The 72,089-nt window shown below is 38.0% G+C and overlaps 1 protein-coding gene across 4 annotated transcripts; it reads right to left on the reverse strand.

Moving 5' to 3' along the window:
- Window positions 1-19,227: 19,227 nt before the first annotated feature.
- Window positions 19,228-45,051, reverse strand: LOC149793801 (uncharacterized). Of its 4 annotated transcripts, XM_089967795.1 has the most exons (10): window positions 44,965-45,051; window positions 44,203-44,623; window positions 43,478-43,597; window positions 41,169-41,347; window positions 34,496-35,422; window positions 31,272-32,750; window positions 30,632-30,783; window positions 27,739-27,851; window positions 23,063-23,204; window positions 19,228-22,438 (listed from the first exon to the last, which is right to left on the reverse strand). In XM_089967795.1, the coding sequence occupies exons 2-9, from the start codon at window positions 44,453-44,455 to the stop codon at window positions 23,071-23,073; spliced, it is 3,357 nt and encodes a 1,118-aa protein (XP_089823921.1). In that variant the 5' UTR covers window positions 44,456-44,623; window positions 44,965-45,051; the 3' UTR covers window positions 19,228-22,438; window positions 23,063-23,070. The 4 variants fall into 4 exon arrangements, with proteins under 4 accessions (XP_089823921.1, XP_089823922.1, XP_089823923.1 ...); XM_089967796.1 differs by having other exon boundaries at window positions 19,228-23,204; window positions 31,272-32,747; XM_089967797.1 differs by having other exon boundaries at window positions 19,228-23,204; window positions 27,751-27,851.
- Window positions 45,052-72,089: the final 27,038 nt, after the last annotated feature.

Raw genomic sequence — 72,089 nt, forward strand, 5'->3', positions numbered from 1 at the left:
ACAACTAACCGAATATTTGGTCAAGTCCGATACGATATCGTGTCCGAGGATCATGTAAATTTATCGTTACAAATCCATGTGGGGTGGACTGAGCATGACTAAAAAAGTTTCGAAAACCATTAAAGTCCATGTCACCGCCGCACCATGTCTGCCAAATATTTCGTAGCGTGTGTGTATCAACGCCGTTGAATACAGCAAGAATATTACAGTTGTCTCTGATTACTTTTGGAATCTGAGTGTATCGTTGAGTGACATATATCACGTCGGTGTTTTTGTGCCTGCCTCTGGAAAATATCCTAGCTGGGTTTTTTTGATTGTCTAACATAACATCATCGTACACGACTAGATTGTTAACGTCGCCATCAATATCATCAATGCCTGGTGCATCATTGATATCTGTAATAAACTCAATAACATTTTTTTCAGCGATCGCCGATGCATTCTCGTTAAAATCTTTCAACACCTCGTAGCATCGTTGATCATCTACGCTAGGGGCGATTAAATACAACTTATCCCACTTCATCCATCTCATTATTAAATTGAGTAACAATTGCGTCTTGCCGGATCCAGATGGTCCGATGATAATCATCCGGATCGAGTTTGGTAACGCTGCACCATGCTTAACTGGTTCTCTCGTTTTAGTCGCCGAAAAATCAATTATATCCATATCTCTATACATAAATTATGGATTTATATTGTGTGAAGTGTAGAGTGCGTACTGGCACACATGATATGACAACCGTTACAACGAGAAATAACAGATCGGCGCTTACTGGTAAGTGTGTCCAATGCGGTACAAAGAAATTTAGATTTATTTCTGCTAGACCCGGGGATGCTTTAAAAAAAAGCGAGGAGGTGATATTGCAGCCAAGTTATTAAAACTCCCCGGAACACCGTGGGCAAAGTATCCAGGAGAAAAGCACCTCCCAGGATACAGCTACTGTGGCCCCGGAACACGATTAGATATCAGACTCGATGATCAAAATCAGCCCAAACCCGGTGAGTATCCAATAAACGCTATCGATAAGGCGTGTCATGCTCATGATGTTGCTTACTACAAAAGTAGCGATTTGCAACAGCGTCATATCGCGGATGTAAAATTAATTCACGCGTTAAATGCTATTCCTGATAAATCCCTCAAGGAAAAATTGGCCTCATGGTTGGTAAAATCGGCTATGAAAGGTAAATTAATGATTGGAAGCGGAGCTTCTCGCGCTGGTAATTGAAAACGCTAGCGTTTATAATAACAACATGGAATCCATCTATTATTCTCCGAGAGGATACTGGAAGGGGAAGGCCGCAATTGGTAAACTCGCAAGCGCTGCAAAGGTAACAAAGGCCGTTGCTGCTAATTGGTTATCCAAACAGGCTATATGGCAAATCTATCTACCACCGCCTAAACAAATCAACTTTTCGCGCTTTGATGTCAGCGTACCTAATGAAGTTCATCAGGCTGATATACTATTTCTGCCGCATGACAACGGTTACAAATACGCGCTAACCGTAGTTGATGTTGCGAGTCGATACAAACAAGCGGAGCCCTTGAAAACAAAGTCAGCAACTGAAGTAGCCGATGCGTTTGAGCGGATTTATCGAAGAGGTCCTCTGCGCTGGCCAAATCTATTACAAGTTGATCCTGGCAATGAATTTCGCGGCGCTGTTTTATCAACGCTGAAACATCATAGCGTCGCGATACGACGAGGTCATACTGCGTTACATCGTGATCAGGCAATTGTTGAACGATTCAATCGGACTCTTGCTGAACGGTTATTTGGGTATCAATACGCGAAGGAATTCATCCAGGAAAAACGATCTAGTGAAGGGGTAAAAGGTTGCCAGGCGTAATTTCAGCGTTAAATAACGAGATTACCCGAGCAATCAACATGAAGCACAGCGACGCGATTAAATACGAGTACATACCCGGAAGATCAAAAATAGATAGCGTTTCCAAGCCGATTCTCGGCGATGTCACTGTTAGATATCTGTATGAACCAGGAGAGCTTGAAGGCGGTAAAAAAAGAGCTACTGATCCTATTGGGAGTGTTACCACACATAACATATCAACGATAACACGATCAACTGGTAGACCACCGATCTATAGACTGGATTCAACTGCCCCACAGCGGGGGTTTACTCACGAGCAACTGCAAGTGATACCTGATGATACTCAATTACCCCCACGTGGCCTTAACTAGCGCCGTTGCGTCTATTGCACTCAAGACATGTTAACCTCACATTGTTTTTGACATGACCGAGACTGTTATCGATCCTGTCCACGGTAAATTGGCGAGCGTCTTTATCCGAATAACGTCAGCGCATTACACAATTGCAACTCGCGCAGTGATTATTCTGTTGTTGTCGTAACGCAATTATTAATTCGGCATCAATATCAAAACGCCGCTGTTTTTTTTTATCCTGTTGGCGGTAACCCGAGAGTTTTCTATCAATGACGCTGTCATCGTTGTCGGTGACTCCGTCACCGGCTTCGTCAATAACAATTCTTCGAAGCTGATTCATTCTCCGTACTCGGGACACTGCGAGATAGACTAAATTCGACCATTCGATGCGATTATCAACCATCCAAACAATTGTATCCGTGATAGTCAATCCTTGCGAGGAATGTATTGTCGTTGCGTATCCTAGCGTCCACGGGGATTTATCAGCATGTAGCGCGTCCTCGACGACGCTGATATCAACGAGCACAATATCATTCAGCACAAGAATTTGTTTTTTTGTCCCTGACGCTGTCGGGCCCGGGATTTCAACTTCAATGTTCTGCCGCCGTGTGTCCGCGGGTCTATAACATAACGGCACTGGGCGCGTTGGAAACTTTTCCTTATGCAACGCAAACAACTTCCGCTGAAGTGTGTCTCTGACTATCTTTCTACTCGCTACAATCAAATCGTTTGGTCTCCATGTTTCCCAGAATTCATTTAACGGCGTTTCCGGAATCACCTCGCGGATTATTTCACATTGAACTCTATCCGGCTGTAATCTGATTAATTTTTTAACCTCGCGCAGTTGTTCATCAAGTGCTCGGTAATCAGTATCGGTTTCTTCATAATAGTCCACAAAACCCTTTAACCAATCATGTGGACCCTCGCCGACAAATGGTGGTGGTTGGCCATGGTCGCCACACATGATTACCGCTGTATTCGCGCGCAGCAACCACTCAAGAAACATTTGTAAAGTATCTAACGAAACAGTACATATCTCATCCCAGATGATAACCTCAGGAATAAATTTTTCACCCATTCGATCAGGAGTCCACTCACCGCCGCTGTATCGAAAAAAGCTGTGATAAGTAACGGCGTCAACATTTCGTTGTTTTATCTCTCGCGCTAGTCTATGGGTCGGTGTAAGCACGATTATACTTGCCCGCGTTCGAAATAATTCAATTGCCCGAGTCGTCTTTCCTGACCCGCCACAGCCGCTTAAATAAACTGTTTTGTGTCTACAAATTGGATCAGAACACGGTGGTGCATTAGACCATTCTGATAAATTATCACCGCGTAAGTAATTGTTTTCAACGGTGACATTTGCTGACGGGGAATAATCGCGTCGTATTTCATTTTTAATTCTCCATATACCCCAACTCTCGTCCGGACTAGTAAACTCGGCTAAGTTTCCCTTGTACTTTACGTCTATATAAAATGAATCAACGGCTACTCTAACCGCGGTGTCGGGAAATCTATTTATCATCGAGAATAAATTGATAGCGGCGTAACCCAGCATAGACGCCCTCAAATGTGGATACGCGGGGCTGTCTCCATCGGCGTAAGTAACAACTGTACCCAACTTTGTTCCATTGGACAAGAAAGCTGTTTTGCAGTTCACGTATCTATTTTTTGCCACTGCGTCCTTGATTACGAAATCATATTCTGCGTCATCTATAATCAGCCGTGAGCAATATCGTTTGTAGTCGCAGTTTTTTCCACCTTGTGTGAACTTACCGATTATTCTTCTACCGAGATCTTTTGCCTCGCAGTTTCGTTGGTTGAATATCCTTTTAGACCATTCGATGATATATTCCTCGTCGGCATCAATGTGTGCTCTGGACTCGTCAATTATGCTATCTAGACGCTCTGGTTCTGGTAACCAGACTTCAGTCTGCGCCCGGTATGATATAATCGCGTCACTGACAATCAACGATACAAGCATGCTACAATCAATCATATACCGTAGCAGCGCAATTGGCAGCCACTTCTTTTCAGCCATGTGTCTACCGATCCAAATATAACAACAGCGATGAAGTCCTGCCGCGAATTCAAATGATACTATGCGAGCGAATTCGGTTAAATCAAAATCAGGCAGTGGTCCATTAATAGCAACACGAGTCATTTCATGTCTGGGGTGTCCAAATCGTTTGAAATACTCAGCGGCGGATCCATACCCGAGAAAACTCGCTGGATAACAGGCAACCATATCAACGGAAATCATAGCGTCGGGGTTGTATTCAGTGTTCCATAGTCCACCGTGATAGTATTCCAAACAACTGGATTGTACATCCGGTAGAAATTCCTTGCGCGTTGGTCTCCACGCATTTTTCCTTGCTGCAACATGAGCCGCAACCGATGGAATCGTAAAACAATTTGTTAGCAGTTGTTCATCACGCTCTTCAAATTCCATGGCGGTTTTTTTCATCTTGTTGTGAAATGCTTCAGTGCGATATAATTCACCGTTTGGTCTTACAAACTGATCAAAGGTATCCGCATCGTTTTCAGCGCTGCGAAGTAACCACACTGACACAGGGTCGTTTTTACACAAGCAGGCAATAGCATCAAATAGTTTCCTCTCCGCGAGAAAACCATCCTCTCCCAGGAATTCCCCGGGGATATACTTTACTGTTCTATCCCGTGGAAATATTGTGACCGCGGGCGTCCACGCGTGTTCGTTATGATCAATAATTTTGATTGGGGCTCCATTTGATTTATACTTTGATTCATATAATACTTCACCGGTTATCGTTGTAACGGTTATTGGAAATCCCAGCGACGTTTCTAATCTCGCTATGTCGCTGATGGTTGCTCCTCGCTCGCGCACTGTCTCCCCCCATTGGTTTATTTTGCTACGTCGTAAATCAGTCAATTTGTTTCCTCGACACGCATTTGTAAAATGCTCTATTACTCGTTCTGCTACACAATTTATCCCCGTTGACTGTTTCATCGGCGCTAGTTTTCCGATATCAGGTTTCTTATTTAACGGGTATATTCCATAGACAACTGCTGTTTCAGGATACGCTCGTTCATAGTATGGTCTGTCAACTCCGGTTAACAACCCTGGCTTGGAGTCGCGGCTAACAATAACTGTTTTCTTGTCGCTGAGAACCGGTTCAAATTTATCACGTATGATCCAATTACCTGATTCCACCCGGACAATGAATTTTACTCTGAAGAAATACTTGCTGGAGCCAAGTTGTGATATTATCGTTGCTGCGCGGTTGTCGTTCATGGTAGCATCAACGACGCCATCAATTCGAAATGTTGACCAACTATGAGATGCACCATCACGCTTGAATTCATTGATACAATCGCGTATTTTATTCAACAGGGTTCTATCGTTTATTAACGCTTTTGGTGCGTCCTTGAGGACTCTATCGAGATTAAACCTAATATTTTTCCAGGGCTTAATTGCTGCTAATCTCTCGAACTCATCCATATAATTAAAACAAGTATTTAAATGAAAGAATATAGTATAATGAATCACTGCAAATGGTTGATGATTGGGTCGACAACCCCGTGCAATAAATCATGTAGAGGTGAATTCTGCGGGTATCATTTACAAAGCGTTCGTAATGGTTCTCTTGGCCCCCTCCCGTGCCTGGTTTGCCACGTTGGTGTAAGAGGAAAATCACAGTTGTGTATCAATTGTGGCGGAAAGCGATACAGAGAGTTAAAACGTTATTACGACAAGCGAATAAAAAACGCCGTCATTGACCCCACCGCTGACTCAGTCATTAAAACTCCTCAGGACTACATTGCAAGGTTTATAATTAAACCAAATAATGAATTAGACAAGTAGTATTATTATACAAATGAACCAAGAATTTCAGCCTCTTCCTGTGCTCGTTAATTACGAGGCATCTCGCGACGGCGTTGTTAGAAATTGTAGACTAAAAAAACCAGTTGGATGGAAAAATAATCAGGGGTATTTGATGTTTAGTGCCGGAAAGAAGAAGTATCTTGTTCACAGGGTGGTATATGAAGCGTTTAACGGACCAATCGAGGACGGTCTCGTTATTGATCACATTGATGGATGCCCTCAAAATAACAGACTGTGTAATTTAAGAGCTGTTACATCGAGTCAAAATTCCAAATTTGGAAAAACAGGGAAACACGCAAAAAAAAGCAAAAAGCGTCAAATCGTTTGATACAATAATATTTCAGTCGATGAATGAAGCCGGTAGGTACTTCGATATTTGTAGTAAATCAGTTCAAAAAGTAGCAGAACGAGTATATCAAACAGCGATCTCAAAAAAGGCGGGTCACAGAATTCGATTTTCATATGTAACAGAAAACAGCGAGTGACAAGGTCACCGTGACGAAGTCGCCATGACGAAATACTTCATACTAGATAACACACCTCGGGATTGATACGCGGGGTTCATTTTGTAAAATAATTTTTTATAAGATATTTTATAAGAATATGAATATCGAAGACATCAATAATATATTAACCGAGATTTTAAAATTAAAAAATCAAGGAATTGTATTATCTGATAAGCTTGATAACCAAAAAATATTGTCCGATTATGAAATTATTAACGAGCAATCAAAGAAAGGTCGATATACCTTGCCACGCGAGTATTCTTTTATAAAGCGATTACAATATACGATCAATGAAAACTTGTATGGCAATGACGTAAATGCATTTATTGGACTATTTACTGCCGTTGAGACAGTACGAAAAAAACTCGGACAGGCTTTTGAACGACGCCGGGAGATTTCTAGTAAGATCAAAAACATTAGAAGGATTATAGACGAAAACTCCGTGGAGCCTGGCATGTAGCGTACATCCCCCCCCCCCGCCACAGGGAAATTAGAAACTACGGAGCAATTGCAATAATGGTAGGCGAATCACTTACTACTCGGCTAGCCAGAGAGCGGCTAGTAGCGCTTAAAAAGTTCATACCGTTACGAGACAGGGTCCGAAAACAACTTCAAACGCGGCAGCAACTACAAACTGATTTTACTGTTGGAAGCGAACAGCTCTTTGCTCCGGTAACTAAAGCGACTAGGGATGTTACAGCGGCAACAGAACGGGCAATATATGGAGATATTCCTAAGGAAGGCGAACGGAAAGAGGCGCCTCTTCTTCCTGTACTTGAAAAGATAGCAGCAGAGACAGAACAAACACAGCAACGGATAAAACAACTTTCCAGTGATATAAAAACCCAACGAGAGTATGAACGATTAGCTGATATTGATGATTCTGAACCCGTTGTTGAACAGGGTGATGTTGGTGAACTTCAAAAAATTTCCACTCAAAGAGGGGTTTCCTTTATAGATAAACTCACTGAAAAGGCTATAGCACAAATAAAACAATTTCAATTACTGAAATCCGACGAGTATAGGATTTTTGGTAATTTTGCCTCTCAAAGCTATCATTCAAGAAAAGACTTTTTAAAAGACGAGTATAAAAACAGTAATATAAAACGAGATGACTGGGTTAATTGGTTGTATAAAACGAATAAAGAGATTGATCGCTTGGATACAAAAGAATTGGGATATAAAGAATTTAAAAAAGGAATTGATAATTATGATATACAACTGCAAGAACGTCAAAAAAAAGCTGGTTCTAAAAAAACAAGCGGAGAGGGGTATCCAAGTGGTAGTGGTCTAGTTGAAAACGCTTGTCCTGGTAGTGTTCTCAGTGATATATCACGGCTAGAAATACTAATCGGAGGAAAACGAGCCGGAAATAACTCTCCGGAAATAATCAATGAGGCCGCTGATATTTGCAGACGGTTATTTGCCGGTGGTATCATGGACATTAATGCATATCGAACGCTCATAGACGAACTCGTGGACCACGGTCATTACAGCGATTGACCAACCACTAATTGGAAAACACTGGTGTTTTTTATAATAAAGATGATTATACACTACAACCATGATAAACCAGTCAGCGTCTACGTGGTAAACTCACGATTGCCCGTATACCGCGCGTGGTACGGAGACGGTCTCGGTAGCACCATTGCGGGGTTATTTACAAGAATGGCTCCAGAAGTAGCGCCGTTAGCCAAACAATTAGGAATGAAGGCTATTGATGTTATTCGTGATAAGGGTATTAGTGCTATTGGAGATGTTGCCGGAAAGGCGTTTTCTGCAGCAAAGGACAAACTAATGTCGTTGGTAAAATCCAAAGGATTTTCACGAAAAAGAAAACAGAAACCACCGGTGATGCCATCAACGACAGTGATGCCTGCAAATGTCAGTAAAGTAATAAATAACGCCGTGGAAGAAAAACTAGCGTCGTTGGTAAACAATAATCAAGATGATATCGCAAACATAATAGCGGGAAGTGGTTTAAAACGACGACGATGATTTAGATGCATCAGCGTATTATTAAATAAAATGTTTAAACGAACAGCTGACCCGGCGTTTGATACGGACGCACCAGTGCACAAGGATGATTCTGTCCGTAATTATCAATTTTATTCCTATCATGCAGTACAACCCAACATACGATCGCGAATTGAACTTCAAGTCCATGATACCAGTAAATATTTTTTACCGTGTGAAGCGTTTATTGAAATCGAAGGAGAACTTGTAACAGAGGCCGATACTCCTGCTGTACCAGCACCGTATCCATATGGTACCAAAGTTGGCTTAGTCAATAACGGCGTAATGGCGCTATTTGAGAGCGCAAAATATCTCATTGACGGGCGAGAATCAATAGAACGTGATGTTGATGTGGCTACAACAATAATCGGGCTAGCAAGATATTCCGACGATTATACAAGATCAGCGGGTCCATCTATGATGTTTGCAAAGGATACTAGAAACACTGCTGGAAACTTGCAATTTGTGGTAAGACGACCAAGAAATAATGCTAATAACGCTGATGCTGATGTTGAGAATATGATTATAAACAGCGATCCTAATTTTAACATCGGAGCTGCAACACGCATATCAATGTTAACAGGGCCGCGTAGATCTTTCTCATGCGCGATTCCACTGCATCATATATTTGGATTTTGTAGGAACGTGCGAAAAGTTATCTACGGAGCAAAGCATACCGTGGTGCTTGTGCGAAAAGGTGATGATAGAAATGCAATTTGGAGAATTCCAGCGGATCTTGCGAATCCAAATAATGACCCTGGTAAAGTCGTTTTAACTAAAATATTATTGTGGATGCCAGTAATGACTCCATCCATTACCACAGAGGCACGATTGCTATCCTTTATGGAGCAGGGAGGAAAATCATTACTAAGTTGGCTAACAACAACAACAGATACTAAGCAATCAAATATCAATGGTGTATTCACATGGAACCTGGCATCACAACAAGGCATTTCGGCTCCGCGTCATATATTTGTTGCGTTGCAGGATATGACGAGAGTTGATAATCAACTATCCAGCCATATGATATTTGATCGATTAGGCGTTACTGACGTCTCGCTGAGAATAAACGGCCAGCAGGAACCATCTGAAGATATACAACTTAATTACGGTCAAAACCATATTGCACGCGTGTACCATCGGTTGCTGTCGTATATGAGTCGTGATCAAAACGTCGACACTGGTTTGCAAATATCACAACATGATTTCAAAGAACTATATCCGATCTATTACTTTTCGCTGGAACATCTTGATTTAACAAGACAATCCGTCGTTGATATACACTTCCGAGCTAATGTAACTCGCGGCGTTATTGCCGATTATAGAGCGGTTGCTGTCATTCTCAGCGATAAATCAATGCTGCTAGAAGGCGTTGGTGGACGAATGAGAATCGTTGATGCGCCAGTGGAAAACATGTAATTGAAAACATAAACGCGTTTACAATAAAAATGTCGTATAATGTTGTCGATGTAGAGTTGACCGATGGTCAAGTCAAGAAATTACGATCAAAGTAGGCTAAACAATGTGGAACCACAATAACGCTGAAGCCGTCACAGATGGCAGGTGGTAATCATAAGATATCGTTGACGGCGCGTCAAATAAAACATTTCAATGATGCGATGAAGAATAAAAAAGGTGTTCAAATAGATTTTTCAGCCGCAGCGATTAAAAACATGGAAAAGACCGGTGGGATATTTCCGCTGTTAGCTGCGATTCCAGCGTTGATTGCCGCGGCGGCCCCAGCAGTGGCGAAGGCGGCGGCGTTAGGAGCCGTTGGTACCGCGGAGGGAATGGCATTGAAGAAGGCAACCGGGAAAGGCTATAAAAAAAAAACGACCCGTAGCCGGAAAGGGTCTAAGACTACCGGGAACCCCGTATTCATGGTACTCGGGGAAGGGTCTAAGACTACCGGGAACCGTTTATTAACTCCTATGTCTAATTTTGATTTAATAGATGCCGCAAACGCGTTAGCGATAAAAAACTTCAGAGGTGTTTTTATGAGGGATCAATTACCGACAAAACCAAGGAATATTGAAACCGGTATAATTAACCTCGATAAATCCTCCGGAGCGGGAACTCATTGGGTTGCATACGCAATTGATCCGCGTGCGATCGTCTATTTTGATTCATACGGGTTAGCCCCGCCAAACGAGTTCATGCGGTATATCCGGGCGTGTTCAGCCCCGGTTTTTTATTCCACGCTGCCAACACAACAATTAAGTGACCCACCGATATGCGGCCGTGAGGTATTGAACGTGCTCGCGGCGATTTCATCATCGCGGAAACCACCTCATGTGGTTGTAAACGAATACACTAGTGGGGTCGTAGAGGCCCGGCGGGTTAATTAAAAACTGTTTTTTTTACAATAATAATGATTGATATTTGGGGACGACCGGTTTCGGCGCTGAAAAAATCCACGGAAACGCTCGCCACCGATGACATAAAAAAACTAATCGAGGATGAAATCGCTTATACGTTAAATTTAACCAGTGTTGACCCGGGCGAAATAGTTGTATTTCAAGACCGCCAGGGTAAACTGAAATCCAGTAATGTGTCGCTGAATGACGTTTTAATACGACAGCGTGATGCCGCCGAGAACACTATCGTGTTGTATACCGATGACGGACGACTTAAATCAGGTGAATCCATCTTGACGATAAATGGAAAAATAAGTACACTTGGCGACAATTATATAACCATGTCGGATTCGTTAAAAAATTTGTATGATAGACTTAACGCGCAAGCAAATCAGTTCGAGGGGATACAAAAGTCTGTCACCGATATACAACTCACTACTGCTAGTTTTTTTGGAACCCCGACTGTAACCGAACCGAATCTTGTGGGGATAAAAAGTACTATTTCGGAGTTTACAACGCTGTCGGGCCAATTTTACACGTTACGAAAAAATTTTAACAGGGCTGATAACACCATTGATAAATTCTTTGGTAAAAAAAATACCAGACCGGATGAAATTACAATAACTATAAATGATATCACTGCGTATGGACAGGAAATAGAAACAATCAAAACTGATGTTGAAACGATCAAAGCGGGGTTATACGTTCATATACAGGAAATAGGAACAATCAAAACTAATGTTGCAGCGAACAAAAATAATATAAACGCGCATACACAGGAAATAGAAACAATCAAAACTGATGTTGAAACGATCAAAAAGAGTGTAAACGCGCATGAAGTGCTCATAAAAGCATTCAGCGTTAATGTTGCAGCGAACAAAAGGAGTGTAGACGCGCATACACAGGAAATAGGAACAATCAAAACTGATGTTGCAGCGATTAAAGACGGACTACTGAAGGTGACAAAAATAAAAATCCCTCATGAAAACACCACCAACCCAGTCTACACGATTCAGCATGGAATATTTATCTGGACTCCTACACAGAATATAATAAATATCACCGCAACCGTCAAGGGTATTTATCGATTGACACTGGTTTCAAGGATGCATTTTAATATATCATTGCCAAATTCATTAGAGTTTAACAATACAATATCAACAATTATAGACAAGGACGCAACTGAATCGTTTACAATTAAAACCGATAATAAAAGTTTAGCCAGGATAAACATTACATGGTATGTGGAATTTGTAGCGGATCTAAGTAATTAAAAACACTAGCTCTTTTAAAATAAAAATGGCCACCAAGGTAATTGAATCAGAGGTATCACCGACGTCACATCAATATCGATTCAATACCGTAAAAGAATTCTCCGCGAATTTGAAAACGCTTTCCGAACAATACCGTGTAAAAATAAAAAAATACCGCCGAAAAATAACCACCATCGACGCGGTCGTGTACTCGGTGTCAGGTATAGTAGCCGGTACCGGTGTTATTTTATCCACTGTGACCATGATGGCCCCGATCGCTGTTCCAATCGCTATCTCCGCGGCGATAACAATTGCTGAAGTCGCCAACGCAATCACTAGAAAGATATCATCGTGTTCTCAGAAAAAACTCAACGAGTATACAGTAAAACATCAAATAGTATCCGACGCGTACTCGAAATTATCCGGGTTGATCTCGTTGGCGATAGATAATTCGTTTATATCCGATGTTGAATTCTCCACGATGGTCCAGTTGTATGACTCCGCGATGTCAAAAATTGAGGATTTTCAACTGGAAGCTGGAAACCACGTGGCTGAAACCACTTCTATTGGCTTAAAACATTCTCCTGAAACCACTTCAATGGGCTTAAAACATTCTCCTGAAACCACTTCAATGGGCTTAAAACATTCTCCTGAAACCACTTCAATGGGCTTAAAACATTCTCCTGAAAACAAGCAGGTTGTTAATATTCGGTGTTGAAATTAAACACTAGAAACAGCGAATAATAATAATGTCGCTGAACCCCGAAGGGTTGCAATTACTTCAACGGATCGCGGAGAACACCACTCCGGTACAAACAAATATGATATCGATAACATCAACGAAGCCAGAATTCAGTGTAAACTTCCCTTCTCCGATTCCAGTGAAGGAAATAGCGCTGGCAAAATTGCGAATATATCACAGTTGGCCTAATATCCGAGCGGAAGCATTTAACGGACAACAACCTAATAACTCGCTGGTTTTTGCATGGACAAATAAACCCGATGGGACCCCAGACTGGAATGAGGTTACAATACCAACTGGGTCATACCAAGTAGAACAAATCAATAAAGAATTTCAACGCAGGATAAAATCGATCACAGGAAAAGAATCAAAAATCGCTATTACGGTTCATGAACCGACGTTATCGTCGACGATTGAAATAAGCACACCCGGGTATATGGTTGATATTTATAACAGTTCAATAAGAACCATACTAGGTTGGCCCATGAATCCACCTAATGAAATCCCCGCGGACTTGCACACGAATGCGCAATCGTATCATGAAATTAATCCCAGTTATCAAGATAAATTGTCTATTATGAAAAACACGTTATTACCCAGTTGGTTTATATTTCAAAACAGGAATGCCATGCAGTGGTATTTTCGGTATGACAAAACTCCTGAATCGATCGTCATATTTACAGTTATTTTAAATGATATCGATAGTTTTTTATCGAGATTAATCGTAATTACCAATTGCAACTAGAACAACTACGGAAAACAAAAGCACGAAAACACGTTGAGGTGTTAAATCAACTTATATCAGACATGGAATATATCAATGAACGAATCGTTAAAATAATATCCGATAACAGCGATGATAATAAACAAAAATTCCTAACCGAGTATAATATCACAGAAGCCGATTTACCCGATTTCAAGTTTCCAGGATACAACGCGCCAGAACTAAGAAAGTCTCTTAATGATTTTCTCGGTCCATCAATTATCCTCAGACACGATAACGGAGATGGTGGTAGGCATATTGCTCCATACAACGTAAATATCGCATCGGTGATAGCAATCAATCTAGTGTGCGATGTTATCGAAGGGAGTTACCAGGTAGATACCAAGCAATCAAATCAAGCTCAACAGGGGTATATCCTTTATTCATTTTCACCAACAGCCCCTCCCGGATTCTTAATCGTTGAGAGCCCGATTAATCCGGTCTATATGCGATGCCATAATCGGTTTTTAACGAGAATTAATTTTAGACTTACCGATCAGTCAAATAACCTAATTGATCTACAAGAGGAGGAGTTAGTGATCACTCTGTTTGTAAGATCATTGTAAATAGCCCCTTAGCAGCAGGGGGGAAAATGACATCGACGCGGTCGTCGCTGTGTTTACCGGACGCTGACGACGCTGGGATCGGCGCGCAGAAAGTATTAATTAAAGCAAAATAACGATTGGACGACCCCCACGACGTCGTCGTCGTTTTTTTTTTACCAGGCGCTGACTACACCGGATCCGCTGAGTGCAGAAGTAATAATTAAGCAAAATAACGATTGGACAAAATGTCGGATTCGCCCCCCCTGCTGCTCATTGACTTGGAACTTATCACGCATGCCTAAAGTATGTGCTAGTCCCTTCAAACTGAGATAGTATACCCGCTTAAATCAGAAAGCAAAATTGAGGACTGACTGTGTGGTTGTCTCTCTCATAATTTATTGCGTGCTGTGGATTATTCACTGTTGAATGGTCAAACTGACTGTGTCTAGATTTGATAAAATAATACATAAAACTTTACAATGTGTCGCAATTGCATCATTTCAATGTATTACCCCTACAGTTCGTCAGTGGCGAAAAGCTACTTCTTCCATATTCGCCAGGGCGCATTTCCTTAAAAAGGCGTAGAAAGCGTAATATCTTAGGATTATATTTTACCATCCCACGTTGGACTGAAAACAATATATCCCTTATTGTACATAACGTATTTTTAAGGTATCAAAACGTTGATGACATGAACATTGATCATTAATAAGGAATGTTGTTTTATATTATAACAATGAATTGATCATATCATATATTTAAAAATGTATATACAAGAGAATTCGTAAGTAAAATTTTCTTTTTAGAAAAGGAAGATAAGGGTACATAATTCGAAACGGGAAATGTTATTTGCACAAACATGCATGTAATTCTACAGAATAAACACTTGCTGTGAGTTAAAGTTGTAAAGGAGGAACTATTAGCAGAGGCAGTGTTTTGTAAGCAGTAATAAATGCAATTTTTGTGGGCTATTTAGAACGTGTTGTATATCACTCTCAACTCCAAACTACTAGTATAGTAAAACCTATAAATATAAGAGCCACCACATATCTAATTCAACCGAACTGAAGCCTCTATGCATAGCTAATATCACTTACGGCTGATATAATATCCTTGACGTTCGATATTTGAAAGGTGAAGTACAGTGATCAAACCGATCATTGACAGGACATGCATGTATAGACAGTGACATGACACTTGGAAGGACTCTTTTCCAATTATATATATATATATATATATATATATATATAGAGAGAGAGAGAGAGAGAGAGAGAGAGAGAGAGAGAGGGGGGGGGGTAGCAGATCGGAATACGTTCCCAGTCATGTTTTTCCTTTGGCATGGTTTGATGTCAATTGTGAGAAAAAGACAAAATTTAATTTTACTCTACCTTCCAAACCTACTTTGCAGGTCTTTTAAATTACACATTCGGCAATTCAACGTACCATGAAAAGTTGTTTGGTATCTACTATTGCTGTTGTTAAGCAAAAGTGAAAACATTTTAAGCAGTGTTAGCATCACCATTCGTATTCCGTATATAACTTACTTAAAATGACTCTTTAATTAGTAATGTTTAATACAATTACCGTATATAGTCGCCATGATAAACGGTTCCTCCATTTTACAAGATTTGTATTTTTACAATGCAAACCGAATTTAATTTCATTGTATAGATTTAATGCTTTTTCAGTGGATTATGAAATAACTTTTATTCAACAAAATGTCAATAAAATATTGTAAAACATTATCGCACAAGAGTAATTTCCGTACATCTACACTGTACACGATCTATATACGATCTATATTGTAAGTTTACCGAGTAAAGAATATGAGCTAAATTTAGCGGATCCTGATGGTCGCCATTTTTGTACATCACATTATATATTGTTGTGGAAAATTTCATAGTGAGATGAATCTTTCCAGCAATAGTCGATATAAAGGAAACTGTAAGGAAACACGTTGAAACCATTTTAGTTACATTCCTACGTTCAATCAATATTGTATTACTTTAGAAGGTAAAATTGCATAAAGTCACAAATATGCATATCAACATTGGTCTAAGGCAATAGAGTTTTCCATAGCGCCGTTTTATATGTACCATAAAATAACAGACTTTCAAGATCCACTGAAATCAGTTTCATCTACTTCGTTCAAATCAAACTTAAAACATATGTCGTGTACATATCAGATTGTTATCTTTTGCAATTATGTAATAATTGTATATTCTGTACTCTTATCAAAATTGCTTGACTCGGGAACGATCGTAGGAAATTTATGGGCCCCGGTCTGGATACTTTTGGTGGGGGACCCTTGGATTTACGCGCCGAGCCCTTTGTGACAACGGCACACGAAGAAAAAAACAGCAACTTTAAAACAAGTTTTGTACGATATTGAATTTAAAATTTTCTTTAATCGCTTCAAAATTATGTTCTCTCTATAGATATATTTTGGTTTAATTATTGACACCCGGGACTCCTTTGAGAGCGAGGCACAATCAACCTATGGCCGGCCCGGTTGTGACTGTTCATTAAATAAGCAAAACAAGTATTCAATGAAGTGAGTTTGGTTTGTATTGCGATATATACAAATAGAAAATATGGAGGAACATTATGTCATCACTATCTTAATATAATGTATGACAAGAAATGACCTGGTGTTATCTATAATACAAATTGCTCGATTATTAAAGGCAAAAATTTGAATTTGAAATAAGTTAAGGTTCATACACCTAAAATCACTAATAAAGCTAGTTTGGGTGCAATATAAAACGTTTGATAATAATTGGTATAGATTCATTATGTCACGCTATTAAAATGAAACTTGCACTATTGTGTGTGTCTTAAGCTGGCCGTCCCAGTCATGTTAGGATTTGCCACCATTGTTTATATTTAAAAATGGATCGCTATTGCTATATTAGGTTTGTCCTGTAGAGGATTCTGTGTGTATTGACTATTACTAAAACGCAGTTTTATTTGAAAGACAAAGAAAGTCCACCACTGTGATAGCATAAGTATTGGTGTTTGGTTTCTTTATGATTTGTGTTTTGTTGAAATAAGCCTTCCTTCAGAATAAGACCTGTCATGTAATGCATGCTCTGTATATCAATGTCAGCTAAACATCAGTAAAAGCAGACATGTACTAGTACACGCACATCGAAGACATGCAGCATGTTGCGATTTGCTTGCACGTATTATTGCAGGTGTTGTAATTGCAATGATGAAATGATCCATAGAGCTGTAAGTATTCGAGCGTGTAGGGAATGATCATTCTGATGATAAGTATTCAACTTATATCTAATTATTGATGTTATAGGAAGGTAATTCCAAATTCCGGTTGTAGGAAATCGATGCTGTTATAACATGATTTGTACGAACAATAATTATGATACAACGGCGAATATAGTCCATAGAACAATAACAATGTTGCATAACATGGGTTCTAAGCAGTAGCTTCACATACGTGACACCTCACTGCAAACAGGCACAATGACATTACATTCAGATATGATAAATGCTCAATTTCTTACGATTCTCGAAGGAATTTTTTACGTTTTTTCAACGGCAATGTCCTGTACGTGTTTTGTGTGAAGTACGGTAGATGTATTGGTTTATATTAAATATGTGCATTATGGTTGTATCTTGCAGTTCACATTAATAACACCCGTGTGTGAAATATTATTACAAGACAGTACACTTTAATGCACAAACTTCACCTTGTAGTTTAGATAAGTTATTGGTATTCAATGTTTGGATCGAAAGTGAGATAATACTATTCGAAACCTGTAACTTAATAACACATATATTTTCCACATTTTCTGCTTGAAAATACAGTACATGTTTATTCCAGTGAATTGAAAGATAGACACACAAAAATCACAGAGCACATACCAAGTTCTGAACGGAGCCCTACCCAAAATCATGAGTTGTACATTGATCTGACCTACGATTGTTCGTGGAAGGAAACTTTGACGACCACTTTTTCATCCAAGGAAGTAGTCAGTTCATGATCTTTTCCCAGTACGTCGGTGTGTAATTGTATGCATATCCTGTATTCACACCAAATTCAAACACACCCATACATATACACAAAGGTTTGTGATAGACATATTTAGTTTGATTTTAGTTTAGTTTGCTAGTATCTCTTCACCAAGAGATCCAGACATGCTAAAATATGATAGTGTGTGTGTGTGTGTGTGTGTGTTCATCCCTTCATCTTGTCAGCATTTATTTGGAGAGTACCATTTATTAATACACGTTCTTTCGGATGCGTAAAATCTCCCCTATCGGACGGGTAAATTATCTATCAGTTCGCCCTGATACATACGTACTTACCCACTTACCTACCTCCAGCTAGCCTGCTCAGCTGCCTACCTACCCACTTGGAACCTGTATACATACATACATACCAGTGTCTGAAAGGCTGGACAATTTTAAAGACTGTAACATATGGAGAATATGAACCGGCTTTACTTGACCTAACCAGCAAATCTAGCAATCGTTAATATATCCTGTATTAATAGTCTTAATTTGTAATAGCTGGTAAGGGAACGCTTAAAAATTGATGATAGTAACACTAACTTTGACTGGGTAAAACTACAAAAACCAACCGATCGAAATAAAAGCAGATACATAATTTATTTTTCTCCTTTTCAAATTTAAAAGTTGTATCTGCCTCTCACATCTCTTACAGAGTGACTCTGCATTTGTACAGATAGACCAAACACACTGTTCTTAAGAAGCACAAAACAGATAAAAACCACAATATATAAGTTCAACAATATTTCTACTGTTTTCAAACTCAAACAGAATATTTTACTTTCTCTGTAGCGAAACGAGAAGGGAAGGAATGGTTTAACTTTCAACAAAGTTGCGACATTGCTGCTGATCAGTCTGTGAACCTTTCTGAGAATCGAAATAATGTTTTTCTTTTGTTTATTATATAATGGATATTATTTCTTGGGGTTGCAATAATATAGCATGGTCCTAAATCTAGGACTGAACACGAATGATCATATTGTAAGAAATTTACTGAAGATACAAATCTGCCTTAAAACAACATTGCATTACAATTTATTCCAATATGTGTATCAAGCAAACAAATAAAACAGCCATTTTAGTGAATGAAATTAACCTACGAGTGCGATCTTAGGTTTTAAGTACGTACAGAAAACTGTACCTTCTATGTCTGTAATGTTTTGGGTTTCGACACAAACAAACCATTCTGTCAGACGCTCAAGATGTGCCGTTTTCGAATTTAGCGTCAAAACAGCAATATTTCAACTCACCTTATGAAATGTAGAACTACACATGTAACATCATGGTAAACAGAGGAAATATTCATTATGTATATCAAGCAACAATGGAAAGCCGTTTAGTGAAGAAAAAAAACCTACAGGGTGATTTGAAGCAAAGGGAATGGTACAGGACTGGGAATTTTACTTTGTTTACAAGAGAAAATAATAAATAAGGTAGGGGACCAATAAATTAATTTCGTTTGTAAGAAATTCAAATTATATTGTAATACGTATTTTTTAAAATACAATTCTTGCCCTATGCTGATCAGTACATGTGACTGCTTGTCAATCAATACCGGGCGCGGGTTAATATTTAAAGTGTTATTTGAGTATTGGAAAGTATGATGGTGTAATGATTAGTAAGTACTGGGTATTGGCTATTATGTTTAGCGTAAACATTGCATTTAGTGTTAACACATTTAACTTTCTGTATTCCCTTGAACGCACTCCTCATTCTCAAACAGTCATATTAGGGGTACTTTAAACACTCTCTACACCAAAAAACCACTGTGGGATCGATTTTTCAACTTCTCTTTCGAATTCTTCCATTTATGTAGTCCTTTCCTCATCCGCTGTACAAAAGAGGCACTTTTATACTAAAATACTAATTTTGTATATACATCAAAGCGACATTATTCTATCGAAGTGAAGTTACATTCATGTTGGAGGCCAGAATGGCAACACCGTGTTCACTTCTTCTTCGAGCTTTGAGTATCATATATGCAAAACTAAATAGTATAGCCTCAATGGTTAATGCTATTAGAATCCAAGGGCTATTTCCGTTTTAGGGTTGTGTTAGACTTGAAACTGCTATCTCAATATTAAATTCGATATATGACCCATAGCAAAAATATGGGTGTAAAAGTTACGAATCTTTTCAACATTACATTTCCGATAAGAATCCAAATTTCATATGTGATAAACTAAGTATTAAAATGTCAATGATGAATTGCTATTATAATCCAAAGTCTATATCCGTGCTAAGTTTGTGTTAGAGTCGAAATTACTATCTCATAATTAAATTCAGTTTATTACCCATAGCAACCAATATGGGTTAAAACATCGACCATTTTCAACATTACATTTCTGATTAGAAGTCAAAACTGATCCAGAGTTTTAAACCTACTTTAATACAGAATTTCCTGTTAGAGGCCAAACAGACCCATCATGTAATGAAGTTACATCTCACGCCATACAGACAAATATTATTAAGCATATGGCACTGTTAACAAAGGATTTCACATCGCGTCGCTATAGTCCACAGACAGCTTAGACTATGACATGTACCAAAATGACATCCTATGCTAATGATTTCGTCCATCAACTTGGGTAATCATAACAATATTATCTATATAACTTGGCATCACCCAATCCTTTAAGATTTCAATTAAATGTTCATATTTTACCTAGATATATTCACAGCATTATTTTGTTTACATGTATAAAACATACCAACGACTTATAAAGATGGTACTAACAGCTACCTCGCTAGATGCTCGGCATTAAAAGGTTAGTGGTAGTACAGTCGGTCTGGTGTCAGGATAATGTTACTGGTTGGGACATCCTGCTAGATGTCTGCGGCATGATGCCCAGAGCTAGACCTCACAATAAACCGCTACACTGCAGACATAGGATAGATATGACTGAACAATGTTAAAGCCACGCTAAAACTCCAAATCACACACATTCACACGTGTAGAAACACAAATGACGATTTTATATAAGTAGATACCGTAATAGGAAGGTGGCTTAATCCCATAAAATCGGAGAGGTATTTTAGTTAATGAACTAAACGTAATAATGTTTGCTCAGGAGACAACATTTTAAAATCATGTATGCATGTTTTCAAATTTTATTTGTTAGAAACTATGCATTTCCATATCTTTGTCCATAACATAAAGTTATTTGGTTTCATTCACTGATATATTAACAGCATATTTTTCTTCAGATAAGTTGTCAAAAGAGACGGTCAGGGTGTGCATACATTAACTCAATCTAATATCAATCCCACGAAATTCGATCACGGTCTACATTTGGATAAAGGTTTACCTATGACCTTCTCCTTCGAGTAAAACAAAATTATGTAACACGGCAAAATCATGTAATACGTATGTACACTTTAATGTGGTTATGTTATATACAGTGTCTGCTTTTCTAAATAAGAAACCGTAGAGAACCTTGACGAGTGCTTGCCTTGCTAAAACTTCTAAATATAAAATATGCATGTGAAGATGTGTATCAGCGATAACAAAATTTTTTTGATATGATTTTACATATATAAGGTATGACTGGTCGGCCTGGTGTCAGGATAATGTGACTGGGTGAGGCATCTTGCTAAATGTCTGCGACATGATGTCCTAGTAATAGACATCACTATAAACTGCAACACTACTGACATCGTAGCGATATGACTGAAAGATTGTTAAAGCTACGTTAAAATTCCAAGTCACACACATACACACACACAGTTAGACCCGATTATAATAGCATCATAGCATAAGATGTTGAAATCGGATATGTATGTTAATGTTGATATCAGCATGCTACTGTGCGTGCATGCATGTATGGCACATATACAGAGAGACACACAGATAGACGGGAGATAACAAAACAGGAATGTAATAGCATGATTGAATTTACAAGTAAAATGAAACAAATACTGTCTGTAACGTATAGTTTTAACCACTACTCTGCTCTGACCAGACTTAAACCTAACGCTACTTGCGTACACCGCTCTTATTCAGCATCAAGCAGTAGTCTTTCCGTGACCTATACCCGACAGAGTCGCCCAGTTAAGAAAAACACGAATCATACAGTGTCGGACTGGACCAACAGTTGGATCTGCCTTTATATCAGACAGCCACTAGTATGGTCTCCCATGACTGACTCCCTTTATAAAGTTTCCGGACGGGCACGTCCGTCACTGAAATAGAAATTAAGAAACTTCAAATCCTTTCATTAGTTTTTCCTCATGGGTTTGACTTTAACACAATTTTTAATACAATTTTACAATCGCCCTCTCTCTCTCTCTCTCTCTCTGGTTTCGTTCCATTGATCGTGTCGTCAGCTTTTTACTTTTACTTGATTTTAAATCATTTGTAGGTAGTGGGAAGGTCGTCTTTAGGTTAATTTTAATGTATAATGAGCGAGAAAACCTTCATATAAATAAAATGATAAAAGCAAATGGGGCCAATTTTCTTTCTAAATTATTTATACCCTTTGCTAATGTTTGGTAACGTCCATTACTCAAGAGACTATATACTTCCGTAGAAAGTAACTGTGAAAGGAAAGTCAAAATACAGAGAACGATTATCCGCAACATTTCATATGTGTTGGTTAAAATGCCAAACGTTTGAGAAACTGTGACAGGATATCTCGCCACTAAATGTAGAGAACGGAAATATACGCAGGTTTATGAATTGAAAGAATTCATAGAATCCATTTAAAGGCGCCTGTTCACAACATACAATTTGTATGATATCATCAACATTGTCCCCCTGTATCCTGCAGTAATAAGAATCAAAAGCTGTTGTATGGAGGACTATACTTGTTTGGTTATATCTTGGCTTGTGATGGAGCAACTGAACAAGATCCTGGAGGAGTGAAGCGATCATCAGATGGAAACTCGCTTCCTGAAGGGTTATCAGTACGTTGAGAAGCCTCATAGGTCGCTGTTAAATATGTGCTATCTGCAAAATCAAATTAGTTGATAATTGGAATGTTCTTAAATTTTGAGGTATACGAAAAATATACAAAAAGGTCACACTTGCTCATGTCCGATATTTTGAAATTGAGATGGAATATTACATCTATTGAAACTATCTCACATAAGAGATTTTTGTAATTATGAGATTTTATTGTGTAAGATATCGGACCGATTAACGTTTGATTATTAGATCCAGCTGAACTGTTAAAACACCCAAGTTGTCGACGTTTAGAATGTTGACCTTCTCCAAATATTTCTCACTGCATATAATTATGTGCATATAAAGGCATTTGTGTACGTTTTATTATTTACTTTTATTATATTATTATATATTACTATTATTATCATTTTATTTTTACTATTATCATAATAATGTAGACATGCTTTACGTACAGCCTGCTGTCATTTCTGAGTGCAATCTCGGATTATTAGAATACTTGGCGTGTCAAATGTTACTATTTAATTTCGCTTCTTTGCAGAAAATGATAGAAAATTATCAAATATAAAAACGTTTCAGATTTGTAATGGCATTCTCGCAAGGAAGGACATTGACGGTTATTTAATCTCAATATTTAGATATCATACTTATCTTTTTTATACTATTTATGCATTATATTATCTATAATTAAGTTGATTTGTATAATATTCTCAGAATGTCATAATCATTTACCGAGCATGTTAATAACAGACCAGAACAGTTATATATATATATATATATATATATATATATATATATATATATATATATATATATATATATATATATAGAATTAAAGATCGTGGTTGCGGTTACGTATTTATCTATCTGTACATTTTACTTAATCTTTCACAAAGTCAATAAAGTCCGAAGGAGTTTCTGTTATCTTTGTGAGTGATTAGGTAAAATTTACACATTGAAAATACAAAATCATGATCATTTAATCCTTATAATTCCAATTTGCTTCCTTTCCGTCATCAGATGAGCAGATTTCATCAGTAAAATATTAATATTTATGTAGATCGAAAGTTTCTTTAATTAGCCTATTAACTTCCAATTGATACATATCCCGATCTTTGCTAGCCAAGAGTAATCGATTCATTATACAATAATATAGGGTACAATGTCATAGCGGGTCATGCCAGTAATATAATATTTATAATCTTTACTTTTTAAAATGAAAAAAAATGGTTAATGCATTTCAGACACGGTTATTCTCTTGTTTTTTGTATATAAAATTACTCTTGCATATGACACGTGTATATATAAATATAGAATAAATTAATTAAGCTTTTGTTTAGTATAATGCAGGCAATTTAGGTAAAATCATCACTAGCTACATTTGTACGCATTTGTATTTATTTCTGATGAAACAGTACTGTGTTTTCCGCTTTGCTAAATACAGCCACTGTCTCTGAGAGTGTGCCTTTCTCTTATGATTGGAAGTCACATTTCAGCGAGCCATACTGGAACATTACTAACATCAAACGTTAGATGCGTTTCACGGTTAGAGGCAATATAAGCTCGTCTTGAAGAGGGTGGTAGAAGAAGAAAAAAACGAGCTAATTACATATTGCGAATAAAACTGGGACGTTTTGATTTGAAGATTTGAACTTGACCTGGACGCAACTCTCGATGCCAACTGTCCTATAGAAAATCGACTAGTCCCATGGATATTGCATTACAAGCTGAATTGTCCCGATTTCATTGTCAACACATGTTTGCTTTATTGTTTTGTCATCTGAAAAAAAGTAGTCTGACACTGGGAAATTATACGTTCTGAGGAACAATGGTTTCCTGTGATGGTTTAAAAATAGCAGTCTTTTCCTCTACGTTTTCTGGTTTTTCAAAACATAGAGAAGGGTATCAAGGAACGTGAATCTAATTCACGCTAAACAACTAATACATTTATACAATTTGTGCAAACATTGGATAAATAAATATAGTCTATACATCTTATGTTATCTTTATGTTTAACCCTTTTTCGCGACTCCTGTGTCGAGAGCATGTAACCAGTCAATGCACACATGTATGTCCATCACTCATACCAGACAGTGTTTGCATATAAGAGAGAGTGGGATTCAGAAACGTACCAAACAGTGTTTGCATATAAGAGATAGTGGGATTCAGAAATCTCCACTATTTCCTAAAAGATCACCTATGCAATCTAAATGATAAACCTATATTTGTAAAGATAACAAATATATGTTTCAAAACCTAAGTAATAAATAAAATTAAAGAAATATTAAAATATACAAAAAGTGCTTGATAAAGTGAATACTATCATTTGGAAAAACTATAAATGGACTGGGGTTAAGCATGATAAGTACGTACAAGCAAGTACGTTTCAAGAATTAATTGAAACAAATTTACCTTATTTCAATCACACGTCATATTTTCAACCAGTTCAGCAGGTGTATACAGTACCAATAATACGAGAAAAGCAATATGATTCGAGAAAATGCGCTTTCTTAAAAACTTCTATAATTATGATGACCGTATTTGTCAAAGAATTATCCCTAACACGAACTTAGATATTAAGAAGAGTTCTCGTTCGAAACAGTCGAAATTATCATTAACTCAAGCATTTCTTCAAAACATGGGCAAGGACAACAAAGTAAACACTAACCCATGATGGATCTCTTGGAAAATGTGTATTTTAGAATTTATGAATGTTCACCCTTTGGTGACCAAAGATACTGACACGTTCGGTGTATGCAAATGACAATTACGCAAGCTTGGGGTACACAATATTGATTACATTGAGATTAAGCTAGATTGGGCATTTCAAACTTTCATTTTCGTGTACCAACTATGTTATTTGCCAAAAAAGCAAACGTTTTGTGAACTTGAGCAATATATGTAAACTACAATACATCACATGCTTAGGACATATTTGCATGAAGATTTTTACTTATCACCATTGCTTCTTTACTAAGTCAAGCCAGTTTTACCACTTTGGCAGCAACGCAATAAACCTTTGTGATGCATCGCTCAGAAAAACTTGTTTTTATTGTCAGATAGGGAAGAGAGGTTTACGCAATGTTAAAACTGTAATTTATTGCATTCGTTTAGTTCATCAATCATCAATAGCTTTCTCAGATCGCTGTTGTTTATATAAAAAACCAATACATGCAATTATGATTGAGGAGAATTTAACGTAATGGTGGTGGTGGTAATTTGGTGCGAAGAAGAGTTACTTAACTCTTCAAAGCTTCAGTTTAGTAGCAAGTTTGATATATGATGAAAGGAACATTTGATTCTGCTTCCTCATTAACGGATATGTTTCATCTTTTGATATAATAAACGATATAGTTTAATTTCAACATTCGCCATCATTATAATTGTTACGTATTGTGTTTGTATTTTGAGGGTTTATCCTTTCTTTTTACTTTACCAAACGAAACTGTCCTTAATAGATTTCCACATTGTTAGATACATCATGTAATATCAAATGAAATTACCTTTAAGCATCAATATACCAAATATACATTAGGCATATACAACAACATTCATTACAAAAGTGTAGTTGTCGTGTCGACTGAATGAAAGATTCATGTTACGAGCATACAGGAAAATATCCATCATACACAGATACATTTAAGTGTTAGAGCAGTAAACAAAGACATAGACTGAAGCAACAACGTCTTTTCATAGGCAGAGCTTGTGCCGAATTTTCCTTTGTTTTCATGAAAACCATGAAGCAAGCAATCACTGGGAGAATCCTTAGTTCAATTCCATTCATGGATATAACTTTGGCAGGTCGACAAAACTATATTTTTGCCAAAATATATTGTATTAGTTACCTAAAGTTATACTTCGCAGTAATCAAGAAATCAACTATAATTATAATCCCAATAATTAGAACTTACCACAGTATTAGTCACGTGCAGATCAACAGGAACAATATAGCCATATCTATTACACAGTAATGTGGCAATCCTACCACGCACAGGTGTTAAATTACGCGGTTCGTGTATAGCTCTTCACTTTTCACAGTTTTATATTAATAGTTTTAACAGGTCTTTTTAGTTAGTTATCCTCAGCTTACATACACTTGCAAAATTGTGTCTGAAATGTTTTTAAAAAAAGTATCTTTGTCCATTAGATTTACGTTCTCTGAACATTACTACTATTTCTAAACAATCTACAACCCTCTATGTTGTTTTTTTTTCCATTTTTGAACAAGTATTGTTTTTTGTTTTTCATTAAGAAGCCGAACTCGCATTAAATACAAATCTGGCAAACGGGTCCATATGTGTAATTTAAGGCAATATCCCATTTGATTTGTGTTTTAGCCCATGGTTCCGATAACTAAATTTACAGCATTCAATATAGCCACGACTGTGCTAATTAATATTCTGTTAGGCATATGTATACAGTCATACATGCATCCATACATACATACGCATGCATACATACATACATACATACATATAAACATAGGTACGTACGTACGTGCGTGCGTGCGTAAGTGCGTGCATACATACATGCATACATACATACATACATACATACATATGAATGATGTTAACATAACTGTTTGCATGACCTCTTCTTCTGCAGAAAATTATTCCCAGGATCAAACCGATCATAGCTGCTCCAAAAAGCCCTACCAAAGCGCCAAGTACAGGTATAGTGGCATCAGATTGCCTGCGATAAATAAATAGATACAGTTTAGTGTCACACCTGAAGACACACACACTATAACAAAATTTTGTTTATGTACACATTACACAGCTCGCGCTTATTTCATTTTGAAACATTAGCACTGCACACATTGCTACATGTTATCAAGGATTAAGGCATGTACTCATCATGTGCCTATTACGTGGTTGTATGTTTTGTGGACTGTAGCCGGTTCCTTCCTCTCTGGCCATAAAGTGAACTACATAACACAGTCGCGGAAAGAACTGAGCAAAGATCCCAAAAATGACGTTGTTTCGTTTTACTAATCTTGAGTTAAGAAATCAAGTTTAAATATCGAATATTCCTAGAACATGCGATTAATTAATTTAGAGACAGCAGAAATGTGGATAAACGCCGTCTTTGAAGTGTCGAAAGGAAAACTTCACAGACGTGATGTTAGGGATTTATCTTGGTGTTTGAAAAGCAAAAAAATGAAGACATTGGCCGACATTATTAGAATTTGTATTGCCCATTTCCTTCAAAAGGCTCAATTTAAAGAGCTTTCGTCCACGAACACTATCATAAACATGTTGTTTGAAACATAAATTTGTAAAATAAAAAGAAAAGATCGTGTAGCTTGTGTAGATGCAAGATTCAAAGCAACGTATACACTCGTTCGAATAAGATTATACTAAGTATCGAAGTTAACATTGGTAACAAAATCAGAACATTTTCATATGAATGGAAGTCATCAAATATTGGATCCTACATTCTTTTTCACCTATTCCCAATCTTCGTTTAGGTGCACATTTTGGGGATGTGTAGTATGTGTTGACATATGGGCAATTTCTAGCTTAGTTGGTAACAGGTAAAAATGATGAAGGTATTGCATGACCAACGTACCTGTCCTGCATTTGCACATATATTGTCTACAATTCGGTATACACTTCAATATGCGATGCAAACGACGAAGTTCACTATTTATAAATCATATTTTGAATCGGTACAAATATATCCTAAGGATGTGCAAGTAAACTTCTGATGTAAAACATGAAAATGAACAATAAATGCTTGCACAAATCTGCAGTAATAGGAAATGTAGCCGTCAGCCATGTTGGAGGTAGATATAACTATTTTAAAAAATATATATTTCATTCACACGCACAAGGTTTCTAATAGAAGAAGCCGAGATCATGTCTCGCTATATACAAGAGACAACAATACCTAAAAGCATGTACCCTCAGACGGACTGACTAGAACCATATTGTTTTGTTTATATTGCAGCGCGCTGGTTTGGCCGAATAGATGGACAATATTCTTATAATTAGCTTGAAAAGCATTGAGACAATATTATTTTATTTAACACTATATGTTAATAATTGTCCAATTATAGTCCCATAACCACACCTAAAGGAAATTGCCGAGTGGTCTAATGCGCTCTCCGTTACGGATCACTGCCATCTCACCTCTGTCTGCGTAGGTTCGAGTCTCGGATTCGGCCAATGTGGATATGTGAGAAAGCTTGTCAGTAGCTTCTCGAGGGTCGGTGGATCTTTCCGGGATTTTCCCGGGTTCTTCCTCCACCATTAATACTGGCCGCCATGTATAGCCTAACGTGTGCTGAAAAATGGCGTTAAACCCAACAACAACAACAACAACAACAACCCTAAAGGAAATTCATTTTGCAATACACGAAATAACTATTAGTCATGATTGATATTTTGACAGTGTTTCTTCTTTTTCTATTTTCATTATATATATGTTTATTGCAAACCAAAGAATTGTAGCCTATAACATCTTGGGGTTACAAACTCTTAAAACATGTATACATACCCTACGTTAAGTTTATTCATTTTAGTGCGTTTAAAGCTAAAAACGAACATGTCTCACCAACTGAATCAAGCTGAACATGCACACTTAATCAATAATGTGTAAGCAACAAATATGAAGAATTGTGACATATGTTGTTCTTGCTCAACACTTTGTGATTTGCAAGAGAATTATTCCTTTTGAAACAATTTTTACAACACCCTTAAATATTAACCACAACAAAGACTAATTTATATAGGAATAATGTAACCAGTCAGCGCGGCTATTACATACAGCTAAAGATGATCCAGTGAAGGTTCTACCACTCACAGTAAATTGATCAATGAATGTTTTTTATTTTAATGGCATGAAACGTTAAATACATGTCTGTATATAGTATGCATGACCCCTATCATCCACTGTTACGTTTTAGATTTCTACTGTTTCACACGCTTGGTTACGCCAATGTATTTTAGTGATGATGTATTCATTCAACGATATATAATGCAACGTAAGAATGTCACTAAAGTGCTAATTAGCTATGCCCCTCGCCCAAACATGTCTTTTTCAGTGTTAAAGTATGTTGAGAGATAAGGTATAGGTTTCCCAGGACCAAATAAACTACAAATCACATATGTCCGTATTTATTGTATATCTCTGGCGGTAAAATATTCATTCAAAGCATGTAAGACCAACACAACCAACATTTTTGGTAACATGACATACAAAACCTCTTAATTGTTCGGAATCAAATCCGGAGGGAAACCGCAGTGTACAAATTACAACGATCGAACTTAACTAGGAACAACATGCGATGGAGGTTTGTCCAATCTTCTGCTTCGTTCATTATTGTCATTTTCAGAGCACCTGATTCAGCGGGCACCCTGTGGTCTATTATTTCATTTAAATATTGACTATATACGCCATATGATGCAAAGTGTAGAGAATGAGAAATGATTATATAAGCAAGGTTGCATAGGCGTAAGATTAGATACTTAAGGGCCGCTGTTGGACCAGGGGAACCATCGGAAAAGCATGCTTCACACGCCTGCGTGTTTGGACATGGTGACTCCACCGGAACACCATTTGGATATTGAAGTTTCTTTTTGTCGAACGTCACACCAGCATCCAACAGATACTGGCCTACCTGCATATATTAAGAGAACGTTTTATTTAAATAAAATGCATGTGTGATGAATTTTAATAACAGATATCAACATTCATTTAGATATACAATACATTTTCAGTAACTCAGATGATGTTCACTCGAAATAGAATCAATTACTTGAATGCCCTCTTGGATTACTATGTTAAGCATTACTCCATATACTACGAACACGTTAGACTGAGAAAAGCTTGAATGTCAAATATATCACATTAGCGCTAAGTCGTTTAAGCAGCGTAACTGCATTTGAACAGTTTGAATCAGTTTACAGCATTTGTATAGTGTACATCAGTTTGACTGCATTTGGATAGTACCAATTAGATTTACTGTATTTTAATTGTATTGCTCATTCAAAACACAAACGATGAACAAATCGCTACAGTAGTTTACCATGGCAATAAGTGATTTTATCAAGTAAATACACTGTATACAAGTTTCTTTTGTAGAACATACTAAATTAAAAGACTCACTTTCTCATAATTGATGTTCTCATCATTCTGTTGAATGTTATAAATTGTGTACCCAATATTTCCGTCTCCATTTGAATCGAAGACTTTAACTTTTATTTCTGTTCCTTGCATATCGAGTACAACTTTTTTGATTTCCTGAACTAATCCAATTGGATTAGAAATATAGTCGTTGCACAATTCTCCAGTCCATGTGAAGCATTTCGATTTGAAAAAATTAGCGGCCCCAGTGAGTAGGGATATTGCTGCATTTGCAGCAAACATTACCCAGCCATCTGGCCCCAACGTTTTTACTTTATCTTGTGTGCACAGGGTCGTCTGGGCTCTGTTATAGCTCCAGTTAAAATGACAAGAAAGTTTACTTTCAAGGTAATCTTGCATCCACGGAGTGCTTCCATTTCTCTCTGGAAACAAGCCTTTTATGTTATTCACGAGCACTTCTTTACTGGACATTTCCATTGTAACCGTGAATGAGCCAATTAAATTAGCTGGGTTACCTTGTTTGAGGATATCGCCGTTTTTACCCCAAGCTTCTGACCCAATGAAAATGAATTCCCCTTTCTTCATCTGTGTCGAAAGAGTGCTCATTAATAAAACTGACAAATGAGATCTCAAGAAAACAATTACAATTTTTGCCTGAGGATTTTGCCGAAGTCTTTCGTAAAATCCAGAAAAGTTTTCATCGGTAGAATCTTTTAAACTTATAGGGGGTTGAACAATGCAAACTTTCTTTCCTTTTGTCGCTGCAAGTAACGAATCTCTGCCACCCAGGCCGTATGTTTCGTCGCTGTAGATGAGCTGTACATACTCTGAGTTCAGTTGTTTTATCAGCTCCACCATGACATCGGCTTGTTTGTTATCGGGTGTTACCACTCGCATGAAATACGGAAACTCATTTCTATTACTCAGTTGTGAGCTCGTAGACGCATAACTTACTTGCACGTATCCGAGTTGAGTTAAGACTTGAGCGGACGCTATACTAACCGAACTTCCAAGGGCCCCTACGTAGCCAATAACACGTTTGTTTATATCAATTGTACTTTGTCCTTTAGTAACACCCTTTGAATGGATTTCAAGAATTTTTCGTTTGACAACAAGACCACTGTTGCAGGAATTCAAGATAAGTAATCCAATACGTATGTTGCGGCCAAAACTAGATGAGTATGCACCATCAGTATTAATTTTTTCCACAGCATATTTAAATGCCTCTACCAGCTGATAACCATTGGTCACTCTTATTCCGTCGCAACCTAAAGCACCATTTTTATCATGTACTGGCAGCAATGCAACGACGTAAAGATCTCCTGGTAGGTGTATCATACGGTCTGGTATATCCCGTCTTATACATTCTTTGCAAGTATAGCCATTTAGACATTCAGCTCTACGTATGTTAGGCCATAACAGTTCTTGCTGATTCTTGTCGTAATCTCGAATTGTGTCTGTCTTCAGCTCTAGATCTTCGTTCTTAAAGGTACCAATCTGCTAACATGAGGGGAAATACTTTAATATACAACGAAAAAAGAAACAATCTTGAAGGAAACATAGTTATTGTGAGCGTTTTGATATTAATTATGGATTAAAAAGATAATGTTTCATGTCCAAGAGCCCGCCCCCCCCCCCCCCATACACACACACGTTTGCAAGGCATGTGTCTTGTATTTTATTACATTTTGTTTATTCAAAATAACTGGACTGTTTCACTTTCCGATATATTAGATAATAAGCTCCACATTTTGTCTACTTCCGATTTATACGTACGGGACACTCACGAGATAGCAACGGACGCTACATGAATGTACAGCATTATATGTTGCTAGGCGACCAGGGTCAAACGAGTAATTTACTGAAATACCAAATCGTTAAAGTATTACACTGGGCCTGTTTAGACCTCATAGTACAGCTACGTGTGTGTACACGTACACGTACGATAAATCTAACCACAATCGCATACGAAACATCAGAAATTATTTAGCTTTTAAGTTGCTGAATCAACACAACTTGGGCGAGGAAATTAGGAAAGCCATCAAAATATTGAAACTAAACATTTCCTACTACCTGATAATTGACCTTAAAAAAACTGAATTTCCACATCGACATCAAATAGTAGTCGATTAATGCCATTATTGATACATAAAGAGTGTTAACTGTTTCTGCAGTTTGAATAGTTCTGCAGTCTGAAAGAGCCTATAAACAGATATTGCTAAACGCGATAGGTTCGCGTTTATAGAGCCATATCATACAGTGTTATCAATGTAATGCAAAATTATGTCTTTGTACAACTCGTATTTCGACTCGTCCTGCTTTGACCTCGACATATAAGTTTGAAATTCTTGGGTATGCCAATGACTGTAATGATTTAGCTAGAGAATGTAAGGTAGATATATTTACATGTCTTTTCATGTCCTTTAAAAAGATATATAAATCAAGACTGAAACATTCATCGCTAAGTCCCTGCTGGGAAATGATTTGTCAAATAATCAAGGATATTTAAATGTCGATATCTGTCTTTTCTGGCTCATTACCTGTATATCCAATTATATAGTCGGATTTCAAGTGTACGACATAAGAGCCAATTCTGTAGGGGTAGGGGTGGATCACAGGATAAAGTAAGATGCACATTTAACTTTGTATCTTCTTTAAGGTTATATTTGATTAAAAGTGGGGATTTGAAATAGCTATATGTTATGATCCAGATTGCAAGGTTCTAGAGGTCGCAATAGGCTCAAACACTTTATCCATCGGTTACATTCTAACACATGTTCATACATGTGCCATACATCGCATATGCCAATTCTCAGACATGTGAAACGTATATCTCGAGCATCATTTAAAATTTATGAAAATTCACAAATATCCCCTTGAAATATCCTTAATATGTAGGCTTGACAACAATCCAAATTTATCTCACAATTTAAGACCTTATGATAATCATCTAAGCAAAAATTGACTTTATTTGTTGTGAAATATTTCGAGAACATTACATATATACGTACATTCTGACGGACCGTATACACTATCCTCATACCCCTTTAGAAGTTCTTGTAGGACACATCATATGGTTAATCTTGAAGTTGTTATTACTTTTTTTAATAAGGTCATTATTAAAACAATAATCACAACTTCAAGATTGATCGGAAAGTTAAAAATTATTCCCTTTCAAAACTTGTGATCTATTTCGACTGTATAGAGTGTGGTGGAGATGAATGGTTTAAACAATCGGTGGATACCTTTTCAAAGTCGACGATATTACTGGTCTGGTTTCCTTTTTGGAAATTGTACAACTCGTATATTGGCGTGTCACTGAGGAAGACAACCTCTCCTGAACTGTTGAATGAAAACCTGTCAGATAACGACGGAACTCCCCATCCAAAATCTTTTTCTGTATCGAACGTTATGGTTTTCAATCGCTCCGACATCATCCTTGGTTTGAATGATTCCAGAAAAGTATGACAGATCTGTTCTTTACCGTCGCAACTTGTTTTTACAACGGAGACTAGAGTTCGTGAAATGGCGTGGGCAGCTAACAGGCCGTAACGCGTGAAGACCGAATAAACAATAGAGGCATTTGCTATCTGAATATCTGTTAATCCATTGCAAAATTTAACGGAAGATGGTCTGCAATTGGATACCTTCTCAAACGCGTCTAATAGCCATGGGTTAGACTGCGACTTCTCAAGAAGCTTGCTCGTATTTCGAAAGAGACTGGTCCAGTACGAATGAAACTCGGTAACCTTCTTGAATGGGCTGCTGACGGCATACGAACCTAGAGCTTTCGATATCAAGATGTTTCTGTCATAAAACACTTTTGTACTAAGTTCAATGCCTTCAGACATAAAAAATATAGGAAGTGACGCAATTTGTTTTGAATTAGCTGTGATCATAATCAATTGTGCTGTATCTACGGTACCGAAGAAAACAACACCATTAATAGGTGGACTAGATCTTATTATTATGTCATCGACCACATTCAATAATTCATATTGGTTGATGTCTCCGGATGAAGTAACATTTAAAGCTTTGAGGAAAGGCACGCATATTCCCATCTCATCGATCACTGCTTTCAAAGCATAAGCACTGTCTTTAGCATACTTTTCTGATTCATAAACTATGGCAAATCTTGTCCATCCAAGCTTTTCAATGGCCTTTGCCATGACCTGCAATAAAAAAAAAAACTTTTGAATTGTAATCTTGAATTATTTAATTCCAGAAGAGAAAATGTTATCTATTTTTCGAAACTACCAGGAATTTAACCCACAATTTCAGTCACTTCTAAATATGTGAGTCAATGTAATGGTCTCGACCCACATTATGGTGTAGAACTTTTCCTCTGTATTCATACATACATACAAACATACATACACACACAAACACACACACATACATACATACATACATACATACATACATGCATGCATACATACATACATACATACATACATACATACATACATACATACATACATACATACATACATGCATTCATGCATACAGACAGACAGATCGACAGACAGATCGACTGTCAGATTTGCAAATATATAAACTTTACTGACAAAAGAAAAATACAATACAAGCAGATTCAAGTAACGATTATTTCACAAAGTTTTATTATTTCGTTAAAGTGATATCTTCGATTGAACAGAACCAAATCCTGATGTGCATCGAATATTTGTTACGGACTGAGCCCGTCTAATACGCCAGTATAGTAACTAACTTTGATTTCGTGACCAAGTGATGTAATTAGATATATAAAAATTTAAATTGATATATACACTCTGATATTGAAAGCATATCATATTTGCATCGTCCCTCCTTTTGGGAAGATTACTATTTTATTTACTTCCCATAATAAGAGGCATCCCAATCATCATCTGTTTCGACAATATGCTGCGACCAAAAAAACAGATAGAGCAGGTTCGCGCCACATCGTTTTATGCTTGCAAGGTAAATCAAGACACAGTGACAATTTCCCTATTGTAGTCCCCTCTAGAATAAAAATAAACCCTTAGCAGCAATGTCTTGTTGGTCCACATGATCCCACAAGCCCACGAGTTTGCTTGGCTTTTGTAGGTGTGTGTGTTTTTTCGAACCAACAGGGCATTTGCTACACCCATATTTTGGTGTTCTCATCTTGGTCGCAGACATGTTACCTCACGCCATGACTGTATTTGTATTGATGTTCAAGATGACTTTAATAATTTCTACAGCACTGACCACCCATGCAAATGCCATTTTGTTGGCAAATGTAGGCATTTCGCCAACGTTATCTTTGCTTGCGAGTGTTCTTGTTTGTGTGGGCAACCGACATATGCCTATCTTGCTGCATCAAAGGATCGCCAATATCCGCCATTAACCGCTACAACTACTATTTTGTTCTCGTTTATATTGAGGAAACTCATCCAAGGCGGGGCTGCTTTCAATGTCTGGGTAGGGGAAATCTACAAAGCCAATGTAGAAGTTTGCTGATCCATTCTTTTGGGGCGAGCGATACCCATTGAAGTTAGTCCTCTAAATGTTATACTTTCAAGTGATGCAGTTGCCGGGCTTATTGAACATTTTCTCGACACTCATCCGAATCTAGTAATGGAGATCAGCTGGTGTGGACGGAGACACGTCATCCTCGATACAATGGTCGGAGAACGCCACCAGATGAATTTACTCCGATGCCTCAGGTTTCCTAGCGGGCACTTTAAGTGTTAGCAACTACTCAAGCTCCTCGTAGGATGCCTGCGGATGAGAACAACATAATGGTAACAAGAGGGGTCCAACGTATGTATTCTTACATCTACCCATCTTGACACCCTCTTCCTGACTCACCAATGAGTGGCAGATGGGTCCTTGCATCATCGGCCAAAGATCCTACAGAGGCGTATTGATAATCAGCCCCAACCAGTGACATATTCGGTAAAGACTGATTTTCCTGTATGTCAAAAACGACAGAATGAATCAAGAGTTTTACAGGGTTGTAACATAGGAATAAATGATTAAGAGACATAACTCATTATAGCTTTGATCAGTCCAACAGGTTAACAGCGATGTTGATGTCCCTAAAATATATCTCTCAAGGTTCAATATAACAGGCTAATTGAGTCCCACTTTAGTAAGGTTGTACCATCGGAGAGATGATTAAGATAGATAACTTAACTCGTCATACTTTTGGTCTCCTAACTAAAACATCTTGAAAAGAGGGCTGAGGTTTCCATTAAGTGGCTTAACAGCGATGTTGATGTCCTCAAAATATATGTAAAGCCTCTCGACGTTAGTTGGGACCCACCTAGCGCGGCAGAATAGAATTCTGTAATGGTCGAAAGAGGACTAGTCCGTCTTATGCTAGAAGGTCCAGTTGGCGTTTGCCACGCTAAATGTCTTCTGCCCAGCTGAGGGTTAAATGTAATAAGTAGACCTGTAATTTAGTCCTCTATGCTTTTCTTGATCGTGGTCACATTTTATCACCAATCTGAGATGACATCCACGATGATTTCAACGTTGGAGGTCACACGTTTGTGTTTGTCGAAGAACGCCGATATGTTGTATTAGCGAGGCCAGTACGTTGTGTCTCCACGATTTCATTGTTTCACTGGAAGCAGTCCAAGCTCTCGCTCTAGCTGTCAGAATAACATTCATTGTTTGGACGGTATCGCCACAGGCGACCCGCTTCAATAGTGACGCGAAATACCTGCCAGGCACTCCATTCTACTACGGCGAGATCGCACATCGGCAAAGCTATTGACAACCTCACGACCTGGTGAGCAAGCATGTGCTACTGTGTCAGTGCTCACTATTATTTCATGGCAGCCATACTGCCGTACAGGACACAGAGCGATTACCGGTTCCATGTCCTCTATAAGTCGAGAAATATCTTTGTCTCAATTAACTATCCGCTATCGCACGTAACACGGTACCATCATCGAGGCATACGTCCACCTGAGGCATGAAATCTACATGAACATCAACGCCGACTGGCAGAACAAAAAGGTACAAAACGATACCCTACGGCGGACTCTGTATGAATTGTATTTACTTTCCCATGCACGTCAGTGTCTGCTAGGCCACGATTGCTGGGGATATTCAAATAATCATATGCTAATGGTCGATTATTCGCTGTGAGGACATGGAATCGACAATAACTGTCGCAGCTACCACAGTGCCGATTGTGACACGGACCATTCCCTCGTGGCCAGCAAGGTGCGAATATTACCCAAGAAGCTGCACCACGCCAAGAAGAAGGCTCACCCACGTATCAACACCTGCTGTGCAAGCAACCCAGAGAAAACACAGCAGTTCATCAGCAAACTGAAGGAAGCCCTCACCAAAGTGACACCTGATGACACCATTGACTCCAAGTGGTCCCATATCCGTGACTCTGTGTACAATTCAGCCATCACAGCTTACGGGAAGAGGGAGCGAAAGAATGTCGACTGATATGAGGCAAACTGGGAGGAGATGGAGCCCGTTACTGAGGCAAAGAGGAAAGCCCTCCTGGCATACAAGGCTGCACCTAGCCCCAGAACACTACAAGCCCTCGGGATTGCAAGGAATAACGCCCAGAAGACCGCCCGCCGCTGTGGCAACACCTACTGGCTGAACCTTTGCAACAGTATACAGACAGCTGCTGACATCGGGGATACAAGAGGAATGTATGAGGGTATCAAACAGGCGACAGCCCCCCCCCACTACAAGACCGCCCCCCCCCCCTCAAGTCCAAGACGGGCGAAGTCATCACAGACCAGGGGAAACAACTGCAGCGATGGGTTGAGCACTATCTCGAGCTATATGCAACCCAAAACAATGTCACTGGAACTGCCCTGGACGCCATTCCAGACCTGCCTGTCATGGAGGAGCTAGACACACAGCCCACCCTGGAAAAGCTCGGAAAAGCCATCGATTGCCTTGCCTGTTGGAAGGCTCCTGGAAGCGACGGCATTCCGCCTGAAGTCCTCAAGAGCGGAAAACCAGCACTGCTCCAGCCCCTACACACACTCCTCTGCCTTTGCTGGGAACAGGGATACATCCCACAGGACATGCGTGACGCCAACATCGTCAATTTGTACAAAAACAAAGGAGACCATAGCGACTGCAACAACTATCGGGGCATCTCCCTCCTCAGCATCGTCGGAAAGGCTTTCGCCCGTGTTGCCTTGGCGCGCTTGCAGATCCTAGCCTCCCGTGTCTACCCAGAGTCCCAGTGTGGATCTCGAGCCGGCAGGTCAACTGTAGACATGATCTTCTCATAACGTCAGCTGCAGGAGAAGTGTCGCGAGCAGCAGATGCCCCTCTACATTGCCTTCATAGACCTGACGAAGGCGTTTGACATGGTTAGTCGGAGTGGACTCTTCAGACTCCTGCAGAAGATCGGCTGCCCCCCACGTCTGCTTGCTGTCATTATGTCGTTCCACGAGAACATGCACAGCACAGTGTGCTTCAGTGGCGCAACTTCTGAAGCATTCCCAGTCGTTAGCGAAGTCAAACAAGGCTGTGTCCTTGCACCGACGCTCTTTACCATCTGTTCAACATCGCCCGTCTCCGTGCTAAGACTAAAGTCACAGAGGTACTCATCCGTGAATTGCTCTTTGCCGACGATGCAGCCTTGACATCACACACGGAAGATGGACTTCAGCAGCTGGTATGCCGACTCTCCCATGCTTGTAAGGAATTTGGACTGACCATCAGTTTGAAGAAAACGAATGTCATGGCACAGGACACAGACTCCCCTCCCTCTGTCTCCATCGATGGGTACAATTTGGAAGTTGTCGAGAACTTCACATACCTCGGGTCTAACATCTCCAGCTCACTCTCCATTGATTCTGAGGTGGGCGGCAGAATTGCCAAGGCAGCAGCAGTGATGGCCAGACTTAACCAGAGGGTCTGGAACAACCCCAACCTCACAGAGAAGACCAAACTGCGTGTCTACCAAGCCTGCGTGCTCAGCTCACTTCTCTATAGCAGCGAAACATGGACCACCTATGCAAGACACGAGAGGAAACTCAACAGCTTCCACCTGAGATGTCTGCGGCGCATTCTGCACATCCAGTGGCAGGACAAAGTACCCAACACAGAGGTTCTAGAACGCGCCAACATGAACAGCATGTTCTCCATACTCAGCGAGAGGCGCCTTCGCTGGCTCGGCCATGTCAAGAGAATGGATCCAGGTCGCATTCCCAAGGACCTGTTATATGGGGAGTTAGCAGAAGGTGCACGACCAACTGGACGACCACATCTGCGCTACAAAGATGTTTGCGAGAAGGATATGAAGACAGCAAACATCAATGTCAACGACTGGGAGAGCTGTGCAAACAACCGTTCCATCTGGCGCCTAGCTGTCAGGCAGGGAGTTCAAAACGCAGAGGAAAAGAGAAGAATAAAACAAGCTGAAAAGAGAGCTAAAAAGAAGGATAAGCAAAAGCGTACTTTGGAGCTATGCCATCGTCTCCCGTAGACGGACGGATGCCAAGAGAATGGTCGATTATTCGCTGTGAGGACATGGAATCGACAATAACTGTCATTTTCGTCGCGAACAATCTCAAGGCTTTACGCATGCCGGAGTGGAGCATCTCCAGGAGAGCCTTCAGACATGTACATGTTCAATCATATGCGCTCAAATACAAATACAATCCACGATAAAATAGCTTTCGATTCGATAAATCATTCCTATTCTAGCAAACGTAGAGGCCAACATCTCTCACCGTTGACTTTTTGAGCCGCCCCTAATACCTACAACAGTAGACCTTTTACCTCAACGTGTTCATCCATGTGAGGATTGGAGGGTAACTGTTAGGTAAAAGTCTAACTGACGAATGTTTTGGGGCATTATATTTAATTTCCTTTCCCATTTGTTATACTGTTTTAGGGACGCTGCAGGTTAAATCGAGATCAATGACTCATTTACATTATTACTTTTCCTACCTTGACTTCTATCGTGTCATTAGGAATAACTCGATAGAAGTTAGGATAACGATTGTTATCGCCTAAATTCCCTGCTGTAGTGGAGAATCCGATTTGAAGAAGCTGATAGTCAGGATGTAAGGAGCTGATTCCGTAGGATACTACTTCCGCTTGAGAACTCGATTCAGGACCGATAACTCCTGCAATGATATGTATATATATATATATATATATATATATATATATATATATATATATATATATATATATATATATATATCAATCACTTGCTTTAGACATCTTGCTTTAGACCACCTCCTTAAAATAGTACCATTCTCAGTCATCACTTAGCAACGGAAAGAAATAAAAATGAGACAAAGCTCGTTGTATTGATCATATTGGAAACAATGCACGATTAGCTATAAATGGCATTTGGCGATAATATGGCACCAATAACTATTTCACTTCTACTAATCTTCGTCTAATAATTATTCCTTTGGAGTTATATGACCTGATGCAAGATGTCTAAAGCAAGTGATGTATATATATATATATATATATATATATATATATATATATATATATATATATATATATATATACCATTAAGGTGATGACTGAGGATGGTACTATTTTAAGGAGGTGGTCAAGAACATTTAGAAGGACACAAGCTGTGTGATAAATTCAGTCAGTCATTTTAGAGTCTTTAAAGGTATTAATATAACTTGCATCAAGCTCTGTATGAACATTGATATTCTGACCCAGTTTATAGACACTCTTTTAATTTATACAAGAGCAATAGTTTAAGCATCATTTTGGTCAGGTTACAGCTATCACTTCTTTTTAACTGCATACATCATTAAGGCATGTCTCTTATTTCTTGATAGGAACAGTTCAGTTCGACAAACGGGAAGATATTATCACTCCTTAGAGCAATTACATATTGGAGTCAAGGTTTCATGTCACACACGAACGGTGCTCCTCAATTAAGCGAAATTCGCTGATTCGCGCATGCTAAGAAGGGAACATGGCAGATATATAGTCCATGCAGAAAATATAATCTTAACGGCAGCATTGTTTCCGTGATATATTTTTTGCCGTGTAATCATACACCTGATTCGTCTAATCTTTCTTTACAATGATGGAAACAAAGACAGTCTAATATGATTGGGCACATCCGTTCTATTGAAATCCTGCATACCGGCTATGTCATTGTCCTCTGATATAAATCATTCTTACACGGAGCTAAAATAGACATTGAAACAAAAATGTACATTTCCACTTAAGAAGAAAACAAACACACCGAATATGCATGCAACTAAAACAACCATTTGAATTTTACGTAGCTTTAACAATTTTGCAGTCAGATCGCTATGATGTCGGCAATTTTTTCAGTTTGTAGTGATATATAGCACTGGAGTTTCATGCCGCAGAAATGTAACATTATGTCCCACCCAGTCACATTATCCTGACACCAGGCCGGCCAATCCTAGCACCAACCACTTAACGCTGAGCGCCTAGTGAGGCAGCTGTGAGTATCATTTTTATGTCTTTGGTACGACTCGGTCCGGGTTCGACTTCCATCATCCGAGGAGGACGCTCTTACCACTCGGCCAGTGGACCGGTAACCAAGATGCAACTTTAATGTTGATATATTGAGCTTTTAAATACCATCTCCATCATAAAGGTTACAGAGTGTTGCTATGTACTGTTTATTGAGTTTTCTGTAAGATCGCCTACAAGTCTAATTTTAAATTCACTATAACATCATGCTGGTGTGGTATGTGTAAAGCCTGTTAATTCATCGCTGGATCGTACTATAGGAGAAATAAATTTATTTCTTATTTTTAGTCAAATCTGAAAGAAATATTGTCCATGAGAGCGAACTGTGTAGATCATACTTTGCATATTTATACAGCAAATTTGCATTCACTATAAGTATATATTATTATTGATATTACTAAGCCATATCTAAACATATGATGCATGAATGCTTAACATTGTCTCCGAAAATGAAAGTAATGGTAAATCCAGTATTTGTATTTTCAGTCCTTTGTACTACAAGGTAACAGAAGCGCAAGAAACTGACATCTCGATGAAGTCGATATAAACCTTTTTAGATAATACTATCTCAATGGAATGACACTTTATTATGTCGGGAATAGTGGATTACTCGAATTCACTATTGATATTACTGTAGATGTGATTCACAAAGTTTACGATACGGAATACCCCCACTCCCATTTTTCCATATTTCTCCAAGCGGATAGGCTATAATTAAGATTATAATGAATGCCAAGAGTTACATATTGACGAGAACCTATACTCACCCACTATGTACGAGTGGTTGACGCCATTTGAATCCCGTGCAATACGACTCCTGGAGATAATATCAACCATGCTCTCAGTGCCTTTGCCCTGAATTCCACACGTTTTATAGGCAAGTAACCCTTTCACAAATAAAAATATATCAGTTATGTTTTGTATTTGTTTATAAGTCTGGGTAGTTCAACGTGTCTACCAAATGAACCATTGACGCAACAAAAAAGTGATCAAATTTAAATTCAAATTGTGTAAAATGGTAAATGCAAATTATTAATTCGTGACTTTTGTAAAAACAAATATATACTTTTAAACACAACATTCATTTTTATAAGTCGTGTGTAGCATAAATTCGAATACTAACATGGTATGCCAATATACGTAATTTTGGATTTTAGGAAATAGGGCTTAAAATATTTCCAAATATGATCCGTGGTTCAGTAATGTCTGATGGGAAATTTTGCAATTTCATTGTAGTTTATTATATCCATCTCCAGCTGGTACAGCAGAAAGGACCATACTGTCAACTGGTGTACAATGCTTTATATTCTGTTGTGTAACTTTGTTGATTAATAAGTTAAACCGAAAGTTCTTTTTCGTTATGTTTTCTTTCTGTCCAAAATATGAAACCATCATGCATGGTACGCAGTAAAAACTCTTATCATATGTAGATGACTGCAGCTCGAAGCTTTATATTAATGACTGATCATGATAAATACACTTGCATGCTTACCTATTCGAAATGGAAGACTTGCACTGGAATTTAAATTATCAAAGTACCACCTTATGGCTTCAACGTTCATGACAGATCGTAAGTCAACATTGGAACATATCCCATTCTTGGATTCCTGAATCGAGAAAATTCCAGCCACCATGACATCGCCTGGAATTTCAACTATATTTGGAACCGTGTCTCCTGTACTGAGTAGGGCGAAGCACGCTACTGTCATAGCAACTAGTGGGCATATACCCCACACGATAGCCATTATATAAAATGTGCCTCAACAATTTAACCGCTGAATATAAGAAAAAGGTTTTCTTTTTCTTATTGTTGTTTCATCCACACTATGTTTTCTGTCATCAGCGAAATCCTCGAATGCTTGGAAGTAAACATGGAAGCCTCCATTATAAATGCCCAGTGAAGTGGAACGAAGCTGTAGGTAAACGAGGTTTTGTTAAAGCTAGATCATATTTGAATGTGTATAGAAATAATTATCTTTGAATTCATCTTCTACTAAATGTACTGTGTTATGCTTTTCTTAAATTCAACTAAAGCCAGACATTATAACACACACACACACACACACACACACACATATATATATATATATATATAGAGAGAGAGAGAGAGAGAGAGTTTAAAATGCAACAGAGTTAATGTGACATGCACTTATGATCAAATTACAATTGAGAACCCTCCCCCACGTCACATTCTCGTGGACTGTACCCACAATCTGAAGAATTCACTGTTATCTACTTATATTGTTAAACATACCATTTAATATCTGAACACGATCGCTCCTAGCTTGTGTAGATGGAGTTCTGGTTTCAAGGATAATCGATCGACACACGGAGAGACGAACCCAAATGAAAAAGAAACATTCGTTCATTTATATTCACAAGAAATTCGCAAAGGTGCGCATATACAAAACTAGATAGATACTACAAAACGTGAGCTACAAGAAATAAATATATTTCAATATAATTTTACTAAGATTTGACCACATAAAGGTATCATATGTGTATGACATCATCATGATAATATACATCAAACGCATCAGAATATCAGAATGTTTGAGATACTTTTTTGTATACAGTTTAGCAAAGGTATTCTTAAATATAAGCCCAGATGATATTGTATGCTGGAAATGAAATAATACTAGTGACTTGTTGACGCGGACCGACATTCAGACGCAAGTACTGACAGGAATATAATTTACGTTAAGTACATGGCCAATGGGACATACATGTTTAATGGATATCAGACATAATATAATCAATCAGCTGGTATTGGAGACAGAGAGGAAGAAACATTTGAAGAAAGAACAATGCAGCCAATGTTACCATGTATGCGTTAAGGCGTTTACAGATCATCATAGGAAGTCGTATTTATACAAATTGCAATATTTATCAATGCGTGGGTATTTTTATGTACCATAACGTTTACATTGTCTACGCATACATATCTTTCCATGTATGCATACAAACCTGTCTTTGTATTTTCAAATTCCCTAACGGTTGACAGCCTGTTTGAACATGGACCTACACGAATCAGCAGTAATCAACGCGAAATGAATGTAATAAAGGAGGGTATAGTTGTTATTGAATACTCAACATTCTTGGAAAGAACCTGACGTTCCAGTCAATCAAAGCCAATGATATCATTCTTCCATATACGTGTAACGTCTTGTAGGACAATTTTATTACAACCGGTAATACCCAATTTTTCATCAGCAAATAGACCGGTGATTTTCAAAAGAACCATAATGCCTACCTTATTAATCCCTAAGGGAAATAATGTACATGTTTAGACAAGTGTGCACAACATTATCCAGCCCAGTAATATGAGAATATAATAGGTTAATTGAGAATCTGTATGATCTCGAGTGCATTGTGTTTTTACCAATTATCTAAAAACGGAAACATATATTGAGAATAAATACGTATTTGTTCTAAATCACGTTGCATTGTGTATTGTCGAAGGTCAGATATTCGTTCGATTCAGATGGCCGGCTTGGAATGACTGGCTTCCCGTCGACTTGTCCCATAAATATAGCCTATTTGCCTGTCTGTTGACTGAATACTTATCGTCATATGGTTTGCTCTAACAAGATGAAACGTATGAAAGACCTCCGAAATATGGAATTAGACCGAAATACGTAAACTTTGAATAAAGCATGAAATGCTAAAATAATAATTGAAAAACATCATAAACTATTTTCCAAATGATTGTTAGGGGTGAACAATTTTGATATTTCTGACGTTCTCTATGGTAAACTGTGGCAATTCCTGTTTGGGGGGATTTAAAAGTTATGCCCTTAACGTCTATCGACTCGAATATTGGCAAAACTGATAATAGGTTAAGAAGATATGATGAGAATAATGTAATGAAAAACTGTGCATTTCGCTTCAAAGTTGTTTGATGATGAAATGTTTTCTTACGTATGCAACAATCTGAATGTAGTCGCTGAAATAAGAGAGAGATATAGAGACAGTGTTGGAGATCAAGATAAGCAAAGATGGATATCCTCAATAACGTCATCAGATATACTAGAGCATTATAGTTTGGATGACAGACAGACAGAGACAGAAAGAGAGAGACAGGGTTTACTATGACAATGATAACTCTTTATCTATATTGTCGAAAATTTGATCACTGCACACTTTATATTACTAATTATAGCTGTTAAAATAGTTTTTCGTTCATGCATTTTTATTTTTGTTTAGTTTCAGATACATTTGGGTTCTTTTGTGTGTTCCTGGAGACTCTTGTAGTGAATGAACCTGAAACAAAAATTAAAACTGTGTCCAATTTGTACTCGTAAATCAGCGAACTGGTGATGACTTTGCTATAATGAATTTGTATTAATTGATTTATTCTGCTAGTCGGTGTTGCAGTCATGAATTGTCCCTCAGAGACATAGTCAATAATATGCTGAAGTTCTTCCTGTGAAAGGTTTCGTTAGGCTAAATACTTTTAAATAATACATTACTTGCATCTGAATTCACATCAATAACCATTGCTGTAATTAACAAAACATGGTTTTACAGCGAAAGAGATAGAGTGCATACTTCAACGTAATAAGAGAACTACAAATATTCGTTTACAGGAAGATTATATATTTATGCTATCAAAAGTTAGTTTATATAGAGAATCTCAAACGGGTAATTGTTTAATATTACATTTGTGAATCGAGTTCAATAGTGTCCAGCTTTTGCGGCTTTATTAATATTAAATATTTATTTTTATCACATAGTTTTTATTTCAGTGGCAATTATCTTGATAGAGAGAAGAACAAGAAATTTCGTTCATTCTGAGAAGATGTTGCAAATTTCATTTGTTGTGCATACAATATAATTCCAATTAAAGTTGAACTAACAATAGCAAATTATACTTTTTTACAAACTATAATTGGAACAACAAGCCTCTGATCCAACAAACAGAACATTTTATAACGACCAAATCATTTTTCAAAACAGACTGATCATTGCGTGTGATGTCACAAAGTTTGATCCTGTACACAGTAAGTCTAGAGTATATGCTTACGCTTAAATGATACTTACACAACCAAACATTAATTTGTTGCAATTTTCATGTGAAATATGATTATTAGATGCAGAAATTCATAAATTTACTGTAATCTGTGTGCTACCGCATATTTGCAGTATTTGATTTGGAGCAGCAGACTGTAAAGAAGACGTAAACACATTTCTTTTTGCCTCGGATTTGCATCTCGTATTTACTGTGTAAAATGTTATTGTGGAATATAGTTCTGTCAGTTGGGAGGCCGGTTTATGTTCACATTCTACTGAGATCAGAAGTCAGTCTATTTACTTCTTTAAGTTAACATATAAACCACGCTTGTAAGCAGGGTGGATTCTGTGTTACATAAAAACCGCCCCCTCCCCTCCAGCCCCTGCCAACACACCCGCGATAATAATTGTGGATTCCTGCATTACAGAGTCCGTCAATGAAAAGCTTATTATTCAGTCCAAACTTTCTTAAAACGTACTTTATATTAAATGGAAGTCAACACTTTACGCACGACCATGAAAAATACCTGAGATATGTTTTATGCTAGTTTGTGAAAAAATCGAATGTTGTTGTCAATGTATCCAATTATCACGAGGAGCAGCAGAGAGGGCGAACAGACTGTAATTGGTTCACTCTCCTTCTCGCAAAATAAGCCTTCTTGAAATCGCAAAACAAAATCGCGATTGTCTCAGTACCCGGGTATGAGACAACCCTATCAACGAACTTAATAAACTCTAATTGACTTACCCAGCCTATCGCTGATAAGATTTTCTGATCGCAGAAAAATACGCCATCGCGTCGGTGTCAAGTCTGAGGCAGCGCCCTCTCTGCTGCTATAAATCAAATCATTATTATATCAATAATGGCAAACATCGGAGAAGCATATACCACTAGATTAGCTCGAGAGCGTCTAGAAGCAATCAAAAAATTTCTTCCTGTTCGTGATTCTGTAAGACAAAAACTTCAAGAACGTCAAGAAGCACAAGTTGAATTTGCTACGGGTACAGAATAGTTATTTAAACCCATCACAGCGGTTACTGAAAAAGCTATATGGGGAGATATTAATGATGAGGAGGAGAGGAAGAAGGGTATTCTTCCAGTATCAAAACAAACCTGAAAAAATAGCAAAAGGAACTGAAAAATAGCAGCGAGAACTAAACAAACAAAAAATATTTTACGAGAACTTCCAACTGATATAGCTGCAGCTCAGCCTCCTCCCGTCGGTGAAGAAATACTTGAAGGCATCAGCAAAATTCGTACTGAATTCGCCGACTTGAAAAGGAAGGTGCTTGCGCCTAAACCCAAACCAGTAAAAGAAAATATTGAACTGATTGCAAAATTTAAGGAAGGTGTTATTAAGCAACTTAAAGAAATAAAAGAAGAGAATTTACCTGCTGAAACATTAGCAAGTCTAGATCGAAAAGGTGAAATTATAAAATCAAAATATGTTACCGTAAACGATGACAATTTTATAAAATGGATATATCGTGTATATTACAACAAAAACAGGCTAAACATGATGATCCAAGATTTGTGAGTTTTTCCAATAAAATACGAAGACTTTATGATGAATACACATCACAACCTTAACAGCCATCACCTCCCTATTCGCCACCTAAGCAAGAGTCTTATCAACTTCCTCCACCTCTGCAACAAATAGAACGACAAAAATCTCAACCCGATTCTCAACGTGAGGCTTCCAAATCATCACCTGCAGAAATATTTACCGGCGAAGCTCTTGATACTTTTACTAACCGAGGTAAATTAATTAATATTGCTGCGCATCATTATAGTTCTAGAGAAAAATATTTGTTGAAAAGTAAACCTTGAAAATTGGCTTCCTTTATTATATTTTGCTTCTAAAGATTCGCTTGTTAATATGAAAGATCCAGGATATCTAAAATTTAAACAAGATGTAAACAAATCGAAGCAACAACGAACTACTCGACCACTGACGGTAAAGTTATATTATTTAAACTCTCATTGTGGATGCCGGTAATGACTCCATCACTCGCTGAAGAACAGCGGCTACTTTCTTTTATGAATCAAGGAGGAAAATCAATATTATCGTGGTTAACAACAACTACCGACAGTAATCAAAATCCCGTTGACGGTTTATTTACATGGCATATATCATCACATCAGGGTGTTTCTGTACCAAGACATGTCTTTGTTGCATTTCGAGATGCTGCACGATTAGACAATCAAGAAAGAAATCCAATGGTATTTGACAAACTTGGTGTCTCTGAAGTATCTTTAAGAATAAACGGACATCAAGAACCATCTGAAGATATATTATTGAATTTTGAAGATAATTATGTTGCTCGTGTTTATCATCGTTTGATGACATTTATGGGACGTGATCAAAATATTGATAATGGTTTGCAAATATCATAGTTAGATTTTAGATCGTTGTATCCGATTTATTACTTTTCGCTGGAACATCTTCATTTAGTTAAGCAATCCGTCGTTGATATACATTTTGGAGCTAGCGTAAACTCAGGTGGTGTTAATTACAGAATAATTGCTGTTATACTCAGCGACAAATCAATGTTACTTGAAGGTGTTGGTGGGCGAATGAGAGTCATTGATGCACCAGTGAAAAACATGTAGACAATCAGACCAACCGTATTATTATAAAAACGTCATATAGTCACGTTAATGTCACTCTGACTCCCGGTCAGGTGAAAAAATTAAAATAAAAAAACTCGAGAGCAACCGGGACAAAAAAACAACTAAGGCGAGATCAAATTGCTAGTGGTGGTCCAAACAAGTTATCCCTAACTTAAACTCAACTAAAACATGTCTATAAAGCTCAGCAAGCGAAAACGGGAGTTCAACTTGATTTCGCTCCAAGTGCCATCAAAGACATGATTAAAACCGGTGGTATATTTCCACTTCTCGCAGCAATACCAGCCTTAATTGCTGCTGCCCCAGCTGTTGAAAAGCAGCCGCGTTAGGTGCCGATGGAACCGCTGCTGGAATGGCATTAAAGAAAGCAACTGGAAAAGGAATATTACACACGGAAAGCTTAAAAAAAGATCAGCACGGACACAAAATCCAACAAGGCGTCCAAAAAAGTCAAATATGCCTCAGCCGGGTCGTCTAAGATTACCAGTGGAACAATACGGGGCGGGTCTAAGACTTCCAGGAACTCCGCTCTCATGGTATCCCAAACGGTTTTGAAAACGAGCGGTTTTGCACCGATGTCAAATTTTGATTTACTCGATGCTCCTAAACAATTAAATATAAAAAATTCAGAGGTGTTTTTATGCGAGATCAGTTATCGAGCCAACCGAGCACCAACGAAACTGGAATTATTTATCTCGATAACAGCGATGGTCCAGGAACTCATTGGGTTGCTTAAGCGATACATTCACGTGGAATTGTTTATTTCGATTCGTATGGATTAACACCGCCAGTTGAATTTCTAAAATAGGTACAAAGCATTCCCATTCCAGTCTGGTATTCAACGTTACCAACACAAACATTAACTGATCCACCAATATGTGGCCGTGAAGTAATTAATGTACTTGACGCGTTATCAAAATCAACCAAGCCACCTCACAAAGTCGTGCACGAGTATACTGCGGATAAATTTAACATTTTAAAAAGCTCTTAAAGGTAATAATGGTTGATAATGACGGAAGATCTCTCGAAAGTAAAGGCAAAAAACGCGACTGCGTAGATTTATCAAACTATGTGACAAAAGACGATCATAATGATCTCATGAACTTGTCCGGGGTTGGTCCAGATGAGATTGTTGTTTTTCAGGATAAATACGGCGTTTTGAAAACGAGTAACATTAAGTGGAATGACATAGCTCGACGAGTACTCGGTGCGGTCACGGATAACATCCCTGTGTTTACTGACAGATGAAAAATCAAAGACTCAATTAGGTCATTTACAACCATCACAGATGAAATCTTAGCAAGTGTTGCTAATCGCTTAAAAAATACCGGTGACGCAATGACAGGTGAACTCAACATGAAAAAAATAAAATATTGGTGTTAGCGGATCCAACATCTGATGAAGATGCCGCGACGACAAAATATGTGGACGTTAACTACAGCACCGTAGATGGTAAAGTATCCACGTTTGCGGGCCGAATATGACGTTCACGTAAGCGCGTTTACAAATCTCCGTAGAAACTTTAGAAAAAGTAATGAAAGGGCAGAGGAATTATTTGGTACTTCGCTCATCGATGACGCAAAACTCTCTGATATCAAAACTAACATTAACACGATCAAGAAAACACTCGAAGATGTCGTAAGTGGAATTCCTGAGATTCTTAACAAAACTAGTCTGATTAAAATCCCACCCGGAGTTACTCCCGGGCATATTACTAACATCGTATACACGGTATCATCCTTGTTCGCAACACAGTCAAAGCAACATAATATTATCAAATATACCGCAACAGTCACTGGTGTGTAGAGGCTGTCTGTGTTCAGTGCTGCAAAATTCGAGATATTCGCATCGTATCCATGGCGTCATTCAACTGATAAGTTGTCCGGGGTTGTGTCTATCATATTAAATAGCGGAACCGAAAAAACATTTATTATGGAAGCAGCTGATAAGAAATTAACCGCAACATCTTACTGGTGGTGTCTGGAATTTGTTGCTGAAACATTTCAATTGGTTACTGCGTAAAATAATAATAGCACTGACGAAGTCAATGACAGCGTCAGCAACAACATTAGATGCACAACAATATAGATACGATCAAGTACGCGAATGGCAATCAGAGTTAAGAAAAATCATCAACCAGTATACAACAAAAGTAAAAAAATATAAGCGACGAGCAGTCATCCTTGTCGTTGCATTATACTCGGTATCCACGTTAGTTGCGTCCACCGGAGTAATATTATCAGCGCTGACACTAGTAACAACTGCAATTGCATTAACAATATGCGTTTCATCATCGGCTGCAATCGCAGGTGTTTTTAATATTATCGCGAAAAAGATATCCACGTGCACGAGCACAAAACTACACGATTATGTCACTCGGCTAAACACAGCCACGAACACGTACTCGAAATTAGCGTCGCTGATATCATCAAACCTCAACGACGAAACAATATCAGATTCCGAATTCACGATGATGACAAACACATACAAACAAGTCCACGATTTGAAAACAAAAATAATAAATTACAATGACAGAACTACTTCAGCAGATTGCCAAAATACAAGTCCTGTAAAAGCCCCGATGATAAAAATAAGCTCAACCAAGCCTAAATTCAGTATCAATTTTCCAACTGCGATTCCGGTAAGCGAGATCGCGTTAGGACAGTTGCGAGTATATCACAGCTGGCCAAATATTAGATCAAAATCATTTGGTGGATTACCAGCAAATAATTCGTTTGTGTTTGCAAATAAAAAACGACCTGATGGTACACCCGACTGGAACGTTGTTGGAATACCAACCGGATACTATCAAATCGAAGAAATCAATGAGGAATTACAACGTCGAATAAAAAATATCACCGGGAAAGAATCCAAAATAGCAATAACAGCTCACGAACCAACGATGTCATCTGCAGTCGAGTTAAACTCCCCCGACTACGCAGTGGATATATATCAGAGTTCGATCAGATCAGTATTATGATGGCCTGAAATTCCACCACCTGAGAAACCGATACCATCTGAACCGAAAGTCTGATTATGTCACAGACAATAAATCATATCATGAAACTACCCCACGTAACAAACCACATTTACTTAACATAAAAAAATGCAACGTTAGGTAGTGATTTTGACTTCTATGATGAAGACCGTATAAATTGGGAGCTTTTTATGACCGTGGTGACGGGGGAAAACTTCAAGCATATATATTCACTTAGGTCAGATTATTCAATATTTTGAAGAAATTAATCATGAACATAAAACACGACAAGAAAAACTACGGCAAAATTTCCAAGAACATCTTTTTGATATAACAAGTTCACGCGAAAAAATCATCAGACCAATAGAAATATTAAATCAGCTTGTATCCGATATGGAATATCTTCACCAGCGATTAATCCAGGCAATAATAATTAGACTGACGGCATAAATCTTTATAAACAACGATTTTTAAACGCGTACAAACTAACAGAAGTTGGTCTGGTAAATTTCAAATATCACGGGTATAATGCAGCAGAGTTAAAAAAAATCAGTCAATGATATCATCGATGAGTTCTTTCCTGATATACTTACACAGTACAAAGAAACGCTTCCACCGGCAACTATTCTCCGGCACAACAATAATCCACAGGGGCACGGCCGACATGTATCTACGGAAATCGTAAATATAACCCCAGTGGTCGCGGTTAATCTTGTGTGTGATGTAATTGATAACAGCTACAGCACGGACACAACAATATCAAATCAAGCGCAGCAAGGATTTATTCTTTATTGATTCACCCCGATAGAACCACCCTGATTTTTTATTGTATAAGAACCGATCAATCCGGTCTATCTACGATGTCATAATTCACTGTTATCAAGAATAAATTTCAAACTAACAGACTAATTGGGCCACTTGCTGCATTTGAGAAATGAGACTGCAAATATTAATTTACTTGTGAGATCGTAAAAATCTACGATTTTCAGGGATTTCCAATCGTAAAATAAAAATAATTCTCCATTCCCGTAGATAAAATCAAGGATAAAGTCAACAAGCGGATTGACAAATGGACTAGACCCCAGCTGTCGCTCAGATTTCATAAGAAATTTATTTTTTACTGAAAATTTGTAGGATTTCTCAATTCTGAAGAGTATTTAGGTAGTTAAAATCGTGTAAATCGACTGATTTCTCAATTCTGAAGGGTATTTAGGTAGAAAAATCATGGAAATCATTCGATTTGCTAATTGTGATAGGGTGTTTAGGTAGTCAAAATCGTGTAAATCGACTGATTTCACAAAAAAGTACAATAATTTTATTTTAGTGCACGGGCAACAGTAAAAATATTTTATTTTTATATATTTTGTGCACATCGACTGATTTGCTAATTCTGATAGGGTGTTTACTAGTAAAAATCATGGAAATCATTCGATTTGCTAATTTTGATCGGGTGTTGACTAGTAAAAATCATGAAAATCATTCGACTTGCTAATTTTGATAGGGTATTTTGGTAGTCAAAATCGTGCAAAACTAACATTTCAGTGAAGAAAAAAATATAATATTTTGCTGAAATCTGTCTGTGGTAAGGAAAAAATAATAATTCTCCTAACAGTCCGGGACATACTTTCACTTTCATTTCCACGATCAAGGTTTCTAACTTTCGTTTCACGATCTGAAATAAGTTTTCTTAGTTGCCTCACACGAGTATTAATTATCTTCTTTGCTTCATATTCAGGAGATAATTCTGACCTAATTTTTTCGATTGCACGAGAAAATGAAACAAATTATTTTATATGCATTTCTTCTACTGTGGCTAGTGATTGACACATAGCCGTCTGAATCTTCTTTATAAATCAATATTGAGATGGTAAAATATATCTTCCTTCGTCTTTAGCTTCTTGCAACGTTTCAAAATCAGAATTAATTTTATTCCGGATTTAATTCATCGGATATATTTATGCCGTCGAGTTCTAATTTTTTAATAGCAGAAAGTACATCATTGATATTTTCGTAATTATATATTTAAAAGAAAATTTTGTTAGACCAAAAATAAACAGTAGCATGATGAGCGGATATCATTCATGGGCCTGTGTGTCTTTCATAGGAGATATTTGTTTTTGTTTGAGACTTTTGTTTTTTTTAAAGATATTTGTCTTTGTTTGAGACCTTTCTTGCATTCCTATGACCGCTTCTTTGTGGCCAACATTCTTTCAGAATGTTTTTTTTTGTGGGTACTCATGTAACTTAGAGCTTTTCTATCCACGCTACAGTTTATTTTGGGGGCGCCCCAGCGAAACAATGTTAGAATATTGAGCGCGCGTACACCTCCCCCAAGATCAAATTCCGTGGTAGTGTAAAACGCACTCACCACGTATTTGACGTGATGAGAAATGTACACGGGCTTGCTGGCGCCCCCACTATATCGAAAAACCCTATTAATCGGTACCGTCAACAATGTGCCCGTTACAACATTCGAACCACTGACCCCCAGAACGAGAATTAGCAATCCTACCACTGCAACATGGTTCCAATCTACTGGTATATGATTTAAAAATTCTTATGTAGTTACCCTATGGGAAGTGTAATACAGACAGTACTAAGTAAAATCACTAATTTCTGCACTGATAAAATAACAGTTACATTAGTTCATACCTAAGACTGTTTCATCAAATAACCGAAAAAATACACTGTATATTTCTGCAACGGATCTAAAAATAACTCACTGTTGTGCAATGTAACCGCAGTTATTTTTTTCTGTTTGTAAGTTAGAAACCATAAATACCTCTTTATGTTATTAATTACAACGTAGATAGTTAACTAATTAACTACGATGAAGATAGTTAATTACGACTACAACTACGGAAAAAGCTACGTTACAGAATTATCTCCCTTGTTTTAGGTCGAAAAAGAAGTAATATGTAAATGGGAATTTTTGAAGAAAAAAATAAGTAGTTAGTAAATACTATACGGTTATCTCTCTTAATGATATTAAGAAATGATTTTTTTGTTTGTAATTTTAAGAGAATTCGGATTTGCATATTTTATCTGTAACACGTTTGACTGAAGGCATACAGATACCAAAATACCTGCCAGCTGAATTTATTGACTGAAATATCATCTCTTCGCCTGTCGATACATTTAAAGATTTAATCGTTCTATGAATCTTTATGAATTTCCCAGTCCCTCCTCGTGCTGAATTTTCACTTTGTGTAATAAGCTGGAGGTTGTGTAGGGAATTGTTCTGAGGTTTTCCGTCAATATGATCGATTACAAGACCGTCTTTGATCTCTCCAAAGAAACACTCGTACACGAAACGATGACTGACATATTTCTTTCCCCAACGCTGAACCTTGGATAACCAGCATTATCAACTACACCAAGTGGTTTTTTTATCCTATAATGTCTGATGGTACCATCACGAGACGCTTCATAATTCTTGATAATGGGATGTCTGACAAATTATTTTTAGTCCATTTATATATAATGTATTTGTCTAAATTATAATTTGTCTGAAAACTTAGCTAGATAATCTTCTACACACTTTATAGCTCTGTCACTGTCATTATTTTTTAATCCTAATAACGCTTCAGTTCTCTATACCGTTTACCACAGCACTGCACACGTAGCTGTGTTTGTCCTCGCACTCCGACACCACACCGTAAACAAGGCTTTGGACCTAAACTGCTATTACGAACACATTGTGAATGTTGCCAGCAGAATTCGTTTACACATGATTTGCCACAAGGAGTTGCAGATCCCATCATAAACCATTTACACTGATTCATTATATATAATATTTTTATCTAAATACATGTCTGAAATATAATATGGATGAGTTTGAGAGATTATCTGCAATCAAGCCTTGGAATGCTTCAAGATTCGATCTTGACAGACTAACCCCTGACTTGCGGAGGCGAGCTCTGACTGATCTGATTAATATTATCAGGAATGCCAAAAAGAATTTCGTGATGGTGGAGCATCTCAAACATGGTGGACATTCAAAATTATACGCGATGGCTCGAACAAGTACTCTGTCATTGATGCTACAATGAACGATACACGTGCGAAAACGATTATCGATTACCTTCATCAGAAATATATTTTCAGAATAAAGTTTATTGTGCAAGCAGATTCCGATACGTGGATTATTCGTGACAAACGTGATTCTGTCCTTGCTAATGGAAAAACTGCTGTGTTAAGTAAAGATTCCAAACCAGGAATGTTAACTGGGATTGACAGACCATATTACGCTCGGTCGTATCCTGTGACCGCGGTTATTTATGGAATTTATCAACTAAATTATAGACCTAACATTAATGATCTTGCCCCGATGAGATTTTCATCGTTGAATTGTGTAGCAGAGCGAGTAATGGAATATTTTACAAATGCGAAACGTGGAAACGGTTTAACTGATCTGCGACGTGACAAAATAACCAAGTGGTCTGAATCGGTCAAGGATACCGGAGCGTCAATAAACGATGTCGCTGAGTTATCAAGTAAATTAAAATTTTCAATAATTGCAAAAACGTTAACCGGAGAGGTCTTTTATGAATCGCCGAATAAATCGAGAGGGACGCCAATTGATATTATTGATCATAACGCTCACGCTTGGACTAACGCAGTAATAATATTTCCACGAGATCCTGTTGTGAAATTTTTTCTCTGGGGAAAATATGTTTGATTTTATTAACCAGATAGATAAAACGATCCAGTGTCAGTATGGTTGTTTAAGAGTTCCGAAGATGGAGAATACGATCAATTTGTAAGACTCAACGGCGATTTATATCGTAAGGAATCTCTCCAACGCGCAATGAGAAAACTCGCGGAAAGATAATCAGAAAATACTGAGCAATTATTAACTAATTGTTTTAAAGTCCCGTCAGTTGCTGCCCACGCCGCGAGAGAGACAATTTCATGGAGACCAACACGCGCTGAGTTCCTCGAAGATGTTCAGTTAAGTTGTATTGAATATGGACATGGCGGTTTGTGGAATACCGAATATAACCACAAGGATGTCATTTTGGTAGATATGGTCGAATGTTATCCGGAAGTTTTCTCGGGATGGGCGAGTGTGCTGAATATTTTGCGCGGTTTGGACATCCTTGTCATGAGATAGTAAGAGTATCAATTAATTGATCGTTACCTGAGTTTGACCTGACAGGATTCGCTCGTGCAGTGTCGTTTGAATTCGCTAAGAATCTTCATCCGTGCTGTTATATTTGGTTTAGTAGACATTTTTCAGAAAAATGTTGGTCGCCAATATTGTTATTACGATATATGCTTGACAGTAGCGTATTAATATCGTTGACGGTCAGTGAAGCAATTATATCATATCGGGCGCAGACTTCGGTTTGTTTACCAACACTGTCGCGGATTAGTCTTGATGAGGTCATCGAAGAATGCAAACAGGAATGTCCAAATACTCCTGTTGATGTCATCGTTGATAATGCTCCTGATATTCTTAAGATTAAACTCAGCAACAATGAAAAAACAGCAAACGTTTGAACCTCTATATCAACTCAATTTTTCGTACCTGATTTGTATCGCATGTGTTCCATTCAGTAAGGCAGAAAACCGAAGATGATCCTTCCATGCTAATAATGTCATTAATCGTTACATCGTTATTGTATTTGCATACATAATATGGATTTTATTTACTCGGAATGCAAATGACTATAATGAAAAATACTTTGCTGGTAAATTAAGACATATTTTGTATTTTTCTTGTCACCAAAAATGGCATGTGTAAATAATGAGCGAATATGTCTTAAAAAAAAACGCGTGTCGTTTCCATACATTCAAAGAATTATCACAAAAATATATGAACCACTCAGGTGGCCTAAGTGGTTAGAGTGTCCACCTCGAATGTTGAGGGTCTCAAGGTGCAACACCCTACACCAGTCATACCAAAGACTTATAAGAATGAATCTAGCAGATGGCTCGCTTAGCGCTCAACATTAACAGGTTAGTGACTGCTCGAAATGGTGTCAGGATAATGTGACTAGGTAGGACATCACGCTACATGTCTGCGGCATGATGCCCCAGTGCTAGACATCGGTATAAACTGCCACACTGCAGACAACGTAGTGATATCACTAAAACTTGTTAAAACCACGTTAAAAATTCAAATCACACACACACACACAATTGTGCGGGCACACATCATGATATCAATATAGGATTCAATATTCAATGCAGTCATGATCAAACATTATTTCTATATTAAAACAGTAGAGTATAAAACGTGTATGTGTCACAGAAGTAGGAAAAAAATAACTTGGTTTTGCCTTAGAACTATTTGACCATTTCTCGTTGTACATGCGTACAACGCTATGTAGGGTGAATACGTGTTTTTCCAGGTAAGCGACTATATTAACATGTACCTCGCCAGAAATTACTTCTGACGAAGGAACATTAATAACATGATATGCACGGATATTTTACCGACTTTTGCTCACTTTCTTATGGATTTAAGTAAGATCGATTTCTTTGGATCACGTCAAGGAGTGTACGCTCTCCATTGTTCTCCAGCCGTCAGGGTAAGTGTTAAATTTACATTTCATTTGATATGCGAAGCTTATTCGGTTTGTAATGTCCTATCGCGTAATAATGCATTTATTACAACGCAGATTTGAACTTTGAATTACAAGTCACTATTAGAGGCTAATGTATTAGCATATATCTAGAGATTTTACAGAAACTAATATTATGACCAATTTGGTTTTATTGTAGCTGATTGTGACTGTCGCTGGGATTGTGACTTCGCTGGGATTGTGACTGTGACTATGACTAGAGCTGACTAGAGTTTACTAGAGATGTCTGAAGCTGTCTAAAGTTGTTTAGAGCTGTCTGGAGTTTCCAGAGTATTTAAGGCTTCTTTGCTGTCGATACGTATGTATGTATGTACGTAAGTCTGTGCCACGGACGTAGACGTAGCAAATTAAAAAGGGTGCTGTATGCTGTCTGTACGTGCGTATACGTATGACTGTACATGTGGTGGATCCATAAAGGGTGCGAGCGGCCGATAAGAGTGTGGGCCAACCCAAGGAATCGTGCGACTGTACAAGGGGTCTAGAAGCATACGTTTGGTTCAATTATTGTTCCATTTGCATTTTTGTGTTCATAAGATTATTTTGAATCTTAGTTGTGTTCATAAGATTATTTTGAACCTTAGTTGTGTTCATAAGATTATTTTGAACCTTAGTTGTGTTCATAAGATTATTTTGAATCTTAGTTGTGTTCATATGATTATTTTGAATCTTAGATGTGTTCATAAGATTATTTTGAATCTTAATAGTTCATATTTGAGATTATGTGAATATCTTGTAGAGTAGAATACTGTTTGAAACGTATTTACAAATGTTATCAGTCAGGTTGAAAGATTTATTGGTTCCTTCTCAGAAAATTAAGAAATGTTGAAAGAAAGATTTCGTTACAGTTTCCAAAGTTAAAGTTAAGGTGAATGCATTCCATCTACTGCTAAATTTGTGAAAGTGTACTCTTACTTAACACACACCAGTTTATGGCTCTGGATTTCATCTTGGTAGCTTGATGACGTCACATATATGTCCTCAGTCATAATTTTCTTTACTTAGCTGCAGAGTGAGTAAAGGTACATCTCCTTTATTTGTTTAAATGGTGTCGCAAACTATATTGCAGTTGGGAAGAATAGGTAATAAAATACATCAGTCACTGAAGCATTTGTAGGAATACGAGTAACACTCTCTAGTGAGAAGAGCACAATCGCCTTTAACTTGAACAAGTCTTACATGTGCAGTGTGCGGACTGACAATAGTCATCTTCCGCACCAATAATCCTCTTATTCAAATGATACTAATTACCATAATCATGTTCTCTGTAGATGATGTGCAAGAACATTAATGCAGTTATTTATAATTTTCATAAATACAAGGGGACAATGCTTTATCCCTAAATGAGCGAGGCTTGTCCCATGCAGAAAATGTCTTCAGCAAGACATCATTATCCCCATGCATTTCCTTCCATGTTGTCGCTTATGCCACGAGGCATTAACACCATCACAAATTGGAATCCACCCGCTCTGGCTTCATATCCAGATGAGAGATAATGTTTTCTAAAGTGTTTTACACTTTCTCATGTTACCCTAGCACATAATTCAATGTATAAGAAGCAATAGGTGAAGCACACATATTTCATGTAAACCGTAAATGATGTGTCAGCTACTTTTAACTGTAGTGCTTTTTATTACTTAGTTCCATAATGGAGCCAGAATCGTTATCGGGGTGTATACTTGAGCTCAATATGACCGAGAAAGTTATGTACTTAATGACTTTTCAATTAAGTGAATAATGACTTTCTTTTTAATTAAGTGACTAGATAATGTCTTTAATATCGTCATCTTATAACAACTTATGGCATTCTAAGGACTTGAAGTTCATAGGTTCTTTCTTTTGTTATGCCGTTTGTCAGTACGCGATATAACTCGCTACGCCTAAATATTCTATTTCAAACAATTTTGTAATGTTGTTTCAAAATCGTTTGCAGAATGTTCATAGAGTTCACAAAATACTACGAAACCATTGCCAGCGTATCATCACCAATGTTGCCCGGCTTTGTTCTGGAACCAGGATGAACGAACTGTGGTATTGTCGACATCTGGTGATGACGTTAACGAAATTTAAGCGTCACGGAATAGGGCAAGAGAGAAATATTGTTTGATATATTATAACTATTATACGTAGTGAATTTTGTTGACGCGTACATTGTTATCTATGGTAGTTTTGTTGTTTTTACCCCGAGTAACGAAATATTGAGTAATAGTTACATCTCGTTTTAAATCGTTAGCAGCGAGATACCAATATTTAATGATGTGCACGGGTACTTTTAACCTTGTGTCTGACACTTGTTTCTGTATTATTTATCGGATGCGTATTCAATATGAAGGAACAATGGTTCCAAGATCTAGTCATGTAGTGTCCACTTTACAAACAGTTTTACTACAGCAAAAGAGTTAAGGACTAATTTGCTTTACATTATTGCTATATTATATTTTAATTGTATTCGTACATTCAAAAGTCTCGTGTGGATGTACTCTTTCAGTTTTATTTTTGATATTTTCACATCCGGTAAACTATATCGTGTTTGAGGTTTGAACAATAGTCAGTTAAATGTTTAACATCGTTATATTAAATTTTACCGTTAACTGAAGTGTGTTTATTTTATATTGGTGGTATGATTTATCCGATGTATATACTTGGTTATTAGTACGGACACCTATTTAATATAGCATGACGTCTAGTTTGGTATAATTTTAGCTGAGAGCATAGCCTCAAAGCTGGTAAATGGGCGCCGTAGCTGTCAACATGGCCTCCATTCTGAACAAGGAAAACATGAGTGACATCATAGCCCCATATATGGCTAAAAGTCAACATTGATGGAAACAGGGCAACGTAGCTAACAACGGGGCCACATATTGAGCATTTAAGTAGCATAGCTGGCAACGAGGATAACGTCATAGCGACACAATCGAGAAGATGGTGAAGGAGCCAGACGACTCATCCAATCAAAGCATTTGCATTTTGGACTGTGTGATTTGAATCTTAAACTGTGAATTTAGGAATGTTGACAATTCTTATGGCTACATAATCCACACGTATCTTTTAATTAAAAGCATATAAGTGATGGCGAATACCAAACTAGATTAATTGTATATGTCAACGTCAGTATGGTATCACAAAGTGAAATTGTGCATTAGTTATCTGAATGTATAGCTTCAGCATTTGGGTTTATATCGTGTCGTGTAAGGCTATGTACATTGTGTCCCGGTGTATATCTTTTTAGAATAATTGTTTTGGTTAACTTTTTCGTTCGTTGTTCCTATAATATTTTGTCAGAGTTACATTACAATACATTTTTCTTTAATCTGATAGGAGTGGAGACAAGTTTGAATATTTACCTTTGTTCTTCCTCCATGATAACACTGTTTATGTTCAGGGCATGCGTAGTTTGTATTAACCTTTCAGCAAAGCTAAAATGGATACAATATATCCATGACTAACAATGACAGCAATGTTTCTTTAATGGAAATTTTAATTACGCAAAGTACACGTCACGCATACAAATTTGAAATTACATATATTGGTTGTATAGTAAATATGACCCTATAATCACTTTCATAGTAAATTTCAAAAAAAAACGTCCAATCCAATACCACCAGATATTTAACATGTTAACCATCCCTTTTATCAGGAAGGAACAATGGAAGTGTACGCAGTCGGGTTTGGACGAGTCAAATAAACAATGCAATTTCGCCTTGTTTATGTGACGATCTAAATATTTTTTTCTACTGTACATGCATTAGCGCGGAGTACTTAATTTCCTTTTACCAAGCTTTTCGAATTTGCATTTTTACTACTTTAACTTGAAATTGTTTTGTACAAGTATTCATCCATCACTTCATCATTTCTTTATTTCTTCCTTTCTTTACATAATTTCAGAGTATGGCTCAAGACCTTATACAATTAGAAACATCTTAACAATGAACAAAAATATATAGCACTGTATCTGCCTCAAATGTTGAAGCCGTGCAACAAACCAAAGTAAGTAGTTGCTATTTGTTTCCAAATACATTTTAACCGCGCCCCTATAATCAGTGCCACTGATTCATTCAAATGTATTCTTTCTTTTTTTTTCTCTCTCTCTCTCACACACACACACACAAACACACACACACACACACACACACACACACACACATATAAATGTCTGTCTGTCTCTGTGTGTGGGTGGTGGTGGGTGGGTGAAATAGTTTAGGCGTAATCCAGTACTAATGAAAGTCACATATTTGTTCGTTAGATATACATGTTTTAAGAGTTCGTTCCTCCATCGATTTGTATGTCAGCGTATCTGTCTAAAGTATCAGCCTTTCTGCACGAGAATTTCTTTCCATCCCCATGTCTGTATATATGTCTGTCTGTATATTCAATTTGTCCTGACATTCAATTGCTCCACCATTAATACTGGCCGCCATGTATAGCCTATCTTGTGCTGAAAAATGGCGTTAAACCCTGCAACAACAACAACAACAACAACAGCACCACAATATTACAGTTGGGTGGCTGTTTTACACAGAAATGTGTGATTATAAGAATGAAATGATACATGGAAAAATGGATAAATGAATGGATGACGACTTGTTATGCCGTCACTGTTTTTGCTGTGGGGTGCGGTGATTCCAATATGTATTTAAATTATTATAGAAGTCCCACCCGGGCTCGATTTTGGTTGGAAGTTAAATTAGTGAAAGACTGATGTAAAGCTCCGAGCCCCCAGTCAGCAGTTAAATGACTGAAAATACAAAAATGTGAAATACAAATTCTAACAATTTAATGACTATTCAATAATCAAATGATTAACATTTCCCAAGTACTATCCTTCGGCTCGACCCTGTGAGAGCCTACGCATCATTTGATGAGTAGTGTGCGACAGCTTTTCACCTGTCCTTGTAGCGTACTCATATGTGTATTCTACTATCCTATTCCTCCTATTCCTCATCTTCCACCCGACTTTCTCCAAATTCCTCCTCTTCACCGACTCTCCTCCTCGACTCATTGTCCTCCTCCTTCTCGACTCTCTACCCACTAGACTTGCCGACTCCGACTGCTCTGCTAATCTTACTTCCGTCTCCTCACTTAGATTCTCCGGACTCACTGAACCAGAAGTCCTGTCCCCCAAATAGCTTCCTGTGAAAACAGAAGGATGGTACAATATTTCCATAAGCCCTCTAATTTCACACTACACCCAGTCTATCATCAGATAACGGCTATTAAATTTATTCGGTCACGCATTCATTCACATCGAAATGCTCAAGCGTTATTGCATGTTAAACAACGTCGCAATAACAGCGCCGTATCAGGTACTTCAAATAAATACATAAATAAATGGCGTCACATCAGTGCATATTCATAAACGCATTATACTAAACAATATCACAGCAATCATACGCCTTTCTTTACGTTACATCTCATAAAAAGTACATAAATATTCAAATATCCATACATCCATGTTAACTAATCTTACACACTTCAACCATGTTCCAAATTCACAATTTAAGCGGATGAAAATTGTAACATATCACATGAATAAACGCATTAGTTTGATACAAAGTAACCTTTTAGCGAATGAAAAAATTAATTTTGACCACAAGCTAACACTCTGCATAATTATCTACATAATATTCAAACTCGTTTCTCAAATACGCATGTAAAGTAAACACTACAAAAATAATGATACGTACTAAACTATCATATTAATTAAGTATACATAGTACACCTAATTACAATTACAATGCCGTGATATTCTGAAAAATCGAGCAAATAACTTACTGACCTTTACAAAGCTTTGTCTTTCCACAGAACTTACGAGTTGCTCTCTTGGAGTAACCCTATATTGTTCATCCATCTTTCTAGGCGAAACTAAATTTTTGCTTGTTATAAGTTATAATTCGGATCGAAATTTGTACCACACCCTCCGTCTCAATTCAGATTGGATGTCTATTTGATTCGATCCAATCAAACTTAGCGGACAATGTCCTTCTGAGGTCTGTCCACGTGGGGGGCGGACTTAGAACACTCCCCGTTCACTCGCGGTTAGTCTGATCTTAGGACAAAGCTGTAACACTAGGTGGGAAGTCGCACAATCTAACGCCTGTGCATATTAAAGATGCCGGATCTTCTCTCTGGTCACGGTAACCTTGCGTAAGAGATTAACTCTAGCCTGAGGATATATTCAGACATCAAACACGGCTTGTACTAATACCATAGTTTATACATGATTTACGGACTGAGATGAGCAAAAGTGACACCACCGTGGTTGAGAACAAAATTGGGATTTCGTTCCCCCTAAATTGCTAAAAATGTAAATGTTCGTTACTATACGCAATAAAAGAAACACAATCATAGCGAAGCTACACGCTGAGTACGGTCACGAATATAAACACAACATATGGTCATCTACAGAGCAAGCTATGCCAATTCAGCGCTCCTACTCATGAAATCGCGAGATAGGCGAGGCGTTTATGGTCGGTCTCCAATATGAACTTTTGCCCGTATAAGTACCGCTCGAACCGTGATATCCCGAATATCATTCTGAGGCATATCCACTCCGATACCGAGTAGTTATTCTCCTTAGCAGACAGGTTCCGACTGCCGTACGCGACGCGGCAATCTCCAGATAGTGTGCAGCGAAATCTACGACCGTTGAAATATCATGATATATTTTGTGCCGAAGCGGATTGTAGAGGTCCGATCAAATCATTCGCGACGCGTCGATATGGTTCATCGATAAGCGGTGTACTCTCCAAGGGGATGGCTCGATGATCCGTTCTTGGTGCCATTATCAGACACATGTAACAGGAGAGACAAAACTGCTTAACATCTTCTTAGACCCCTGACAAGTATAATTCATTGAGAAGACGATCAGGCGTCTTGGCAATTACCATGTGTCCTATCATGATACTTTCATGCTCGCGTTTCAACATTTCACAAATCTTCTCCTTTGACACGGAGACTTGCTTGAAGTGTTAATGTCCTTTCCTTTCGTTGAAAAACTGGGTCCCATTCTTGCATACGAACTTCAACGCGCCATTCTGAGCTTCTTTCTCCGTTCCTTCTGCAGCGTAGTTATGCAACTGCGACAGAGTTGCATCTTCCTGCTTGAGCTTCCTCAATTCCACCGGAATTACGATACTGACCGGTGGCGACGTAACTTCCATCAGCGTCGGTTTCATCTGTCGACTCTTGGACCTGGTTTTCACAGCACTTACCGGCATCGGTGTGCATGTTTCGGGGTTCAGCTCTAGTAACACATAACCACATCCGGTATGACGTCATGTGATGATCCATCCACTCACGCAGCTTCAATTTTCCCCTACACATACGTTACATCAACGTCAATGACAGCCACTGGCAACGAGGTACGCGCGTTGTTCGCGTACTGGAGTTACCTCCCCTGTGTAGTTCTTCGGCTTAACATACTTCTTGTCAACAAGGACGGGAACGCTACATCCAGTGTATTACAAGAGGGTGGCACCTTCTCCGTTGGCAGTTGCGGTTGCAAGGTTTGCTAGTTTACAGCTTTCCTCCGGCTCGACCTCCTTCCTAGCGACGGCATTCGCTTGGGTCTGTCTGCCCTTGGGACAGTCTCTTGCAAAATGCCCCGGAAGCTTGCAGTTGTAGCACTTCGGCGTCCTTTGCCCACCTGCAAGACTAGTTTTCGTGGGTGAGGACCTTCCTGGTCTATGAATAGCATCCTTGCCTGTAGATCCCCCTCAAACCTTCCGGTCGTCCTGACGGTTACAAATATCAAGCTCTCCTTCAACCACACGGCGTGACTCAGTGGTCTGGGGTAGGTCCGTACCACCGGAACCTTCGCTCTTCGAATGTGCCTACTCGTATCTCTCCGCAATGCTGCCGATCTCATCGAGAGTCCGTTGCACTGTAAACTCGTGACGGTAAGTACTCAGGACATGCTCACTGAGTATATTCACGCGTAGCCCGTCGTACGATCGTTCGAACTCTGCCTTCTATATCCACCTCTCAGATAACCCTCGAATACATGAGTGGAATTGAGAGTTGGTTTCCGCTAACGTTTTCGTTGAGTTCCGAAAACATTGCGGTACGTTTAAGCGTTTATCTGATAATGCTAAAGAAGGGCCGTCTTGAGCACGTTGTAGTCAGCAGCTTCTTCTACAGCTACGTTATAGTAAACTTCGCGAGTCGCACCTTATAAAAAGGCTGAGACTTTAATCGCACAATTTTACTCGGGAATTTTATGGACGCACGCGAATTTCTCAAATTGTCCGCTGATATCTTGTACAGCTCCAGTTCTTTCTTTCCTTCGGCTGCATTTTCGGCCATCCTTGTCAGCTCCTTCTGGGCCTTTATTTGGCTGCTTTTTCAGCCCTCCATTTTTGGATTATCTCCTCTATGAACGATACTATGCGATCAACCTCGTACCCTAGATCTTCCGAGCACATTCAGTAATATTTGTTATTCGTGTGTCTTTCGGTAGCCATTTTGTGATGATGCTAACAGTAAGTGATACCTTGTCTAGACTTACTAAACAATTAGGAAATGGTACACGTTCCTAACCCAATACTACCTATTGACAATAACTAACTTTGGTCAGGTAAGATGTTTTGCCCGATATTTGCTTCACAATTACCGCAAGTAACCGAAATCTACCAAACATGCAAATGTCAAACTATAACATACACAAGTTAAAAAATCATAAAATTTAAAATACACAGGATGGAAACTATCTCACAAGTGTTCACTAATACCCATTACAAATAAAACTTTAGGTCGTAAAGATAAATTTTATATCTAATTCAGATCCCGGACGAAGCCGCCAGGAGTGGCGTGATAGATTGTTATGTCGTCACTGAGGTTGGTATGCGATGGAGTGCTTCCAATATTTTTTAATTAATATAGAAGACCCACAAAGACTCCATTTTGGTTGGAAGTTAAATTACTGAACGAAAGATGTAAATCTCCGAGCCCCAAGTTGGCAATGCCGACGGTTAAATGATGGAATTTACTAAAATTTGAAATTCAACTAATAATTTAACGACAATTCAATAATCAGATGATTAAAATTACCCAAGTACTCTCCATTCAGTCGACCCTGTGGTAGCCTATCGCATCATTTGATTTGTAGTGTGAGATAGCATTCCACCTGTCCTTGTAATCTTCTCATCTCTGTATTCTTCTACTTTGTTCTTCGCGCTGTCTGTCATTGTGTAGACAGATGTAGAACACGCCCCGGTCTCACTCAGTTTCTTTGATCCTAGAACACATCTGTTACACCTAGGTGTAAAGTCGCTCTATCTAACACCTGTATCGATTCAAGATGCCGGATCGTCTCTCTGATCACGGTAACCTTGAGTAAGAGATTAACTCTAGCCTACGTACGTATATGTGTATATATATATATATATATATATATATATATATATATATATATATATATATATATATATATATATATATATATATATATAACGATGACTTTGATAATGTTGTTGATGATGATGATGATAATCCATTGCAACAGAAAAGATTGCACTTTGACTCACATTTTCTGTCTAGTCAAATTATTATCAGTAGAAGTAGTAGCTATTGTGGTTATAGTGATACTAGTAGTAAGAAACAGAGTATGCCATGTGAGAGCCAAACGAGATGCCCTCTGTTAAATAAGGTCAACATATTATAGAGCCAAAGGCGAATTCAAAGAATATATGAATCTTTGCAAAGATGTGAAAATTATTTCGCTTTCGCCATTAAGTCTATATATTTCAAACTTAAGTATACAGTAACTATAAACAATATTTTAACGGCTCAGTAACAAAACTGTGACCCATGTTAAGGTCAGCATCATGGAAAGAAGCGAGAATTCCGAATGGGTGAATATCGGTGCCTGACTATAATGTTGTCGTTTACTTTCTGTATCGGTTCAGCCCGGGTGATACTCTGTTGTGGCTTTTCGAATGATCTTAATGAATGTTCCGTTAAGTTCTAAAGGTAGTCGAGTATCATCTTTGTTTTTGATGTTATTGCCGCTGTTATTTTTATTATTTAGATAAGTTAGTTATCGTTTGACACGCTTTCAAAATGCACCGGATCTTCGAGATATTATTTCTGTCAATAAAATCGTTGCGAAAAGCAAACATTACATACCAGATGAACTTTATGCAATTGATGTCTAGAAATCCGTTTTGCAATGTGGACGTAAAAAAAAAAAACTACAAAATTAAAAACATAAGTAAAATATGTGTTTACCTACAGCTTCATTATGGTACAAACAACATCTCGCATTAGTTACTAATAACAAATACGGATAAAACGAAACAAAAACATCTGGAAAATATATTAGGTATTAAGGCTAGAACTATACAAGCACAAATTGTTTTTTATTTACGTCGTTCGTCTTGACAATGAGATCAGTATATCTATACATAAGTAAAACTTATTCTCTCGACGTGGACTAGTGCACTAAAAGTTGCACCACTTGTTGCACGTTAGTGTACAAGATGTTGCACTATACAAAACAACTAACTGGACTGCAGTGAATAAGGCCGTTAACTATTTGCGAAGGAGGTTATGTACTGTATTGTACAATAGTTTACTAAAGTAAACAACTTCATACAAATTTATCAGTATTGAGTTAGCTACCTAGACACAAGCGATATGACTCACTCCAGTGGTTATAAATGCAATAAAAAATGAACTAGTTACTAAAGAGCAATCCGATTTTCATATAGCTTTTAACATATTGTTATGATGATAACTTTGATATTGTTAATGATGATAATTCAGTGCAACAGAAAACATGTCACTTTGCCACTATTTCTTTTTATCTAGATATATTAGTAGCAATTAGAAGTAGTAGTTGGAATAGTAATTAGTAGCACGGCGAGTAAGTAACATAGAATGATAAATGAGAGCCAAACGATATGAGGGTCAACATAATAAAGAGCTAAAGGTAAAGATAACAAAGACCCAGTGTTGATCATAGCTTCGTTGTAACAGTGAAGCATGAGGTGATGGTCTGCACTCGAATGGAAATACAATATTTTGTAGTAAAAGTTTTCACTGGATGAGTCTGTTTGTTATAGCGACACGTGTGAATGGCAGAAAATGTTATTTTGGTTTGCTCTGAAAATGAAATACACCAGGGAAGTCTTGCTTTAAATAGGGTGTAGTGGAGGGAGAGGGAGAGATAATGTCTAAAGAAACACTTGTCTCTTTTGTAATCTTTTCTAAACATGGGAAGGTCAGTCTTATATGTTAAATGTGTTCACTAAAATTGATACGTGTGTGACAGACATTAAGCCCATTGACTCATTAGCCCTCAATCTAGCCCGATTCGGTCCACCTGTAGCATGTTGACCCTATTTTGGAGACAAAATTGTGAGTGGCTGTACTTTGTCCCAGAAATATACGAATAAAATTATGTGAGTGGTGGTACATTATCTCCCAGTACAACACGGAAACACGACTTAAACGGCTGCCGTTTAACAAAATTATAACGACACAAGATCATACACTACTACAATAATATCCCTTAAAATAATTACATTTCTTTTGCTCTAGACTCAGTACGTAAGGCAAAATATGAACTATGTATTGTATTGTTCCTATTGATCTTCCAATGGATAAAACCTAACGAATTTTAAAATGAAGGTAAAGGCATTTCTTTATTGGTAAACCGTGAGTTTGCTCTATTTTCTTTCTAAATGAGTTGTTGTTGTTGTTGTTGTGGGGTTTAACGTCATTTATCAGCACACGATACATGGCGGCCAGTATTAATGGTGGAGGAAGAACCCGGGTAAACCCCGGAAAGAACCACCGACACACTACTGGCAAGCTTTCTCACGTACCCACATTGGCCGTATCCGAGACTCGAACCCACGCAGACAGAGGTGAGCTGGCAGTGATCCGTAACGGATTGCGCTTTAGACCACTCGGCCACCCTTCCAAATGAGTAACATTCCCTAACCACGACCTTTATGTATTTGAGGCCGAACAAATAAATTATGATTTAACTCTATATCATTATGTTGCAAGCTCATGTGTGCGTGTTTCTAAAACATTGAGAGAAAAGATCTTACAGGGCAACACGATAGGAGCAAGCAACAAAAGTCGCAATCTCTGTGTATGAAGACGTGTAACTGAGTGTGTAAGCGTGTATGTAAAACAGGGAGAAGGAAAGAGTGGGT

Source organism: Sinohyriopsis cumingii, chromosome 8 (assembly GCF_028554795.1).
Source record: "Sinohyriopsis cumingii isolate HCF-2022 chromosome 8, ASM2855479v2, whole genome shotgun sequence".
Classification (NCBI taxonomy): Eukaryota; Metazoa; Mollusca; class Bivalvia; order Unionida; family Unionidae; genus Sinohyriopsis; species Sinohyriopsis cumingii.

Bases quoted from the DNA above. Each gene is read 5' to 3' on its own strand.
- LOC149793801 (XM_089967795.1), bottom strand. From the start codon at position 44,455: ATGGCTATCGTGTGGGGTATATGCCCACTAGTTGCTATGACAGTAGCG. The intron at 32,751-34,495 runs GTATCCACCGAT...CCCTCATGTTAG, and splicing joins ATATCGTCGACTTTGAAAAG to CAGATTGGTACCTTTAAGAA. The intron at 30,784-31,271 runs GTGAGTCTTTTA...TAATATATGCAG, and splicing joins AGAACATCAATTATGAGAAA to GTAGGCCAGTATCTGTTGGA.